Raw genomic sequence first — 72,089 nt, forward strand, 5'->3', positions numbered from 1 at the left:
CCAAAATTAGAATTTCATTTGTAATAACTTCAATTTTCGGTTTTATTCAATTTTAAGTGATTTTAGCTTGATCCGAAATCGATCCGATTACTGACACGAACACGAAAAGTTACCCGAAATTGCCACCCTTAATCATCTATCTCACTTCTTAATCTAATATTCTCTAGTTTTTGTGTTTTAAAACTAACATGCGATGATCTTAAGAAAGAATTTAACATGTATATATTATAAGCATCAAAATTGTAGATTGGTTCTTGTACTTTAATAGTAGATGAGTCCTTTGTGGTTTAAGTTTTTCAAAACTTGCCACAAGAGCATAATTCACTTCTTCTCCTAGAAGATGATTTCATCCAATATTTGGTTGAAGTCAGGGGCGTATCTACACACTGCTGAGGGTACGCGACCGAGTACGCTGGGTTGAAATTTTTTGCAATTTTTTTTTATTTATTAAAAAAGGTATAAATCTCTATGGCTCTAAACCAAACCAAACCAAACATACTCAGCATATCCCGCTTAGAGCAGGGTCTGAGGAGGGTAAGATGTACGTAGCCTTACCACTACCCTTAAAGTAGAGAGGCTGTTTCCGTGAAGACCCCCGGCTTAGTGCACAATAAATATAATAGTGTGTGATATAATATTAATATAATACCTTAGCCCATGGCCTTCTTCACACGGGACTTACCTAAACAATTCTCGTTCATTGATGATGGGTGACAATGATCTGAAATAGAGATTTCAAACTGGATAAGAATTGCCATTATTTGCCCACTTTCTTGAATTAACTTGATTCCTTTTTGTGTAATCCATCCGGTTTTGCTTCATCTACGCCGCCAAAGCAACAACAGTCAATGAACTAACTGCCACCAATTCAACGGAGCTTCGTTCTTGCCTTCTCCCACCCCATGTAATACTATTGCAGACTATGACGACACGAATTCAGAACATCCCACCACAAGAATACGGGTACCGCGCCAAAACCATTTAGAAACTGCGTTAAACCTTGCCAAAATCCTTCGACAAACTAACATTCATGATGATCGATTGGCACGCATAATACTAAATCTTGGCCGAACACGGAGGGAGTGAGCGGCACATCCTGAAATCTTGCAAGAGTAGCAGTTATTTCTATTCAAACCACCATCAGTGAAAGCTCTATCGCCAAAAACAAGATTTTGTATGCATGTGATGATGTCCTCTATTGATACCCTATACAAATACTCGCAACCCATTACCTTTAACTCTTATCTTCACACAAAAATTCACCCCTTGATTATTTCTAATGTCGACCATCCTTCCGTATCATAAGTCATAACCGGTTACCAACAAGTTTGATGTAACACACCTAGTCAACTACAGGAATCCTACGTTCCACACATCCGTTTTTTGCCCTCCATATGCAATTGCAACCCATGCAGTGTCACCGAGAAAATTCCCAATAATATAAATACACTTTTGCTCTGTTTGCACTCCGAGTGAATACGACTTCTTCTCAATCCTTAAATCCCCTTAACGTGAAATGAGTAAAGCAATCAAAAAGGGTTTTGGAAACACAAAAGATTTAAGCAAACACTTATTCTCCGGAAAGTGGAGCGATTTCCCATGTTGATATATGATTATTGGAAATGAAGAAATTGTAACCGCCCATGTTGATAAACCTCTATGGCTCTATTAAAGTTAAAAGAAGCCCAAGTCCATATTTATATTCTCTGCTTGTTCTCTGTACTCCCAAGCAATCTCCCCGTTTCCCAAATTTTAATCTCTTCTCTTTGTTTTCAATCTACAAATTAAGGTTAGTCATATATTCATTAACCCTTACGCCTTATTCTATACATTCTTTTGTTTATTTTAAGCTTGTATTTTTATCGCAACACAAGTGTTTGATTGATTGTCTCTATTAAGTTTTGTTATAGATTTTGTTGGCATTTGACTCAATTGTAATTCCTTTTTTTATGATAGAATGGAGAGGTATTTTTCGAAAAGAAAGCAACCGGAGAATGCTACTGAAATGCCTACTCAAGAATCCAGAGAAATACCTACAAATACAATCCATCCACTTGAGGACATCGATATAGCTCCTGAGATTGAGCTACCAACAGACCCGGCAAAGAGAAAGAGTATATATGCATTTGCCGCAAATGAAAAAGACAGGGTGCGAAGATATTGTTTACAAAAGGGTCCGTTTCAACCTAACATAACTTTTCCGTGGAGACAATTTGGAAATGAGAATCGCAGGTTTATTTTTAGCTGGTTCAAAGAACATTCGACTTGGCTTGAATACAAAATTTCTAATGATTCAGCATATTGCTTATTTTGTTACCTCTTCAAGCCGGCACGCGATGGTCAAAGTGGCGGTGACTCATTTGTTAGTGAGGGATTTACAAATTGGAGGCAAGGTCTGAAGAGATTAAGGGAGCACGTCGGGGATCATAATAGTATACATAACAAATGTAGAAAGGCTGCTCAAGATTTAATGAACCAGAAACAGCATATAGAAGTTGTCTTGTCCAGGGAAACAGAACAATCATGTTTGGATTACCGCACTCGCTTGGATGCAACAATAGACGTTATCAGATTGTGTTTCGGGGACACGATGAAACAGAGAACTCACTTAAGCGGGGTAATTTTCTTACTATACTTGAATTTCTTGCTGAGCATAATGAAGAAGTAAAGAAGGTTGTGCTTGATCATGCTCCGGGAAATAATAAGTTGATAGCTCCAAATATTCAAAAAGATATAATGAATGCAATGGCAATTGAAACGACTAATATTATCCTTAAAGATCTAGGATACGAATTGTTTAGCATTTTAGTTGACGAGTCCAGGGATATTTCAATCAAAGAACAAATGGTGTTGTTGATACGTTATGTGGACAAATATGGTTCTGTTGTTGAGAGATTTCTTGGAGTTGTGCGCGTTAATAATACCACTTCTCTGTCACTTAAATATGGGGTTGAAGAACTTTTAAACAAGCACGGATTAAGTATTGCAAAAATATGTGGGCAAGGCTACGATGGAGCGAATAATATGTAAGGTAAATTTAACGGATTGAAAAGCTTGATATTGAAGGACAATCCATGTGCATATTATATCCACTGTTTTGCGCATCAACTACAATTTATTGCCATCTTAGATAGACAAATAAGATAGTTAGATGACCGTTTTGGAGAGATTGGCACGGAACTTCTTTTGAGTATGTCTTCCCTTGATCCGAAAAATTCATTTGAAGCATTTGATCAAGAAAAACTTATAAGGTTTGCTAAGTTTTATCCAGCTGAATATTCTGAGGTTAATCTTATGAAACTTGAGTGGTCTCTGTATATTTATATTGAAGATGTCAGCCATGATCAGAGGTTCGGAGAACTCGAGGTATATCAAGACTTGCAACTAAAATGGTGGAAACTGGAAAGGATTTAGTTCATCCAACAGTATACAAACTTTTGAAGTTTGCTTTTCTATTACCTGTAGCAACGGCCGGGGTTGAAAGATCATTCTCTGCAATGAATATAGTTAAAACATGGTTGCGCAATCGAATAGGAGATGAGTGGTTAAATGATCTTTTGGTCACGTATATTGAAAGAGATGTCTTTCTGACTGTAAAAAATGAAGACATCATCCAACGATTTCAAAATATGAAATCACGAAGAGGTGTACTTCATCTTTGAAAATCAACATATATATTTTCGCTCCCCCTGGAACTAAATCCTGTATTCGTCACTGGACTTGAAGTTGGTTGAATTGAAGAGTGTTTTTGTCTTTGTGCAAAATGAACTATTATATAGATCATGAAAAACATGAATGGAAAATTTATATAATTATATACATTTATATATAATATATAATAAAAGTAAAAATATATTTGAACGGATGAAAGTTTCTTGCTCTATAAAAAAGTAAAAGTCACCTTCTCTTCCCTTTTTCCTTTTTTTCTTTTTGAGAAAACTCCTTTTTTTTCTTAAATTTGCTAAACAAGTCTCATTTGGACGCATGGCAAGATAAATAAATTTATTCTTTTTAATTAATGTGTTTCGGATGTGGCAGCAGAGTGGCAGATGCCATGTAGTAAGTGGCAAGGGTACCCTACAGTTTTAATCGGTTCTTTTTGGAGGCTTCTCTGCTTTCGGCGAGAATCGTATTGTGTCGTTTGATTTAGTAAAGCTCTTTGTTTTTTGACTTCACCTTTTCTCTCGTAATGCTAACTTATAGTATGGAAATTATTCATTTGTATGGCAATCCTCAGTCCTTTATCAAATAATTTTAAAATTAAATTCATAGATATATATATGGTCTTATTTTCGATCAACCGAACTTGCCGGGTACCTACGGTCTTTTCTTGTCTATGCAGTAGTATGAGGAGCGTACCATATATAAGGACAAGGTTCCAACTATAATTTGTCATTCCTGCGTTTATTAGCCCGAGACTACATTATTCCAACCCGACTCTTCATTTTATTCAAGTTTCGACTATTCTATTCAGACATTTGACTATTCTATTCAGACATTTGACACTCATGCATGGATAATGACGTTCCAACACTTATTTCAGTCCAAAATATATGAAATTTTAAAGATATTGTCACGAAATTTAGACATTTTTAGCTCAGTTCGAATAAGAAGGCCAGACATAGTCGTTGAAGAACTATCAGCTCAAGGCCTTCTGCTTGTCCAGGAAAAATATTGGTGAGCACTTGACGACGAGGATCATAAGAAAAATCATGAATGACAACCATTGAACCGAATTATATTTAAATAGTAGTATGAAATATGTGGGATTGACATGACTGATAATAGTCCTTCTGTGCTCCCCCAAAAATACAGATACTCCTAGTTTAGCGCTACTTTATACCATGTCTGCTTCTGCATACCAGCATATGAGTCAACCACTAGAAGACAGATAAACCCCATTTTTGTTCGACAAGGAACACCTAATCCAATATGAAAAAAACAGATTCGATACTGCGGAATGTCAGAAAGTATATATAATACATGTTCCCACTTGATGTCGATGAAAGTAGCTCAAACCTGATAGGTATTTGCTTGTACACTTCTAGACTTTTAGTCAAATCCCGAGGGCAGCTGGTCCAGAACAGTAGAATGATAGTAACATACGTTCACAGAAAAATGATTATAGGTTGCACCTTTCAACCTTGTCAACAGAAGATTATTGGATAAATGGGCTCCCGCCTCCCAGCATCGCTTTTACGAGCAGGTATGTGTCCCCTGCATTCACATCCCTGCTGGCTTTCTGAAAGGAGGATGACTCATTTACAAATTTTTCCACACATTTTCAACATACCTGCAGAGAAATCTGGCATCCAAAGTAGCATGATTTGTTTAGGGTCCCGTAGTCCCGTTGATTGATACCAACCATTTTGCATTGAAAAAGTTATACAGTTGATTTCGTTACCCAAACAGACACGGACAGTGTTCAGATCATTTTATGTGCACAAAGAAGTTGTTAAGAGGTGTAACAAAGATTGCAATGTCACCTGCCCAGGTGCTCACCCGAGTTGAAAAGACGGTGGGAAGATTTCACCGAAGGAGATCGGGTTCCAATCCGTGCGTATTGCAGGAGTTCTCACTCTTATCGCTCGATTAGTCCGATTTACATACATGTGTTGGCTATGGAGCTCGTTGGCAAGTTTCTAGGCAAAAATCCTAAACAGACTAAGGTGTCCTGTAATACGCCTTTTCACCATAGATTACAATGCAACACATGCATCCAACCAAGAAAGCCATAAATATATAACTGATCATGATCATAAAGTAAGAGTCACCCCAGCACATGAACTGATAGACATGAAATAATCAGCACCATTGATCAGACCCCACTGACATAATTGTCAAAATAATTACCCACAGAGATAAAGCAAGAAACCTTGTAGTTTTCTCTATGTTTTCCTCGAACTGTCTCGATTTGGATGTGGCGTGCCTGTTCACCCTTCGAGTGCATTATCAGCATTTACATACGCAAGGTGCAGTTGCTCATCAGTATCAAGGGTATCAAACATACACCTCTAGAAGCAAAGACAGATTATGAAGGTAAGTTCGTTCATGGGCTTAAGTATTAAATCCAGTCATCCTCAATTTAATTTTGGTACTGCATGATTGTGTTGCAGTTATTAGGTTGGATGCATCAGAAGCTTCGGCAGACTAGTGGCGAAACACTCAAGGAGTATTCCAATATTGGTAAGTATCCATCAAAACTTCTCTTATATGCATGATACAACAAGAAGACATCCAATTAAGCTTAATTTAGGATGATAATGAAGTCTGCACTCAGGTCTGCAGCTATGTTACCGGACTCTTCATTTTGTCTCGAGTACCCATGTCGAACACTCGACACTTGGACATGAGTAGGGACACTCCGACACTTATATTAAGCCAAAACATATAAAATTTTCAAATTATTGCGGGTCCGACACTCCGACACGTATCCATGTTGGACACTTGTTAGCCGAGTCCGGTAACTTAGGTCTGCAGTCTGCTAATTACACCAGTGATGTAAAAGTTTCACCCGCGGATGTTAAGTCCAGGGAGAAAACGTATCTATAAATCAACCCGCATGCAGTTAAGCTCTAAAAAAGAGTGGAGACCTTGGTTCAGTTTATAAACATAAGGACTATTACCAATTGCACCAACAAATCGTGATCTTTGGGGGGCCACATGTACAAAATGAATAAATAATAGATGTTAGTCAAGTACAACTGTACAAGTATATAGAACTCTGGCTGCAGCTAAACTAGCAGAAAATCAAATTGCTGACATAGTTCGCCTTTAGTTGCATTTCTTGACTTAGGAAAGCCTTGATCTTGGTTGACAGGGCAGCCATTACTTATTTACTTGATGAACAACAGTACTACTACTCAAACCCAAATTATTGCTCCAGGACCTTGAGCAAAACACAGATAGAAAACCATCTGCATAAATCAGTTTTCAGGCCAGAATCAGCAGGAGAGAAGAAGGACCTTGGAGAGGAACCTTCTTCTTTTTCTGAACTCTTCCATGGTTTTCTTTCAATTGGTACGCTTGGTACAGACCCAATTATTGTCGATCCATCTACACCAATATCATCCATCTCTGTTGAGAAGTTAGCTGATGAAAGAACTGAAGTAACAGAAAGTGAATTAAGGCTAATAAATGAAGAATTGGTAAAAGTTCTGGGAGCTGATAGAAATGATGGTAGCAATGATTCATCTGTTACTGATAGAAACAGCCATGCCACTGCTGGACGACGCAACCAAGAAAGCACTATTGGTCTTATTGGCAAGCCCATGGAAGGAGCTGAGAGTAGTATGAAGGAGCCAATAATTTGTCCACTCCAGGGCTACCTTTTAAGCGCGGAAATGGGAGTGCCAGATACAACAGTGTCAAAGAAGGAAAAGAGGACATCACTTGGAGAGCTGTTTCAAAAAACTAAAGTGGCCGAGGAAAATTCTGGTTTCAGTTATGAGAAGACAGAGAAGGAATCAGATAAATCTGGCATGAAGTTTATGAAAAGGCTGCTGAAGAAGAAAATGATTCATGATTCCTCGAGAAGTTCAACCTCTTCTAAAGGAAACTCTGATTCTGCTAAAGCATACAAGAAACGGCCTAAGGTACGTTCACTGATGCCAATAGTCACTAGGAAACACTGAAATAGAATGTGAAGAAGATTGACATCTGTATTGAATGCAAGACTTTAAATAATGAACAAGTAGATGTTTATCTATATAGTTCAATTATAGAATGCAGTCCAAATTTTACTGATACATCATTTCATATATCCTTGGTTGACAAAAACCAGGAATTATTCCTTTGAGAAATAACTTTGTATATTCATAGATGATCAACATGTGTGCGTTTTAATTATATGAAGCGATCATGCAGATCCTACGCATGTTCCACAGGAAAGTCCATCCCGAGATCTCAGTGGAACTTGACAAGTTACAGGTAAATGGTATGAAGAACATCATGAATGAGGGCATCAACAGTGATAGAGACCAGATGAACCCTGATATCACAATATGTCCTCAAAGGGTTCTGTATAGGAATGGCACAGGGCCGTGCAAGAGCCGGTCTAACTTACCCCAAGGCACCGATGCAAGTGATTCACAGGGGAACAGGGAGCACTGGATTAAAACAGACACAAACTGTATGTATCACATTTTTACGACGTTATTCTACTAGTACTAGATGATCACACATGCTATATTCTCTGCACAATACATGAATCACATTCACAACTAGTTTGAGGACTCATGCATGTCTTAAAACTTAATCAACTGCACAAAAATTCATTCTTTCAATTATGCTATATGAGATAATTGAGCATAACATAACAATTCATCCGTACTGTAATGGTCAGCATGAACATGTAATAGATTTTAACTATGTTCAATGTTCTGTTTCAGATAAATACAGTTTGTTAATAAAGCAAACATAAGTTGTGTTCACTATCTTTCAGCTGAGAAACAAAACTATTTTTTTTTAGGTTAATTATCAAACTGGCAACTAACTTCACACCAATATATCATCCGAGACACTATCGAATTTTCGATCTCATTTAAAACACCGTTTTCAGAAATTGTATCAGTCTTAAAAATAAAACATTAAATTCAAAATTAAATCAACAGTTTGACAAGTGTTACTCATGGGACTTTAACAGAATAGGCTGTAGAGATGATGTAGGTATGATTAATTGAATTTTCACGTTCAAAAAAATGGGTAAAATTGATGGTGGAAGAGATAGGTTATGAAAAACCCTAATAATCCATATACATTCATTTTTTGGACGCGGAAATTCAATTAATTGTGGCTACATAATCTCTATAGCGTATTGTGTTAAAGCCTCGTGAGTAACACTTCTCATACTGTCGATTTCTTTTCAAATTTAACGTTTTATTTTTAAGACTGAGATAATTTCTGAAAATGGTGTTTCAAATGAGACCGAAAATTCGAGAGTGTCCCGGATGATATATTGATGTGAAGTGAATGCCCAATTAGATAATTAATCCATTTTTTTTTTATCTTGCTTGAAGTTCCGCAAATGATTAGGTGTCACGTTGTCATTGGTCACTCCCTCATAGCATTTGCTCAATTGTTTAATCCTCTGGTCTTTTAATTAACTTAGTAAGTATTCATCTTATACCAGACTTGGTGTTGGAGCTGTAAGAGACAGAATGGGGAGCTGAAGCTGAGATCAAAACTTGTTGGAATTGGACAACTTGTTGGAATTGGACATTTAGTTAAACATTACTGCATGTAAGATACTCCTTTCCTTATCAAAACTGTGTGATCTAGCAGTGTTATTTGAGCTTGAGACAATGATAAGAATAAAAGAGGTTTTGTCATGTAAAGTTTTAAAGGTTGCTTGTTTGAGAATGTTATGATTGTAATATACGAGTATTTGAAATACTTTCTTAAAAACAATTTAATGAAATATTTGATTGTAGAAATTTTGTTTTCATTCCTGTTAGATTGGGCCTGTATTACATAAGAAATATATTTTTAGAAAATTAAGTATCGAATAAATATTTAGTTTACTGCATGAAGTTTAACTTAAAACGACAAAATCAAACAGCTACTACTGAAAGTGTATATCCATGAAACCAAAATTATTGATAAAGGAAAAATGACAAAATCAAGCACATGAAATTCAGTGATTGACAATGAAGTACCATGGCCAAAATTTTGAAATAAAAATTGCTGAACATAATTTCCAAGTGGGTCATCCACTTTTTCAAATGTTCCAGAACACCAAACTCAATTTTCAAGTACACCATCCACTTTTTCAAGTACACCAGCCATTTTTTCAAACACTCCATAGAACCAAAGTAGCTTATTCTCTATGACAAAAAAAAAAAAAGTTGCTTATTCATAAACGATAAAAATATTTTTTGTTGATGCAGTTACTATTCTTAAATACATGTGTCAAAGTACATCAAAATATAAAATTAATACAGACATGTATTCCATATACTATGTGATTATGTCTATACTTCATGACTATAGATATTGTGCTCACTGTCATAAGTATATGTATATCTAAAAATAATAATTTAATAATATAATGGACTATGTTTTATTCAGAAAATAAAAAAAATCTTAATTTAATATAAATAGTTAATAACAGAAATTCATAATACTTGAAATGAAGTTGAGATAAAATCATTTCATATCAAAATAAATTATTGAACAGAAATCAATTCAAGTTTTCAAGTACCAACTTCTACTAACATATTTTATACCACCGAGGTTTTTAAGTAGGATTCATTTTAAAAAAAAGTCCGAAGTAAAAGAATTTGTTGAAATATAATGATAATATAATGCGGAAAGATTGATACATTGGTAATTAGAATATAATTAAATTCATTAGATATGTAGTTCCATCCAGGAAACAAGAAACTTGGGCAATAACACAACTACAATAAGCTACCCATGAGTTCTCCTGTAAATCCTAGCCCATGTCTGGGTAATACACGTGTTTATGAAACAGATTTTCTTTTTTCCCAGACTTCCCAAAGAATACTTTCCGCAAACAAATGAAACAAGATATATGATCAATGAATCAAGGAGTTTCCATCAGCACGAACTATCCATAAAATCCACTAGCAAGTCTCCAACCATGCCTCTATCTGGCATCTTTCCTGCAGCACCATATATTGGAGCAAGCCCCCCACTTACTGGACCAGGATTTTTTTTCACCTAAAACCAGAATAGGAGAGGAAACGTTAAGTGTCTTTAGTCGGAACTTATTATTTCACTTGCTATATCATTTAGTATTCATATTATAAGTTCAGTTGAGAGTTAACTGTCAACTGCTCAATTTTACTGTAACTAGTCTGCTGCTAGTGCATTCTAAATATAACAACTATTACAAGATAGTATACAACTATCAATACAGACTTGTTCTACCGCTTGCATTTAGACTGATATAATATGCATACACAGATGTTTGAAAAAAACATAAAACACAAAAAAGGAATGCAAGTAATCAACATTCTATTATGCATTCAACAAAGATTCAAAGAACTTACAGTCTGTACGGAATCTTTCAAATCCTTTAGAAAGCCATCAATAACTGGCACATGTTGAAGGGTGATGCAGATATGTATGCTGAGAGAAAACAATGAACCTATACATTAGTACAAACTATAGAGTATATACTGCAACACGTATTCACTACTCACTAGGGTATCTTTCTGTCATTCATCATTTTGTATCAAGGGACTACCTGTTAGGTCTTTGCAACGCATTGAGGTGCCAACCTTTAGATGACATAATATCATTAACTTCGAATATGTCCAGATTGTTAGATCCAAATGCGACAACTGTCATGTCTGGCCTTCCAATAATATACAATTCTGAGATTTCTTTCAACCTGCAAATCAAAGTACACTGATGAATGAAAATCTTGATCTGTAAACCCTGAATGAGTATATGGAAAATAATATATATTTACCCTTTCTGTAGCCTCTTTGAAGCTTCCATAATCTCTCTTGTGTGCTCTAGATACCCTTTACATATAAAAGTATATTGATTTAGTCCACAAAATAATGAAATATGTGCAATTATTAACAAGAGAAATGGGTTCCATAAGCACCTTCCATCCCTAGAGACATTAAGGCAGCCCAAGCTCCAGCAATCAAACCTCCAGGCCTGCTACCAGCTATGGTCGGAGACACATAAAGTCCACCCGTCCACTCAGTAACTACAGAGTGATAAAACAAAAAAACACATATTTTAAGAACAATGTCAGATTTTTCAGTGTTACCAAAATTGTTGTGTCACCATACGTGGTCACAGTACGGGTATATGTGATACCTTAAAAAACACCACTGTGCAAATTTTCTGAGTTATTAACGAATAATATAATTGATGGCTTGTGCTCATATACCTGAAGGGCTAAGATTTATAGACATATAACATGCAACAATTGCAGGTCAGTCCACTTGGCTTGATGATAAATGTGTGTGTATGACGGCCAAAATTTGGTTTCCTTGGCAAGCAAAGTACAAATTAATAACTTCCTGTTGCTTAATGTTACCAATGAGATGATAACGCTAATAAATTATCATGTGCCAAGCCAATGCGTTGTCATCACCAAAATTATGATAAAAGCATGATCTCTTTCATTTTTTCTTTTATGTGCTTCCACACATAGACGCCTCATATATAAGAGCGTGGTCCCAGAACCATCTGGAAGCTAAAAAGTAAAAACACTCTACAAAGATTCTCCCTTCTAATTGAGAAAGTAACTTACCAGCAACAAATTGGCACTGTCCAAGATGGAAGCAAAAAGCCAGCGAGTACCAGCACACACAGTTCAGTCACCAGCCAAAACAAAATGTCACATAAAAAATACAAGTATATCTCAATGTTAGAAGCCAATATAACATACAAATTATATGACTAGTTTCATGAAGTGAACTACCACCAGTAACTAGGACACATGTAGGCTGTAGCTTATATCTACCAATGGCATAGCATAATATGAAGAAGTTTCAAATTTACTGAATCTAAAAACAAGAGACTTGAGAAGAGAACAATACTCTGTACACTTCAAAATAAGTAATCATAGCCTCTTTAAGTTCAAAGAGGCAGCCTGGCACGTAATATAACTATCTGACAGCCATTGAACAATTATATGTTCTCATAAACTATAACAATTTTTCCTTGTCAAAAGAATTGATTTAAATCTTTATTAGAGAAAACCACACAACGTCTCCGACTTGATTGTGTGATCTCACACAAATATTATATATGTTCTATGCATTACAAAACTCCTCTTGCTTTTCTTGGGTAAGATGAAGCTACTCAAATTTACCGCTGCCAGCAATTAGGGATAATGATAACTACAATGGTGGAAGGAAGGTACAATTGTTCCGACTTGTTACCTTTCGGATGTCATGGTTTCTGTAGAGAACTACACTTGTCCCTTTCGGAGCCAACCCATATTTATGCACGTCCGCTGATATTGAAGTAACTCCTTGAACGGTGAAATCAAAAGGTGGAATGGGGTACCTGAAACAAAAATGACTTAAGAGAGGCCAGATACAATAATCTAGTTGGTTTTCATTTTTTAAGCTGTAAGGAATGCCTACAAAAACATAGTAGCATATAATTGCAGATCACACATATATCATACATGAATACATAGCTCGACAATTAATTGCACACCATTATCTTTCTCTATACTAAAACAAAGACGGATGATGTCATCAAAGCTTAAGTGTCATCCTCACATCAGCATTCTTATGTGTCAATTCCTCATTAAATCTCAACTTTAAAAAGAATTGTTGTATATAATTTCATCTCCCTCCACTAATCCTCTCTCATCCTCCACTATTCTCTCTCATCTTCAAGTCTCATGCTTTACTAATTCTCTTTCCTTTTTATTTCACATTCTTCTATTATTTCTCGATATATTTTGCACATGTTAATTTATCTAATAATCATTAACTTTATATTTTTAATATTTATACGATACTTAATATTTTTCTTATTCACTTGAATTTTTGATCACTTATTTAAATATTTTCAGTCCATAATCAAATTAATTATTTTTTATAAATTATAATATTAATTAAAATTAACATAAATCACTTATATATTTTGTATTCAAATAATATATGATTATAATCTAACCGGGCATCTGCCTGGGGACTAATCTACTATATACCCATTTTGCAGAATACCAGAGAGACATGTTTGTTTTGTACGGTGGATCAGTCAAATTTGTGTCAAAGCTAATCCTTTAACATAGACTCTTTTTCATCTCTTTTTACTTTTATTTTTTGAGGGGGGCGGAGGGCTACTTATTACCACTATCTCCCTAGCGACTAATAAATCTCATGGAAATGAATTACATCTAGTTTGAAGTTGGTAGCTATATGATACATAACACAAGGGAGCAAGTGTGGTATACACATATACTGTAAACACACAGACACACACACACACACACACACACATATATAGAGGGAGATAAAAGGATGTTAAAGGTCAACATGCTATAAGATAGGTTACCATATGACATTTAAGTAGGAAACTGCAGTTTGTGAGAGCTCTAAGAATGAAGACAATCCAATTAGAGGAGCAAAACTAAGTGGAGAACAACATACCCAAGTTTACGAGCAAATGGCAACACAAAACCACCAAGACACAGGTCAACATGCAAACAGATTCCAAATTTAGAGGCCAATTCACCAAGCTCCTACAGGTATTGAACATGTTGTGAGTGTAAAGTTGAAAAGTACCAGAGACCTACAAATGAGTAAATGTCACACCTCAATAGGATCAATGATGCCATGAGGAAAACCAGGGGCAGATGCAACAATCTGCAAAGTAGTGCTTTCGACATTAGGGGAGGGAGAGGGAAAAAACATGCTTGAATTTCATTTTCTTGAAATGCAAGATAAATAAATTTAACAACCATGCTCAGAAACTATACCATTATAGTGTTTTTGTTGATAAACCGCTTAATAGCTCGAGAATCTGCTTGGAACTCTTTATTTACAGGAACACGCCATAATTTGATATTAAAATATTGAGCAGCCTTATCATAAGCAGAGTGGGCAGATACTGGAATAATCCTATGTTTTTGGTAGTATACGGAAACAAAATCTTATTAGTAGATAATATGACTTCACTGAAATATGGCCTTACAAGTGGCAGACTCAATAAGAGAAATAATCAAACAAGGAGATGGGGGAAGTAACACACATTTCTGGACTTGTGATCCCCTTCTTGGCTTTCATATAATCACGTGACGACTTTACTGCCATTAAGATACTTTCAGTTCCACCAGAAGTCATGTTACCACAAATTTTTCCTCCAGAACATATTTCCTTACTTCCTAATAATGCAGCTGTCATTGCAACCACTTCAGACTCAAACCGTACAACACTTTGGAAGACATCCAAATGCAGAGGGTTGGTATGAGCAAACCTGAAAGATAATACCTCAGAGTCAATCTAAAACTTAAAGTACAGAAATACCTTATCTATACCCTTTTACAGGTAGGTGTATAAGTATGATGACTGTTTAGTTCTGTATGACAAAGGATAACATTAACATGATAGTAAGATGGAGTAAATCCCAGCTACAATCTGATTTTTAACAAGTCAAGAAGATCCTATAGAAAATATTCCTTCGATTGCAACAAATTCCAGGATATATAAATACTTTCTAACATACAGAAGGGTATTAAATAAAGAAATTGACAGCAAAGGATGCAAATATGATTATATTTTTTTAATATTTTAGAAAGTTCTGTTTGTTCTGATAAGTTTAAACTTATGTTTAGAGCACTTGCAGCCTTGAAATAATGATCGGCTACTTATTTTGTATGATGTATCTGTAATTTGTAACAGAAAAAATGAAGGAGAAGTTCACTAACATTGCACAAGCCTCGTTTATCAAGGAAAAATGTCCTTCAGACTCCGTGCCTCCAATATAGCTGCATAAATTCCCAAAAATATTAATTTTATAATATAACAAACTTAAGCAATCAAATGAATATCCTCGCACTAGAAATTGATGATCCTCATCACTCTGTCACTATGTATTCATTAAGGAAAATGATTATTCACTTTGCAACACAGTGAGCTGTGCCTTATGATCAGCTGTTCAAATTTTAGAAAACAAGAAAACAAACAATAGACATACACTGTGCCAGAGCATTTGCCTTGCCAAGGCACATCATTTGCTTTTGCATCTTTCAATCTGTCTATTACTCCAAATCCTAATCCTGTCTTCGGCAGCTCACTTGCCCAACCATCTCTTTTTGATTTATCGGAAGACTGTAATTGATCTACAACCTGCACACCGTATAAAAGCATGTAACTTAAAGCGATTGCTAATACTAGATCCCTTCCTATATGCTGATCGCAGGTCAGAGCCATATGCACCCAAATCCTAAGTTGTCCTATCCTGAACGATATTTGAGAAATTTTTTTTATTAATACTTTTTTTGCCACGTATATTTCAGTTCCAAACTTAATATGCCTCTCGTGTTTGTTTACCACTGCTAAGATCTACAACTCATATTTACTTGGACAAAAACAGGAACAAAATAAACGGAGAATGACATGTGAGCAAGGATTTAGCAACTGATTTTTAATCGTGGACATTCTGTGGTAAATGTATAAGAAAATTATTATAAAATTGTCAAATGGCATACTCTAAAAACCCTCAAAATTCCGCCCGTATTCAGACTTACGGAGTATATAGAAGAACAATAAGAAAAAGGTTTACCCAAGGCACAACCACAACCGAAGAGCAAGTAGCAATTATTAATAGAACTTATAATATAACTCAAGTTACTCAACCATCAGTTATCCAGTACCCACAAAAACAGAAACATCAATACCATAAAGCTTTAAATGCGTACAGCATGTGTGCAAGTAAACTTCAATTAAAATATGCATATCACACACACAAAAATCATTTGACCTGGTTTAATGACACAATTTCCGCCCAATAGTATATGTAAAACAGAGCAGATAATCAACACTCCAACATCCATCTGAAGCCGAAAATCGATTAAAAAAGCAACATCACTATCATTCAATTCACCAACTTACATACAACACTGCCAATCTCTCAGAAACAAGGTCATGATATTCAGGTTCAGATACACACAGCTCAATCAATTCACAGCTAATCGATTCAATAATTACAAACACTAAAATCAAATAAACGTGTAAATATAGCCAACCTTTTGTTTCTCCGCATCAATATATTGTTGTACACCAGGAACCAATCTACACAAAAACAATCAACAAAAAAAAAATCAATTAGAAGAAAATTAATAATAAACAGAGGAGATTAATCAGGGAAAATAAAATAAAAGAGAAATAAATACTTGATAAATGACATGAAAAACCCTAGGACAGTAGCATTGAGTCCCTTATCGTTGACAACGCCGAGCAAAAATCGAACATATTGAGCTAAAACGAGCGAGAAAATCGGGAACACGAGCAAAACGAGAGGCTCGAAATTCGATAAATATTGATTAGCAGAAGCTCGAAACTCATCGACATAACTACACAACCACGACAACGATTCCATCGGAGAAACGAACTGAGGTAAACTGAACTAAAGTGGTCCGAGGATGGATCTAAATACGAGAATTATATTGAGGCTTATATATATGTAAGTATAGAATTGAGGGGTTTGGCGGGTTGTGTAAGAATTGCATGTGAATTCGATGAGGCCTATATATGCTGCTTGTACGTCAGTTCATTTCTTTTTCATCAGACGCCACGAGACAAGACACAACTCAACGAGTTGTTTTTATCGGGTTGTGGTACTTTTTTAATAGGTTTATCCGTTAAATAATATTATATTCTGGTAGTATAAAATCTTATCGGATATTATAGTAGAAAAATGTATTATAATATAGAGCCAGCGACAGAATAATTCTGATTCTCGTAATCTTTTATATAAATGTTTGTTTCTTTTATGAGCTCATTTTTTGTTAAAAAAGGAGTCTTTTCAAAGGAAAAAAGTCTGCTCTTTCGTGCTATTGGCCATGTGTGGCCCGTAATCTTTAGCAAAAGATAAAAACTTATTTGGGAAGAATTTTATATTTTATACATTTTATAATAATTTTTTACTTTTTTTATTCATAGAAATAAATTATTTATTTTATGGAAAAATTTTATATATTTATATATTATTTTCAGAAATTAAAAAATATCTAAGAAGACAGGGTTTGGAAAAATATTTAAATATTAAATTTTTAAATATTTATATAATTTTTTTTGAATTATGAAATTATATTTTATATGCATGCACATGCGATAAACAATGTAAAAAGTCTATGAACAAATGAGACGGACCAGAAAAATATGTTAAATGTTGAAAATTATTTTTGTAAATATCACATCTCTCGACTCTCCCTCGTCGCTTCTGTACATTTTCTTCGCATTTTTTAAATTCTCATACAACTATATTCATGTTCAGCTAATATGACGATTGACGAAGTAAAGTAATTTTTCAGAGAAAATATTATTATCCTAACGTGTTTTAGAGGCCACGGTCTTGAGCTGAAAAAACAATTCACATATGTTTCCAACTATAATAACATCAAAGAACTAATTGCAGGAGAATCTGACAATTATATTTATATTTTTTTTATGCGGAAATGTGTTTTCATTTCTCAGTTGGTAGGAAAAACTTATAGTAATTGATTTGTCGTATTGAATTATGGAGCGGTTTGAGTTTCACAATCATCGTCGCACTGTTTCGACTTTGTGGACACGATAAGGGTTGGAAGTTTATCATTTTGAGCATAAATTTGAGTGAGACTCGACTACGTGCTCGTGATGGGTTATGTTTGGATTATGTTCTTCTCCGAGAAAGTTTTTCAATGCATGTTTATTCACTCAAAACGATTAAGAAACGGATGAGTTGTGATGATCAAAAGTTGTTTTTTTGGTAGTGAAAAATTGGAAAAGAAAGCTAGTATCCCACATATAAAAGAATATGGGCCTTCAATGGTTTTATATAGTAGAACACCCTTGTAGTGTTTAACTTGTGTTAGTGTGTTATGCTCCACCACCTACGTGCGCGCAGGGGTGCAAATTGGGGTTTGGGCTCAATTAAATTAATAGAAATTAATTCTGATTTGATTTCGGATTAATTGCTTGGTTTAAATTAATTCGTTTTTGATTACGGATTTAATTTATAACTACGTCAATTAATTAAACACGTTTTAATTAATTACGAAGCGTAGCGCACAAGTCTTACATTGTCTATATATATTCATTATAGATTAGGGTTTACACACACGAAAATACACAGCCTCTCACATCCAAAAACCCTAGCCGTCGGTTCTCAACCTTGTTCTGGTTCGTCGTAAGTGCTTATTGCATCGTTCAATCCGTTTTATCCTGGGAGGCGATCGTTCATCGCACACGGTGAGAGCGAAATACGCTTTAAGGAGACAGTTACGCACTAGACTCGGATTCCATTTTTATATCCTCCGCTCTGTTTTGTCTCCTTACGTTTATTGTTTTATCACACGCGCGCACACACTCACGTATTGTATTGTTGATTTTTGCACAGTATAACAATAAGCACTTCATCATTTTGAAACTGATGGCTTGCGAGTTGCGTGACAAACTTTCTCCTGCTAACTCATCGGTGATCGAAATAGTGCCAAGACAGAGACCAGTCTATATTTTGTTTGGTGGATATAATTACTTGCATCGGCCCATAGTACATAAAATATTTATGTACTATGAATATGAATATGTGCTATGTACACGGTCATTTATTAGTCTAAATTGATATGACATAATCCAAACTTTTCATTGACATTTAATTCTCTTGTTCTGCTGTATTTTTCTGATAGACATATAATATTACTAATTGATTATGCTAATTCAAAATATGATTTTGTGTTGATGTTAAGTTGCGAAAATATTTTATTTCTAAAATTATTATTTTATATCTTTTAATACAACAGAGTCAAATTTGGAGTATGTAAAATTATCACAAATGATTAAATATTACAAAACATTTTATATAAATGACGGGTTCAAAAGTTATTTACACTGCAGCAAACATAAGTGGAGATATTGGAAAAAAAAACCTTGTGACTATGGAAGCTGGGGAGGCCAGATCTCTCCTACAAATTTAACTGAATCCTGCTTAGACTTCTTTAGATTCGTGCTTTTCTCGAGTTTTGTTTATTCTAAACTCATACTTCTTATTAAGTTACAAAATACTCATTAAAATTTATTTAATAGAAGAATCCGTAAGATTTTTACAGGATTTCACATGAACAATTACCAATATACTATTCTTTAACAATTATTTCACATGCCCATAACCTTATTGTGTTCATTATACATATATATATTAAGTAAAATGTTAGAAATCTCAAAAAATGTTCTCAATTTTTTTTTCGAGATCTAGTTAGTAATGTATAATTGATTCAACTCAAACTAATAATAATGAGACCCCTTGCATGCACATCAACTATTTGATTATAATTAATCATTTGTGAAAAAAATCGGAGACAAAATTTTGATTAACAAACATGAGGAAAGTTCCATAGACACCTCTATTTCATCCGACCTCACTCATACTTTTATACGCATTAAATATGATATTTTGACTATTACAATGTTTGAGATGGGAGGCATCGTATTAGGTCACAAATTTCTTATCCATTCAGCCTCTCACTCTTTCTCTTGTATATTAGCAATCTAGTGCGCGTTATATTATCCGACAAAATAGACTTGTTGAGAGAAAAAATAAATTATTATGAAAAAATAATTAATTATATGCTTAATAAGTTAAAATAAAATAAAAACGGAATATATTGTGTGATTTTTTAAAAATAGAACTGCAAAAGATTGAATGACTATATTTATTGGGATAACCGCAAATTGAGAAATTACTTTTCTTGAAAACACATTATATAATTTATAAAGACAAGATTTGTATGTAATATGTATGATATACAAAGTTGTTTTAAAAAATAAAATATCGATGCATAATTATCAATTTTATTCCAAAATAATTAGAAAGGACTGTCGTCATCCTTCATGCTTTTTTTTTATCATGTAGAAATAATTTCGTTAATAATTGTCTAGTAATTAGGATGAAAATTACTTAAAAAAATGACAATATCACGTCGCAAGATAACTTATTTTTAAGTAACATAGCCTCCCGCATTTAGCTGCTCCAACCAGAAGAATCACTTTTGAGTTTTGAGTGACAAATCTGAACGTGCAACTACCACACGTAAGAAAGAAAGTCTCGACAATCACAAAGAGTTCCGTGTCAAATTATACAAGATATGCTGCTTCTGCTTTGAAATATACTCGTTTCGTTTGATATTTTGAAACATATTTTATAAGTTTTTTGACTGCATAATTAAAATTATTTTTTTTTTAATTTTTTTTAAATAAAAACATATAATTGATATTATAATTTGGAATTTTTTTTGAAAATAACAATTTTAACTAAGCAGTCAAAAGACTTAGAAACGTGTGACAAAAAATCAAACGACTTATATTTGAAAACCGAGAGAGTATAAAATACACTAACGTGTTTTGGTTCTCCGTGATATCATTATACTAATGGACTTGCAATTACTACTACCTCCGTCCCAAAAAGAGTGAGCTGGTTTGACTTTCACGGAGATTAAAAAAAAAGTTGCAAGTTTAGTTGAAAAGTGGGTAAAGTGGTGGGACCTATTAATATTTAATAATAGATTTGAGATAGTGGAGGAAAGTAGTGAGTGTAATAGTGTTTATTTAATAAAAAGAGAGTATAAAATAGAAAGGTAGTGGATGTAACAGTGAAAAGTAGTGTTCAAAAATAGTAAGTATGATAGGTACATTCTTTTTTGGATGTCTCAAAAAAGAATAAGGGTCACGTAAAATGGGACGGAAAGAGTATATTTTTGCGCAACTTTTAATTTTAACGATTATATGTCAAATCGTTAGAGAAGGGCAACTTCAGTAGATTTATATGTTTTACTCATGTCAAAGAGTTCGAACACTAAAAATGGAAAATTTATTTTATGAAAGTATTTTAATTTCTTAAATAAATATAGCTATTATAAGCTCTTTCAGGATTACTCGTGATACTTATAGTCAAACTACATCATAGTTCAATAACAAAGACTAAACATCATAGTTCAATAACAAAGACTAACGTAAAGTTATACTCCAGACGTTCAAAGAGGAGAAGAATCCACATTTCCACAAAAATAGATTAATACACAGGGCCAGGGTACGTGTGTTGAATATTCGAATGTTTCACCGGTCTAGCCGCATCGACTATCAACAGTTTCAAGTAAAATGAATTGAGAATTTTGAGGTTTCCGGCTCATGTTCGTATGCGAACGTTAAAGTGTTATTTGGAAGCGTGTGGTACTCCTCCTTTTTAGTTGTTATTTTGATTTTTTATACGTAATTTAAGTTGATTAAAAGACATATATATACTTATTACTTTTATAAATTTTAATTCACAAAATGAAAATTTTAAAAATACCAAGTAAAAGTATGTTTTATTATCATTTTAAGTTATGTGAAAAAAGTCAAAGTGAGAACTAAAAAAAAATTAAAGCCTTTTAGATTTATATATTTCAAAGAATAATATAAAATTTATATTATACAATTCAAAAGAGGACCTACATAATGCTTACGAGGTTAACAAAAATTTGAGAAGACATTCTTTCTTTACAAGCACTATATTCTTTATGAGTGATGTTACTTATCCAAATTATAACCGAACAGAAACTATTATCTGCAGGCATTAAGATTTAAGAGTACATTGCTAAACATGAACTAGGTTGATGCAATACCAAATATGGTTTTTTCTTTTTAACAAGGACCTGGAGGCTGGAGCAATGCAAATATGCCATACCAGACAGTACGTTGGCCTCGTAAACATAGACACAGTATGCACTGTATGGCGACAACAATTCATGTGACACATGTACTCATAAGTTAGACGAATAAAAAAAGAATTAGGCCACGCCTGCTATATAAATTTAGCTTCACAAATACTCTGATTGTAATTTGTGAGTAGTCTGATTTCGTTTTGAATATGACTTGATTCTCTGCAGATTTGACACTATCTCTAATTATGTGGGTGTTTGTTTAGGATTTTTAGGTCCATCTTCTGGATTATAAATTAGGAGCACTTATTCGTACCGTTTGTGTAATAAGTCAAAAAGCACTTATAAAAAATTAGGAATGCTAACTTTTGTTTCAGGACTTCTACTTATTTTCCAAACACTTTAATCACTTATAAGTCTTATATATCTTACTTCTAATTTTTACTCCACTTATTTATTTTAAGCAAGAAATATTGGTGGTGTTTGGCAATAAAAGCCCGGCTTCCGGGATTATAAGTTATGAGCACTTATTCGTACCGTTTGTGTAATAAGTCAAGAAGCACTTATAAAAAGCTAGGAATGCTAGCTTTTGTCTCAGAGCTTCTGCTTATTTCCCAAACACTTTAATCACTTATAAGTCTTATTTTGCTTCTAACTTCTACTCCACTTATTTATTTTAAGCAATAAGCACTTATTTTAAGCTCACCCAAACGGTCCCATTTATTTTAAACTCACCCAAACAACCCCTATAACTTCAATAAAACTTTCGCCGATCTTTTCTGACTTTTCGGTCGCTAAAAGACAACATACTCACGAATTGAGACAGTTTTATACTGCAACTAACTTAAACTACTCCGTATAATAATATTTTACTCTTTTTCTATGATAGTGTCAATCGACCCGTACTAAATATCAAATTTCATATATTTAACTCATTTTGATAATTTTACTTCGTCAAATCATTTTTTTATATTTCTTTTTGAAGTGTTACATCTAATTTTTCACATTTTAAAATTTATCAAAATTGATTAATGAGTTCCAACATTTTCCTACTTTTCTTTACTTGTCACGCTATTTTTACTATACAATCTCCCTTTTATATATTAAAAATTAATAAGTCTCACTCTTTTCTTTTATACACCGGAACGGAAGGAGTACCAAACAACGGTACCTTATATTATAAATATATCTAATTATATATGTTCTTCTCGTTTGTTCATTATAGACTTTGCCTTCGGCATTTACCATGAGCTCCATTGTTAGTTAAATGTTAGCGGAGGAGATTATTGGATTCGGTTCGAACCTGTTCGAGAATGTTAGCAGAGCAGATTATTCGACTCGATTCGAAAATAGAGTAGATCAGCTAGCTGCCTAGCTCACAGTTCTGGTAACATGTATGCATAGACAGCTGAATGGTTAATTCAAAGATTGGTGAAACGAAGCACGTGCATGCTACATATTTGATATTTCTCTTTGAAAACCTCTATGCATGCATCGATCGGTTGTTGAAAAGCTAATCAAAAAATTGAATTTAAGTCTGTTGAATACTGATACATGAGTCTCTTTGTCTTTACACCATAATATATTTATATTTATATATAAATAAAAATTGGATTAAATCAAAAATGATAAAAAAAATGATTTAAAACTAGAAATTCGTTGGTTGTATTTTTTATGAATAACTTATTTTATTGTAATATTTTTATTATTAATATTAATTTTAACACTAAAATAAATAAATATTATTTTTATTAATTTTTTTAATAACTCACAAATCACTTATAATATAAAATTATTTAAATAATAATTCAAATAGAACATTTATCATATTAATTATTATCACGTGAACTACCCTCCTTATATCTTCTTACTCACTCTATCCCAGCAATTTCTTTAAGTTAGTTTTTTACACCTATTTTAAGACTCATATTAAGTATAATCTTATAATAATTTTTTAAATTTTTTTTCTCTAAATAAAAGTTTACACGTTAAATTTTTGTTTAAAAAATTAAACGAAAATAGGAGACGTTATGAAATTATGCTCAAAATACTTGCAAAGTGTAAGAGTATACAGCCTGGGGGAGGAGTATATAAATGTGCGGAAATTCTAAAGGCACAAAATTGGATATAAAAATATTCATATAATGATTATGTGTCAGTTTTTGATTAAAATAGATCCTCTGTATATGCATTAATAGTCCCGATCAAAATTTTACACCTCAGTTGCCACATTATTTTGTGCAAGATTCTGTACTCAATTTTGTGTAACCCTACTCATAAATGTATTTTATGTTATATTCCAAACGTGCTTTTACTGCAGCAGAAAATGAATAAAAAGAGTTGAATGGAATAGTAAACCACCAAATAAAGTAATCTTTTCTCGCAATAAGCCGCCGCCGCCTCTCTTCAAAATCCATTCTCTGCTTCCAGACAATCTCTCCTGTCCATTATATATTGACCATTGCATTACATCTTATTCTTCTTCCTAACAATACAAAGCTTATATATCTCCTTAATTTAGCAGTCATGTTTCATCAATCTCCAGCTTCACACGATCAAATCTTGTCACTCAACAACATATACGATATTTGTGATGATAAGAGCAAGCAGCGGAATGGGAGCTTCTTGGAGCTGATGGCAAGCATGGGAGGCCCGGCTGCAGCGGCTATTGTGTCTCGAGATTCTTCGAAGCAACGGAGAGATCATGATCATCCGAGTAGTAGTGGTAATGAGGTTGATGAATTCAAGGAGAAGAAGAAGAGTAAAAAGTGCAGATATGCTTTTCAGACAAGGAGCCAGGTTGATATACTTGATGATGGGTACAGATGGAGAAAATATGGACAGAAGTCTGTCAAGAACAATAAATTTCCAAGGTAATTAATCACTAACTTGCTGCTTAATTATACTATCTTGATTACCTAGAGCAGCTTTATTAAATTAAACTAATTATGATGCTCCATGTAGTTTAGGGGATAAAAGACAAAAAATATTGGACGGAGGGAGGAATTGTTAAGAGTCCATTGAGAGTCTGATTTGAATAAAAAGATTTGAACTGCTCCGTATAATTGAGTTGCAGATGATAAGATAAGCAAGCACCTAATGGAACTCAAGTCCAACAGCCAACAATAACCTCAGAAAAATAATAGATTTTTAATTGAAAGGTTAATTAACTACAGGTGATCATTAGCCTGTATTGCTTTTTAAATAAAGAAAGTGGTAAAAGTATTCTATTCAACGCTTTGAGTTGAACAAGTGCATTTTATTACAATCCTTTTAAAATGAATACTTGCGTATTTAATTGAGAAAATTGTAAAAGGCAAGCCACCGGCAGTTAAAGCTAATTGACCAGATGCATCTATAGTGGAGAAAACTAGTTTGAGTACCGGCCATTCCACACTAATCCTGTTCAATCCTACATTGGACCGATTGGGTGAGGTTAAAATAAGTGCTTCTTGCTTAAAGTAAAATGAGCGAATTAGATTTTAGAAATTAGTTAAGATTTATAAGTGATTAAAGTGTTTGGGAAAAATGTAGAAGGCATGAAACAAAAGTCGGGAATCCTGACTTTTTATAAGTGCTTCTCGACTTTTTACACAAACGGTATGAATAAGTGCTTCAAACTTAAAATTCCAGAAACGGGGCTTTTAAGTCTCTCCCAAACACCCAAATTATGTATCAGGTTGTATTGACTGGCGTGTCTGGGGCGGCTTTTAAGCCGCTTATGAGTTAAAAATTACGAAAAATTCTATGTGTATCAGAGTTGTGATGCCCTTCACTCTATCTTCTGAATGATCTGATATAACAGAGTGACTTGCATGCATCATGCCTGTGGTTACAATCTCAGAATGCTATTATGGTTTCTGGTTTACTTCCAGTTCCTTATAACCAATGTGGCATTATGTAAAGGAAATTTAGTATATGTTATTTGTGAATTAATCAGATATTACAAAATTGGCATATCGATGACAATGATAATTAGCGTGTAAGAACTAATCATCTCTTCCTTTTCATCTCCGATTGCAGAAGCTATTATCGGTGTACAAATCAAGGGTGCAATGTGAAGAAGCAAGTTCAGAGGCTATCGAAAGACGATGGAGTTGTGGTCACAACTTACGAAGGGATGCATTCTCATCCCCTCGAGAAATCTACTGATAACTTTGAAAACATCTTGACCCAGATGCAAATTTACCATACAACAAATTAGCTACATCATCCATTTGAAATTTACACTTTTTCTGTTACACTCTCTTTAGAAGATACAGCAGAAGATTGATTCAATTTGTTCAAGAATATGTAATATCCAGTTGATCGGAATGCCTTTACCTGTGTTAGCTTCGGCTTATCTTTATCGTCGTTCACACACTATAAGAAAAAGAGACAAATTTTACCTTTTACAGTAACTAAATTTTGAAAAAGTTTAACAACTAGAAGTCTTTAATGCAACAAAATATGGCTTCGCCCGGGCTCGAACCGGGGACCGTCTGTGTGTTAGACAGACGTGATAACCAACTACACCACGAAACCTTGCTGACAACTGACAAGTATGGTAACACGTCAATCTAGAACAATGGCATCAGAAAAGGAACCAAAGAACATGCCAATATTTAGTGAAAATGCTCCGTGCACATTCATATGTATAAAATTTTGTATATAACTAGTGAATAAAGCCGCCGCGAAGCGCGGTGTTATAAATTTTATGTAAATTTTAATATAAATTAATATTATAATAGCATAAAAATTATTTTGAGTCATCTTCGAGTTAAACATATCACTAATAAAAAAATATTATAATTAGTATAAAATTCTTTTTAAGTGGTCATCATGTCAAACACAATACTAATAATAAAATTAGTTCGAACCGTCCTCCCATAAAAAACAATATTAATCCATAATTATTATTATTATGATAAAATTAAAAATTTTAGTATAATTAAGATCAAAATTAGTTTGAACCGCTCTCTTGTCAAACACAATACTAATAAAAATTATTCTAATTATGATAAAATTAAAAATTATAATTGGATAAATATTATTTTGAACCATGGTCCCATTTTAACAAATAATATATTATAACATAGAAAAAAATTTATTTTAGCCACTTTCCCGTGAAACATAATACTAATAGAAAAATTATTATTATATAGATAAAAATTAGTTTGGGCCGCCTCCCATACCCGTCAAACACAATACTATATTAAGAATCATTTACATTATCATAAAATCAATATATGATTCCTATTTTATATATATTAATTTTTGCTATTAGTTTTTTTAATGATTATTATCTTTACAATCCTTTATTTTTTATTCGAAATTTAAGAAAATTATAAGACTAAATTGAAAATAAAAATTATACGTATTACCTTACAAATCTTAAATATAAATTGTATTTTATCTATGATTGTTAGTTTAAATAAATATAATCCTATTTTTTATAGGATTCCTAAATAATAAAAGAATTGTATTACCTTTAAAATCCAAAAAAAAACAAAAGAATTGTATTAATTTTTGGAATCCTTGAACCCGATTTTTTTAATTATAACTATATTTTCAATCTGAAATTTAAGAAAATTATATGAAAAGAATTTTATTGTTTTTAAAATCCAATAAAAAAACCTTTAAGATTCTTGAACTTGATAATTTGTTTGGGCCGCCTCCCGTGCCCGTCAAACACAATATTATATCAAGAATCATTTACATTATCATAAAATCAATATATGATTCTTATTTTATATATATATATATATATATATATATATATATTAATTTTTGCTATTATTTTTTTAATGATTATTATCTTTACAATCCTTTATTTTTTATTCGAAATTTAAGAAAATTATAAGACTAAATCGAAAATAAAAATTATACGTATTACCTTACAAATCTTAAATATAAATTGTATTTTATCTATATGATTGTTAGTATAAATAAATATAATCCAATTTTTTTTAGGATTCCTAAATAAGAAAAGAATTGTATTACCTTTAAAATCCAAAACGAAAAGAATTGTATTAATTTTTGGAATCCTTGAACCTGATTTTTTTAATTATAATTATATTTTCAATCCGAAATTTAAGAAAATTATATGAAAAGAATTTTATTGTTTTTAAAATCCAATAAAAAAACCTTTAAGATTCTTGAACTTGATAATTTGTTTGGGCCGCCTCCAGTGCCCGTCAAACACAATACTATATCAAGAATCATTTACATTATCATAAAATCAATATATGATTCCTATTTTATATATCCAATTTTATTTTATTAATTATTTTTATTTTATGATTACTATTTATTAGTAAAAAATTATTTTTTTATGGTTCTAATTACTTTGATATTAGTTTTTTTAATGTATTTTTACAATTCTTTATTTTCTATTCGAAATTTAAGAAAATTATAAGACTAAATCGTAAATAAAAATTATACGTATTACCTTACAAATCTTAAATATAAATTGTATTTTATAATCCTATTCCCTTTAGGAATCCTAAATAAGAAAATAATTATATTACCTTTAGAATCCAAAACGAAAAGAATTGTATTATTTTTTGGAATCCTTGAACCTAATTCTTTAAATTATAATTATATTTTCAATCCGAAATTTAAGAAAATTATAAGAAAAAGAATTTTATTAATTTTAGAACCAATAAAAAAATGGGAATTTGTCCTATATATTGTTTTTTTAATCTTAATTCTGTTTTTACTACCCCAATTAATAATATTTTCACTTTTACTACCTCTTTTAAAGTCACAATGTTTTACTATCGTTTATACTATACAAATGGTAACTTTTTTAAAAATACGACCAACACTGTTTTCCATTGGGCGTAGCAGTAGTTGGGAGTTAAGTGACACTGAGCGCTCAATTCGAGCACCTCTCTCCTTCGCAACGTCTCTCTTCTTCACAATGTCTCTCTTCTTCATTCAGCTTCATCGGCGAAGCTTTTGATCTCACTCCTACTCTGTTTTGTTGCTTAATCAGGTGATGCTTTGTCATTCTCACCCTCCATCTGTTGTGAATTTGTGTTCGATTTGTTCGTTTTTTGTTTTGTAAAACCCTGAATTCATTTGTTTTGGATAATTTGTTGCTCTTAGTATGATAATTTGTGTGCTTCGATTTGAATGAATTTGAATATGTATATGTGTTTAATTTTGTATATTTAGGTTTTGTATATGTTGTTTTGTATATGTTTCTCTACTGTTGAGGCCGATAATTTAGGTTTCATTTGCTTTTGGTTAGGTGGCCCCGCAGGGGCACTTATTGTATATTAAGATGATTGTTAAAGTTGATTGAGTTGATTAGAAGGTTGCATGTTAGGAGTTGAGTTGATCAAGTTGACTTAATCAACATGTTAGGAGTAAGTTGATTAAGTTCTACTGGTTAGGATGATAATTTAGGCTTGACTTGCTTTTGGATAGGTGGCCCCGCAGGGGCACTTATATTACATGTTAGGATGATTGTTAAGATTGATAAATTTGATTAGAAGGTTGCTTGTTAAGAGTTGAGTTGATGAAGTTGACTTAATCAACATGTTAGGAGTAAGTTGATTAATTTCTACTGGCTAGGATGATAATTGTTGCGATTTTGCCTCATTTAAGTTACATTTATGACTCATTGTGTGTACTAAGTTGCATGTAATGTTGCAAATTATAGTACTGTGTTTCTTGTGTTATGGCATTGTAGGTTTACAATGGTGCATACGAGGTTCTCTTCGGTGTCTAGGTCTCCTTCGGAGTGTGCTACTGCTTCAAAGGGGAAATATAAGATGAGCCCAAAGGAAGTTGCAATTCCTATACTCATTCGTTACAATACTCATTGGGCTTTGGTTGCTGATGTCCTGTTTCATATATTCATTCGAGAGCAAAAACATTGGCTTCTTGGAAGACTTAGTTTTGCAAATAGGGAAGTTCATGTGTAGGGGTGTAAACAAACCAAACTATTCGTGAGCTACTCGAGTTCGGCTCGGAAAATATTCAGATTTGATTCGGTAATAATCGAGCCGAGCTCGAGCTCGAGCTATTTGGATGTTTTACCGAGCCGAGCTCGAGCTTCAAATTACTCGGCTCGTAAGGTTCGCGAGCCTTATCGAGCTACTATTATTTTTTATTTTTTATTATAAATATATTTTTACAAATATATTTAATATTTTATTTATAATTTATATATTTAATTGAATCGAACTTAGGGCTGTAATTCGAGCCGAGTCGGGCGAGTTTCGAGCCGAGCTTAATTAGAGCCAACTTTAATCGAGCCGAGCCGAGCCAGCTCGATTAACTGATCGAGCCTAAATCTTTGCCCGAACTCGACTCGGTTAATTTCACGAGCCGGCTCGTTTAGCTAAACGAGCCGGTTTTAACGAGCCGAGCGAGCCAGCTCGTATAATTTTACACTTAATCGAGCTTAAACCTCTACCCGAACTCGGCTCGTTTAATTTCACGAGTCGAGTCGAGCCGGCTCGTTTAATTAAACGAGCCGAAACCTTTACCCGAACTCGGCTCGTTTAACGAGTCGAGCCGAGCCGAGCCCCACTTAAACGAGTTCGAGCCGGGCGAGCTCGCGAGCCGCCCGACTCGAATTACGGCTCTAATCGAACTCGAGTCGAACCGATCATATTTCGAGTTTTTGTCAATATTTGGTGACTCGATTCGAGCTTTCGAGCCGAACTCGAGCTTATCGAACTATTTACGAGTCGAGCTTCGAACTTGAAATTAAAGGCTCGGTCGAACTCGAACTCGAGCTCAAGCCCCGAACTTTTCAGTCGAGCTCGAGCCGAGCCTGGCAGTGTTCGACTCGGCTCGGCTCGTTTACACCCCTATTCATGTGTATAACACCTTAAAAGGTGATGGCGTGAAGGAGATTCTTGTAAAATATCTGCGTCCATTTCGCAAGTTACTACCTTACTATATGAGGATTACTGGCTTCAACGAACGTCATGATATTGATTTCTCATCCCATGCTTATTTGAACAAGTCAGATGCTGATCCTCTTGGACTAGTATTGCATCTTGATTGCGTTAAGTCATCATCTATGTAAGTCGCATGACTATTTTAAGTTTCTTTAATTTTATAGAACTTGTATAATTATATTATGTTATATTTGCTGCAGTGATAGTGGTATATACATGGTCACTTTTGCTGAGTATCTTGCTGATAAGAAGGAAATTCCGCAAGGAGACTTGGATATTGGCGCTCATAGAAGCAGATTTGGTTTTCTGTTTTACTCTAATGGCATGGCAAAGCAGATTTATGGCTACGAGAGCGAAGGAGAGGATAAAAAAGGAGATGAGAAAGCGATAAAGATGTTAGTGTAGGTGCCCTAGAGGCAATACATTATTCTTTTAAACATTTATGTCAGTTGTTGTTTGACAAGATAACCACATCTCATTGGTTATAAGTATGGGGATACTAAAGTCAATACATAGGTACATGTAAGAGTACATGGTACTGGTAAGACCCACAGTGAGATTCTTCATGTTTAATAAAGTCATAAGAAAGACTCACAATGATAATGGTGTAAAGATCCTTTGACTTGAAATCATTATATTTCTATGCGAGGATTAATATACTTTGACAACATTAAAAGTTACCTTTGACCGGGTGATGATAAAAGTGGACATCGGGTATATCATGAGTCGTATGAGAAATATGAATGATAGATAAAGAATTTAACCCTCCTCTAAAGAGGAGAGATATTATCGGCCTCTTGATTGAGTAGGACTATTGAAGCATGACTGTTAGGTCCAGATACGATTGTAGAAGGGGGGGTTGAATACAATCGATACCAAATTATCGCGGAAGTGAATCTAATTGAATGTAACTTGTTAATCAGATTATAATTAATTAATATAACAATGTTTTAAGTCGTTATATAATTAATATGGTTCAGTTTTAATGTCCACTAAAGTTCGTAGAATAAATTCGACAGGGTATATTCTAGATTTAGTGATTACAACAACCGGGTTATCAAAGCACAGAAAACTGTGGATATAACGATCAAGCAAGTTAGGAACAACTTGAAAGCTTTACAAATGCTTTGATTTACAAAGTGATGAACACTTAGAATTGAAGAAACTAAGCCATATATATAGACAAAGCTTTGTACTTGTAAGACAAAGGAAAGATAAGACAATTACAAGTAGAAAAGAGAATCTATCAAGGGCACGACAAACCATAAGCAAGGGAAGACAATTACAATTGTCTTGCAAGCATAAATCACAGCGGTAAGACAATCCATTCCTTCGGTAGGACAATTTAAATTGTCTTGGCAAGCTTGTTACATTCGGCCAGACAATTTAATTGTCTAAAAGCATCCACTTGACATTGTCTTGCTGTAACAACATGTATTCGGTAGGACAATTTACATTGTCTTGCTGACATCCTTTTTCCTTCGGTAAGACAAACGAAGATTGTCTTGATTGCTTACATGAATCATTCGGCAAGACAAATTGAATTGTCTTGTAGTGACCACTTGAACTCCTGGTTAGACAAAACAATTGTCTGAATAGCTGAAGACTCCACTCGGTAAGACAATTCTAAATTGTCTTGTTGAGTTGGTTTAGGTGTTAAATAATGTAATTTGTAATTTATATTAAATAGAAAATTATCCACTTAATTAAGTTAATCATATAAATTCATAAATTAAATTAATTCGAGAGTGAATTAATTTAATAAATAAATTACATAATTAATATAATTATTTGTGAAGTGAAATAATAATCTATTAAATATTTAATCACCTATTCTTCAGTAGAACTGCTTCCCGTCTTCTTTAAACTTTAATAACTTCTTCTTGAATTGTCGATCGATCGAACTACCACTTCTGCTTGACTTTAAATATTTAATTTGAATAACTGATACACAGATGTACTGTCTGGTTCATCTGTATCTAGTTAAATCAAATATTCTTTGTCAAATAAACAAATAAGAATTAGGTTTGTTCGTCGAGTCTTCGTCTTGTAAGTATCTCTTCAATAAATGGAATCTTCTGATAAAATAAAGTATAGAAACTTTATATCTTCTGAACTTCTGGACGTGCCACAAAAGATTATTTGTGCACTGAGGCTTGAACATATTAATGAACTTCTTTCAGTGGTGTGCAGCAGCATCCTGGAATTTATCTGACATATAATTCCCATAAATCATTTGACGTTCTTCGTACGGATTCCGATGACTTGCTATTTACTGAGCTTTCTTATCTGAGTTGAGTTGTACCTCTTTAAATACAAATAGGCTGAACATATGCCTTTCAATCTTCCCCTATTTGTTTGTTAACATAACATGCAAATTTCCTAGAGGATAACTCAACTAACAGATAAGACAAAGATTTAAACAAAGGAATGTAAATAGCAAAAGTTTATGGCTTTGCATTAAACATTAAACCATGATCATAAATAGATTACAAAAGGATGTTCCTCGAACATATCTAACAAATATCCTTTTTTATCTATTCACTCAGAACGAGTGACTTCTCCTTCTTCAGCATCTGAACAGTGAATAATTGGAGTAGAAGGCTCATTCTGAGTAGGCTCTTCAGCTGCAGTGGATTCTCCACGCTTCTTTCTTTCACGAGCCAATGAAAGATGATATTGAACTTCTATGTCCACAGGGTCTTCGATGAAATCTGCTCACTGAGATTGGTTGATATACTTCATCTTTCTGAAGTATTGTTGAATCTTCCTCCTTGTGCAGTAGTTCACAATCTCAGTATCAGCATCAGCTTTGGCCTTAATAGCGAAGCCCTTGGTACGTAGAATTGTTGAAACAAGAACCATCTGATTAACATCATACTTAAGAAGATGTTGGTAGTCTAGGTAGAAGGTTCCAAACTTTCTCTCGTGTATGAACTTAACACAGTAGGGATTTCTGACAACTTGTGGACTGTTATGAATTGCACAATCCGTAAGTCTGTCACGAAGGAGTTCATTCAGATTTGAGCTGCGTCTGATCTTGTTACGAATCACCCAGATTTCAGTTAGAGATAGAAACTTGAATAGACCAATTGAAACCCTGAATGTTCCGTTTCTCTGAGTAGAAATAATGATCTCCCATTCATTGAGAAGATTTTTGACACCAATAGTTATGTATTCTAACTCGAGAGCAAGAGCACGCATAAACATATCCTCATTAGAGTTAGCCTCTCTCAGGTCATAGATGAAAGATTTGAACTTACCATCATTGAAAGGTTCCCTTTGAGGTCCAGAGAAGATTTGCCTAGCAATATCCCAGCTTTCACCAACTTTTCTGGAGATATCCTCTCTCTTCTCCTTGCACTTAGCATCCCATATCTTCTGTTTCTCCAGCTTGACCAACTCATCAGTTGTCCTCTTCTCATCCACCAGTTTCTGTAATTCCTGAAGCTTTGCTTTGCTAGCTTCATGTTGAGCTTTAAACATCCTGACCTTTTCCATGTGCTCAGGGTCCACAGACTGATCTTCACTAAAAAGAAAGCTTTCCTCGAAACGACCTTCTTCCTCAGCTTCAAAATAAGCAGAATCAAATGCATCATCATCATCAACATCTTCAGGAATGTTGTCATAATCCTGATTAGTGAAGATGTTCTCAGATTCAGGCATTTTGCCTTTAGACTTGTCATAACTTTTGTCAGCTGCAGAAGAATTCTTTTCACTTGCTCCATCTCCACCTTTATCACTCCTATCAGTATCTCCATCCTTATTACTCCTATCAGCAGCATCAGCATTGCTGTGATCATCTTTGTCATCCTTATCTTCCTTATCCTTCTCCCCCTAGTTGAGGGATCCTCTGGAGTAGACTGAGATGTAGACGGATTAACCTTTAAGTGTTGAACAACTTGAGCCAGAGTTTGCTCCAAGTTGTCAAGCTTTGTCAGACAGAGCTCCTGAGTCTTATCAAATTTGTCCATCCTAGAGTGAATGCCCTTTACATGATCATCCAATTCCTTTTTCAGAGAAGTAAAGGAAGGATCAACAACTTTCTCCTGCAGAGTCACCAGCTCTCCACTTCTGAATCTAGCATTCTCAGCGTTCAACCTTTCAATTTCAGCTTTTAGTGCAGACATTTGTTCCTGTAATAGATCAGTGTTGGTGTGTGCACTCACCTCACGAACACTCAAAGATTTATCACTATCCTCTCGTGCATGTGTTTCGCTCGGTGTTTGCCTGATTTCACTCGTATTTATCACACCGTCACCAGTACCTGTATATACAACCATAGTTCCCTGAGATGGAACTGTAGGAAGTGAAGGAACAACTTGTCCTTCTGATGCCTGTGAAGGCAGATGTACTTGCAGGTTGCCAAGTAGATCCTGATCCAAAAAGAAAGAGTGATCAGAAAATTTTTCATATGACATGTTTTGAAATTCTGTGCTCTCTCTAAGTGAAGAATCAAAAGACAAAGGTTCAGTGTTTACTAGCGTGAGTGCTAGTTGTGTGCTTGACTCTTTACAGGATACCGCGGTCGGACGACCAATTTCAATAAATGCATTCTGTGGAGAGAATGAATCTAGAGACTGTATATTTACCATTTCAGTGTCCAAATCCTTTTGGGAGGAAATGGATGCAGCTGCAGTTGTCTCTGGTTCTGCCACCCTTTGCTTCTTGAGAGACAGAGCTGCGGGTTCTCTCAAAATTGCACTCCCACTCCGTTTCCGTGCTACTTTTCTAACAACTAGTGTTGAAGTAGTGTTGTTTGATGTGTTTGATGAAGAATCAGTTGTTGAAATGGGAACGTCAGCTTGGTTATGAACCTGGGTGTTTTCAGGTTCAATGCTGGGAGTCTGGAAATCAAATCCAATATCACAATCAAAATCTGCAATATCAATATTAAAGGTATCAGTGAGATTAGAAAGTACCTGAGCTACCTGTAAATCAGTCCTGAAGTCCTGTAGCTCTGGATTGATAGCAGAATCAGCAGGCAGTGGCTGAGAGGTAGATTGTGGTTGAGGAATGTTATGTGTATGTGTAGGTGAAGGTGTTGGTTTAGATTGAGAGGGAAAGATGGAGGCTTGTTGGTCTGGGAAGAAGTTGTAATGTGGAGGAGATTGGTTTTGAGATTGGTGAGGAGAGTTGTATGATGATTGGTGATGTGATTGATGTGGTGAGTTGTAAGGAGGGTTGTAGGGAGAGTAATGTGAGGATTGGCTGGATGATTGATAGTCTTGAAGGAGTTGAAGTGGTTGAAGGTTTTGAGGAGGTGATTGTTGTTGCAGTTGTTCTTGTTGATTGTTTGGATGAGCCTGTTGATGTCGTTGAGGTCAATATTGTTGCTGCTGTAGAGGTTCAGGAACTTGAATAGGTTGAAATGGAGCACTGAATTGCTCTAACATGAAAGGAGTCACCACCAGTGGCACATTGTCATGCTTTTTCTTGTTTACCAGCCTGGTCTGGATCTTAGCACAAGTCCTCTGAATAGGAACAACAGGAGAATCGACGTACATATTCCTATCAGCTTCATTCATCTTATCATTCAGAAATAACATCAGAAACCTTGGATAGAAGCATTCAACTTTTTCATTCTGATGAATTGATCGTTGTGTAACAGACCCCATCTTTCTTATAATCTCCCTCAGCAATATCTTCCCAAAGTTGATCCGTCTGTTATAAGCTATGCTGAATCCAAAGATTTGTAGCATTGAAGAAATATTGCCAAAATTCTTCCGATTAGTGGGAGCAAACACCTTTGCCAGGGTGTCGAAGAACACATCCCATTCAGCCTTCAGATTTCCCTTAGACATCTTGGGGAGAAAGATCTGAGCTTGATAATTAATATCCTGAAAGAATTGTCTGATTTCATCATCTGAGGGATCTTGCTCAAAATTTTCCCTTGGAAATCCCAAAATTCTGTTTACATCATCAACCGTGATGACAATCCTCTTCCGGTTAGGTAGATCACCTATGAGCTTGTAGTTCTCCAGGGTCGTTGAATTGACAACATTTGAGTAGAAGTCAAATAGTGGTTGCACTTGAATTGGAATATCTGCTGTCAGTGCAGTACTGGCCAAACACTGTCTCGAAAGAAATCTGACCCAAGTCCTGAATCTATCTGAGCAGTCATCAGGGTTAAGGCTAGCACAATAGTTGGTCTCAGCGATCACAAATTCTCCGGCCATTTTTAATAATTAAAAAATTGAATTAAGCGAGAATTTTTCAAATAAAATGTGAATTCTCAAATGTCTCGCAAATTTCAACTAATAATTAAAACTTGATTAATTAATTAATAATTCGAAATATTAGAATAAAATCGAATTAAAAGTTAATTAATTTAAATGGCTTTAATCAAATTAAATTCACTTAGCCAAACGCAGCATTAGTCTCAAATAATCCTTCTATACACCAAACAGCCCCTTAAGTCAAAACAAAAAAAACTTTCAACCAAACAAAGCCTTAAATTCAAGAACCCTAATTTGATTTCAAACCCAAATTCCAAGGTAACCAACTCGGTTCATAGATCACACAAGCAAAACAGAGGAATCGAGTCACAAACAGCCACACCAAACAAAGTTGAGAAGTTCCAAGCAAGCACAGTCGAGGTGCGAAAATTCCGATCAAAAACCGGCAGAGTTCCGGCTGAAATCGAGTGATTTGGAGTAACACAACAAGCGTTTAAGCTTGAAAACGTGATCAAATCAAGTTTTTATCGATTAAACTTGAAAAACGAAGGCAACCGAGTGTGTGTATATGCGATCGTGTATGTATATACGCAGTGAAGAAGATGAAGTGTATGGGCAAGACAAACTGAAATTGTCTTGAGGGTTTGAATGGGGTTTAAAAAGAAAAGACAATCGGGGATTGTCTTGCAAGAGTATTAAAGTCTCGGTAAGACAATTTTGAATTGTCTTGCCGAGATTTGATACAAGGCAGATAAAAGGAAGTCAGTAAGACAAATCAATTGTCTTACTGATACACGCGGAGACACAAATCAGACTCGGTAAGACAATGGAATTGTCTTGCCGAGCCACTTACCAGCCTCCCCCAAGTAAGACAATGCGACTGTGTTACCGAAAATAACCAGAATATAAATTACAATATATGATTTTTGATTACTTTTAAAGATAAAATATTTTCCAAATAAAATCAAAAATTTATAATAAATACAATACTAATTACACAAATATTTTGTAAATTTCAACTTTAATTAAATATAAATACTTCTGAATTTAACTTTAATTCAATATAATGAATTAACTTAAACTCAAATATTTATGCTTAATTAATTTTGAAAAATACAAAATAAATACAAATAATTGTCTAAATGCCTAGAGAATATTACAGGGGAGAATACAAGCACTTAGAAAATTAAGGATTAATATACAAGCATGCATAATTACTCAAATATCATATAAAATCTAATAATATAGATATAATTACACAGAAAATTCACAAAAAATATACAAAAATATATAATACATATGAAAAATATATACAAGAGAACTATGTCATATTTAACATCCCTAACTCACAAACCAGCTTAGAGAAAGTGGATTCATCCAGTGGTTTCGTGAAGATGTCAGCAATTTGCTCAGTCGTGGGTACAAAATGTAACACCTCTGTACCATTCATGACATGTTCTCGAATGAAATGATACCTGATTTCAATGTGCTTGGTTCTTGAATGTTGAACCGGATTGTTGGAAATGGCTATGGCTCTTGTATTATCACAAAATATAGGAATTTTGTTTACTACAACACCATAATCATTTAGTTGATTCTTGATCCACAAGATCTGAGCACAGCAGCTTCCAGCAGCTATATATCCAGCTTCAGCAGTAGAAGTAGACACGGAGTGCTGCTTCTTGCTATACCAGGAAACCAACCGACGTCCTAGAAATTGACAGCTTCCAGACGTACTCTTCCTATCAATCCTGCATCCTGCATAATCAGAATCTGTATAGCCGGTTAAGTCAAAACCAGTATTCTTAGGGTACCAAATACCTAATCCAGGTGTACCCTTAAGATATCTAAAGATTCTTTTGACGGCTATAAGATGTGATTCTTTAGGATCAGCTTGGAACCTAGCACACAAACATGTTGCAAACATGATATCTGGTCTACTTGCAGTAAGATAGAGTAAAGAGCCAATCATACCTCGATAGCTTGTGATATCAACTTTCTTACCAGATTTATCCTGGTCAAGCTTTGTGGCAGTGGCCATGGGTGTCTTTGCCGGTGAAGAGTCTTCTAGATTGTACTTTTGAAGAAGATCTCTGACATACTTGGATTGGCAAATGATTATTCCATCTTCCTTTTGGCTTACTTGAAGACCAAGGAAGTAGGACAGCTCACCCATCATACTCATCTCGTAATTACTCGGCATCAACTTAGCAAATCTCTTGCACAAGTTATCGTTAGTAGAACCAAATATAATATCATCAACATATATTTGTACAAATATCATATCCTTATCATGTAATTTGTAAAAGAGAGTTTTGTCTATGACACCTCTAGTAAAATTGTTTTCAATTAAAAACTCAAAGAGAGTGTCATACCATGTCCTTGGTGACTGCTTGAGTCCATAGACTGCTTTGAATAGGAAGTATACAAAATCAGCAAACTCTGGATTTTCAAAGCCAGGGGGCTGTTCCAGATATACTTCTTCTTCCAGCTTTCCATTCAAAAATGCACTTTTCACATCCATTTGATAAACCTTGAAGTTGGAGTGTGCAGCAAATGCAAGAAATATTCTGATGGCTTCAAGACGAGCAACTGGAGCATAGGTTTCATCATAATCAATTCTCTCTTCTTGGGAATAACCTTTTGCAACCAGTCTGGCTTTGTTTCTCACAACAATGCCATCACCATCTAACTTGTTACGAAAGACCCATCTAGCTCCAATGGTAGATTTTCCTTTTGGTCTTGGAACCAGGGCCCAGACTTCTTGTCTCTCAAATTGATTGAGTTCTTCTTGCATGGCAAGACCCCAATCAGGATCAGCAAGTGCTTCTTCTATTTTCTTTGGTTCTAGTTGAGATAGAAACCCTGAGAATAGGCATTCATTTGTCGTAGCACTTCTAGTCTTGACACCAACATCAGGATCACCAATGATTAAATCAAAGGGGTGATCTCTGCTCCAAATTCTTTCCCTTGGAAGATGTGTCCTTGATGATTCAACAGTATTATCATTGAGCTGAAATGTGTGACTAGTTGATCCATCAGCTCCCCCTGAGTTGTTGCCAGGTTGACTTGATGATCCACCACTGGCACTAGTGGAATCTCCAGTGTTTCCACCATTTCCTCCACCATTGCCTGGATCATCACCATTATTGTTGTTATCTCCTGTTGCAACCTTAGGTGGTAAATCATCATCTGAATCAGAGTCTGGATAGTTGTCAAACTTCAGAGACTCAGATGGATCAGCAGATTGCAGACTTGGAAGTTTAGTGTCATCAAATGTCACATTGACTCTAACTTTTACTGACAGAGTGTCAATCACAAAAACTCTATAAGCAATTTTGGTATAACCAACAAAAATTGCTTCATATGCTTTTGGTTCAAACTTACTTAAGTTCTTTTCACCATCTTTAAGAACAAAGCACTTGGCTCCAAAGACATGAAGATGTTTGACATATGGTTTCTTGTTGTTATACAGTTGAAAGGGAGTTTTCATGTGATCCTTATTGATCAAGGTTCTGTTCTGGGTGTAGCAGGCAGTGCTCACAGCTTCAGCCCAAAAGTACAGAGGAAGCTTTGCTTCAGCAATCATTGTTCTAGCAGCTTCAATCAGTGTACGATTCTTTCTTTCGACGACTCCATTCTGTTGTGGAGTTCTTGGTGCTGAGTACTGTCTGTTGATTCCCTTGTCAGAGTAAAAGTTGATTAAGGTTTGATTCTTGAACTTAGTTCCATTATCTGATCTTACAGCTTTTACAGGAACACCCTTTTCCAACTCAACTAACTTGATATGATCAATCACTGTCAGGGTAGTTTCATCCTTGGAAGCTAGGAAGTAAACCCAAGTAAACTTTGAGAAGTCATCCACAATGACCAAAGCATATCTTCCTCCATCAATTGAAGTAATATTCACTGGGCCAAATAAATCCATGTGCAACAGGTGCAATGGTTCAGTGATATTATTGATGGTCTTGCTTTTGTGAGATGCTCTCTTCGCTTTTCCTTTCTGACAAGCTTCACAGAGATCATCAGATGTAAATTCCAGGGAACGCAAACCTCTCACCAAATCTCTCTTGACCAAAGAGTTTATAGTTTTGAAATTTAGGTGTGAGAGTTTCTTATGCCATAACTGACTGTCTTCAGAAGATGCTTTTGCATAGAAACAATGATATTCATTTCCTGGTCCAGTAGATAGATCAGCTACAAATATGTTGCCTTTCCTGATGCCACATAGTGAAGGACGTTTATCCTTGGTATGTTTGATAATACATATTTCCTTTTCAAAGTGAACATAATAACCCTTGTCACAAAACTGGCTGACACTAAGGAGATTATGTTGTAGTCCTTCAACTAGTGCAATTTCTTCTATGATGATCCTTCCAACTTTATACTTGCCATATCCAACAGTGCGACCCTTGCTATTATCAGCAAAAGTTACTATAGGTCCAGTTGCCTCTCTCACTTCAGACAGCAGGGATCGATTGCCAGTCATGTGCCTTGACGCTCCACTGTCAAGCACCCAAACAACTCGAACAACTCCACTGGCACCCTGCAAAAGACAACTTGATTAAACATTCTTTGGGACCCACATTTGATTGGGTCCAGCAAACTTAAAGAGCTGATTTCTATCAGGTGTAACAACAGAGCCTCTTGGACTGATACTTGATTCAGACTTGACTGAACTTACTTCCTTAACAACAGCCTTATAAACCTTAGTTTTAGGCTTTGGAACATAAGTCTCCTTCCTAACACGAGGAGGACTAGCAGTCTTTGCCCTAGCATACTTCTTGTTTGTGTGTTGTCTTGGTGACGTGTTTTCATTTTTAGCATGCAAATTCTTGAAATAAGCAAACATAGTATTGAAAGCACAAAGCATACAATTATCAACACCACAAAATTTATGGCATGCATCAAATACAGGAGCAACAGGAATATCAGTCACAATAGTAGGAACATCAACAGATTCTACTCTAACATTATTAACAGATTTGAAGTTCTCAGTAGAATGACATCTATTGTTTCTGTTCTTACTATTCACAAAGTTATTAGGCTTGTTGAACTTAGTTCTTTCTGAGTTGACACCTAAACCAGCTTTAGGCAACCTAACATTGCCTTTTACTTTGATTGGTTTCAGGTTTGTCAGAATTTCATCTCTCATCTCATTACTCTCTTTCATTTTAAGGTCTTCCTGTTTGAGTTCATATTTAATGACAACAGGAGTTTCTAACAGAGGTTCCGCTACTGAGGATTTAAACAAAGGATGAGAGGAATCTTTCAAAACAAAAGGAATTCCTCTCTCCTCAGCACTCTTCTTAAAGGGAGTAATGTTACTAGCCTTACCTACAGATTTGTTATAGTCAAAGCCTATTCCAACAGTTCTCTTGATCTCTTGTTTATCATTAAGCTTTTTAACTATAGTGGAGGCATCCTTAAAGGCTTTACATTTCACTTTTTCTTCGTCTAGCTGAAGTTTTAAAGCAATCTCACCTTTTTCTAGAACTCTGACTTTAGCAACTTGTAATCCTAAATCCATAGTCAGTTGTTCAATTTTAGGTTTCAATACATTCATCTCATTCATCTTATAAGCATGAATATCTAAGACTAACGTATCAATTTTAAGATTGGCAGCTTTCAACTTCTTAATAGCATCATCTCTTTCAAGTCCTAATTGCATAAACAGTTTAGGGCATGTAGGATCTACCTGAAAGCTTCCAGCAGGAGGAGGTGAAGATGATCCAGTATTAGCCATGAAAGCAACATTCCCTAGCTGCTCCTCTTCATCACTATCTGAATCATCCCAGCTTTTGCCTTCTACCAGATAAGATTTGCTTTTGAAGTTTTGACCTCCAGAAGTTCCCTGATGCTTTCTCACTAAGGCATCATACTTCTGCTTCAGCTCGTCGTACGAATCCTTTCTCTTTCCTTGAACCTTGGGCTGCTTGCACTCAGTTGCAAAGTGTCCAGGTTCACCACAGTTGAAACATTTAAATTTACTTCTATCCACCATCCCAGACTTGTATCCTCCTTTGCTTGTGGAAGATGAATAACCTCCCTTCTGAAACTTACTAGCAGTAGGTTTGTATTTATAGGAAGGGTTCTTCCGGAATCTCATGTTTCCAAACTTCTTGGCAAACAATGATAAAGATTGATCTTCCAACAGTTCTAGCTCTTCCATTGTATAGAACTCATCATCACCACTGGAAGAAGCAGTCTGACCCATCTCAGGTACAACAAAATCCTGAGTGGTTTTAGAAGGAACAACAACATCCTTCTTTTCTTCCGGTGTAGGTGATTCAACAACTAGAGCTCTTGAGTGGTTCTGTGTTTTACCCCATCCATATCTCTTCTTTGTCTGAACTTGTTCCAGTTCATAAGTTTTCAGAACTCCGTAGAGTCTTTCCAGAGATATCTCATTCAGATCTCTGCTTTCCCTGATTGCAGTGATCCTGTGTTCCAGATGTTCAGGAAGGGTTAAGAGAAACTTCATGTTGACCTCTTTATTGTCGTAGTATTTTCCATTCAGATTTAAGTTGTTCATCAGATTATTAAGTCTGATAAATACATCTGAAATCCCTTCTCCGGGTTTGGAACCAAACTGTTCATACTGAGCCATCAGTATTTCTTTCTTGTTCTCTCTTACTTCTTTTGAGCCTTCATTGATGATTTCTAGCGTATCCCAGATTTGCTTCGCATTCGTACAATTAACAACAGCATTGTACATGACAGGATCTAGGGATTCAACTAAGATCAGTTGGAGAGTGTCATCAAGGTTCATCTGTTCACTCTCTTCATCCGTGTACTCAGAAAGTTCTTTCGGAACAGTTTTATGAGGCATTAACACACCATCCTCTTCATGCGCTATTATAAGCTTCATCGGAGTAGAAACACCCTTGTTCAAAATCCCGATGTATTTCCCGTTCGCAGTGCGGAGGAATAGTAACATGTGCCTCTTCCATAGGCCGAAGTGTTCTTTGCTGAACGGTGGGATTTTAATGCTACTAATCTTTTGTGTACTCATTTTTTTTTAATGATTTAAAGTGAATAGTGTTTGGATGAGATTTGGATTACTGAAAGAAAAATATTTTAAATCAAAATTAATTTTAAAAAAAAATTAATTCGAATTAAAATATTTAGATTTGAAGTGAATAGTGTTTGGATGAGATTTGGATTTTTGAAGAAAAATATTTTTAATCAAAATTAATTTTTGGAATAAAATTAATTCGAATAATTTTTTTTTGAACGTTACAGAGTGTGTATAGGATCTGATACGGAAAAATGGTATCAACCGCTCTGATGCCAATTGTTAGGTCCAGATACGATTGTAGAAGGGGGGGGGTGGTTGAATACAATCGATACCAAATTATCGCGGAAGTGAATCTGATTGAATAAATTCAACAGGGTATATTCTAGATTTAGTGATTAAAACAACCGGGTTATCAAAGCACAGAAAACTGTGGATATAACGATCAAGCAAGTTACGAACAACTTGAAAGCTTTACAAATGCTTTCATTTACAAAGTGATGAACACTTAGAATTGAAAAAACTAAGCCATATATATAGGCAAAGCTTTGTACTTGTAAGACAAAGGAAAGATAAGACAATTACAAGTAGAAAAGACAATCTATCAAGGGCAAGACAAACCATAAGCAAGGGAAGACAATTACAATTGTCTTGCAAGCATTAATCACAGCAGTAAGACAATCCATTCCTTTGGTAGGACAATTTAAATTGTCTTGGCAAGCTTGTTACATTCGGCCAGACAATTTAATTGTCTAAAAGAATCCACTTGACATTGTCTTGCTGTAACAACATGTATTCGGTAGGACAATTTACATTGTCTTGCTGGCATCCTTTTTCCTTCGGTAAGACAAACGAAGATTGTCTTGATTGCTTACATGAAACATTCGGCAAGACAAATTGAATTGTCTTGCAGTGACCACTTGAACTCCTGGTTAGACAAAACAATAGTCTGAACAGCTGAAGACTCCACTCGGTAAGACAATTCTAAATTGTCTTGCTGAGTTGGTTTAGGTGTTAAATAATGTAATTTGTAATTTATATTAAATATAAAATTATCCACTTAATTAAATTAATCATATAAATTCATAAATTAAATTAATTCGAGTGTGAATTAATTTAATAAATAAATTACATAATTAATATAATTATTTGTGAAGTGAAATAATAATCTATTAAATATTTAATCACCTATTCTTCAGTAGAACTGCTTCCCGTCTTCTTTAAACTTTAATAACTTTTTCTTGAATTGTCGATCGATCGAACTACCACTTCTGCTTGACTTCAAATATTTAATTTGAATAACTGATACACAGATGTACTGTCTGGTTCATCTGTATCTAGTAAATCAAATATTCTTTGTCAAATAAAAAAATAAGAATTAGGTTTGTTCGTCGAGTCTTCGTCTTGTAAGTACTTCTTCAATAAATGGAATCTTCTGATAAAATAAAGTATAGAAACTTTATATCTTCTGAACTCCTGGACGTGCCACAAAAGATTATTTGTGCACTGAGGCTTGAACATATTAATAAACTTCTTTCAGTGGTGTGCAGCAGCATCCTGGAATTTATCTGATATATAATTCCCATAAATCATTTGACGTTCTTCGTACGGATTTCGATTACTTGCTATTTACTGAGCTTTCTTATCTGAGTTGAGTTGTACCTCTTTAAATACAAATAGGCTGAACATATGCCTTTCAATGACCATGCTCAAATAATGATTTGTCTTGATAGTCTACTCATGGATCAAGTAAACCTGGATCAAATGTTGAAGAGGATGACTAAATACATGCCTCGAGTTTAATCTATAATATGTAAGGTTAAAGGGATTATATTACACGAAAAACATTAGTCACGAAAGGTTTTATCTAATCACGATTCAATTATTGTTTAATTGGGTAACAATGATGTATTACTAGATACCGCTCATTGTTTATAATTTTATTAGAGAATAAAATTATTGCCGATTAAATGATAGCCTATAGGATCACACAAATAGAGCGCTTAATGGAATAGTTAATTTAAATTATTGATTTAAATTAACTGATGATTGTTTGAATTTTATTATAATTAAGTGAGACTTAATTAAGATAATATAAATTCGAATTAAGGGGAATGCTTTTGCCCATAATAATTAAGTATGGCTTAGTTATTAATTAAATAATAAAAATTCATTTTATTATTTAATCCTATACCTACTAGGGTTGGGCTTTGCTGTTACGGGCCTTTCATTCAATCATTATAAATACATAATGATGCTTGAGGAGGTCATTACGTTTTTGTGAGAAAACCCTAGCAGCAAAGAGAGGCAAGGCAGTTCCGATCGTCAAGATGGAGGCTAGTACGTCCATCCGTCGGTGCTCGTGTGGATAACATAGAGGTGTTTTCCGAGAGGTAGACACAAACCGTGATAGCTAGGATCTCCGTTGAGATCGTGAAAGTCAGGCTTTTGAAAGGTATGATTCGTTATCTCCATAATCTGCCCATAATTATACATGGATCCTGTTCTTGGGTTTCGAAATTTTCGTTTTATTTACGTATATCCGCTGCGTTTTGTGCCTCGGAACCCAACAATGGCATCAGAGCTACTTGTATAAGGGGCTGATTTGGTTACGTGTTTACTGTATTTTACAAGTATTCATGTGTGATGAATCTGCCATGATAACAGTTATGATATATGAATGATATGATGAATCTGTTGATGATCTTATGATGATCTGTATATATACTGATATATACATGATTTATGTTTGTTCTTGATATGAGAATCGTATTCGATATGAATTCTGAATTAGATGCTGCAGATTTGGTGAAATCTGTTTCTGGTGTCTGTTTTTCGCAAATGAAAACCCGTTTCTGACTGGAAACGAGCGTCTGAACAAAACTGATGGCTAAAGCCATCAGCGACGCGTCTGTAAGGCGTTTGACGCCGTTTAGAGCCTGTAATCAGCGATTTAATGTTATCAGATTTGATTCTGATTTTTATGATTTTTGCGTTATTTGATTTTTGTGATTGGATCATGATGTATATGATATGGTATTATCTGATTATATGATTTAACATGTTATTAAGTGTTAATTGAGCATGGTGTTTGGTTATGGCCCTTCGACCTTAGTGTAATGGTTTTGGTTTTAAATACGACTTGCATGTCGTCAATCTTTGTAATCATAAATCTCGAATGTAACTCGAGTTATCTTGTAAGTTCATTAGATTAGTTTTGTTTTTTTAATCATGTGATGTAATTGAAGATTCCATGAAGGTGTCCCAACAAAGAAAAAGTTGAGACATACAAGGTGTCCCAACAAAGAAGATGAGACATACAAGGAGTCCCAACAAAGGAGAAGTTGAGACATACAAGAAGTCTCCCTCCGTCCCATTTTAGTTGTCACATTTGGTATTGTGCCAGTCAAATTGACCAAAATTTGACTGAAATTTATTAATATTTTATCAATTGAAAAAATAAAAAAAATATGTTACCGAAAATTACTTTTAATCTACTTTAAGATGTAATTTTCAGTTTTTTAGAATAATGAAGGAGTGACTTGTAATCTTTGGTCAAAAATTAGTCAATTTGACCAACACAAAAGGAAATGTGACAACTAAAATGGGACGGAGGGAGTAATCAAGGAAGAAGACTTATGTAATAAGTAGTTTTATTTATTTCCATCACCACATTTGATGACCTTGATCTTTATCATGAGCTTGATAAAGATCACATAGGATGGGGCCCATAACCAAACACATTTACTTTATTGCACTTTACATATATATGCCATGTGATGAATGTATGTGTAGAGTAGTGATAATTATGCATGCTTAATTAGATTAAGGATGAATGTATTAGATACGACACCCATGCCATGCCTGCTAAACAAGATAAAATCTATAACGGTTTAAGATTTTTACAACGATCATGAGATTCTTGTGTTTATGAAACACGGAATTAATTATGTATTTTCGGTATTCAATGAGAGGAAGATTCCATCGGATTCGGGGTTTTTAAGTATAGTCGTTGTGCCAACACCTCAAGTCGGGTTTTCAACCAATCAAAGAGTATTGATTTGAAATATTTAATTCAAGGAAAAATTGAGAATCTCTTTATGATGGGATCATGATCGTTCTTAATTAAAATCCCTAAGTAAAAGATTAAGTTTTAATCAGGTGCTTTCCAATGAATGAACACTCATTGAATCCTAGATCGATACGGGGAAGGGCTGTCAGTGGCAGGGGACTCCTATCTATCATGGTGAAATGCGACGAATATAAACGGTTATATTCGGACGTTGTATCATTGGGTCTAACTTAACTAAGTTATAATAATAAGGTGAATTTAAACGGTTATATTCAACTATTATGAACTTAGAAGCATAGAGTTTGGTTAAAAATCTATTAGATAGATAAGATCAATTGTTGTTCACCAAACTATCCAAGAATTATATATGATATAATTGACAACCGTTGTCTACCTAAATAAACATGTTTTAAGGACTACTAGTGGTTGACTTAGGACATGACGAAATATGGATCTTGGCTCACTAGAAAGATTTATGGGATATACTTTCCGAATTAATAATTAGGGCTATTAATTTGATAAAAATAGTGGGAGATATATTATGAATATATCATATGCACATAAATATTTAACTCTGACAATCTAATGTTTATTTTGCACTTTTATCATTGTAGATACTGAATAATGGCAAACAACACAAACACACTATCTGTACGATCAGTCCTTGAGAAGGAAAAATTGACAGGAGGAAACAACTTCCTAGACTGGCAGAGGAATTTGAGGATTGTCCACAGGCAGGAGCGCAAGCTTCATGTCATTGATATTCCTCCTCCAGGCCCCATCCCTGAGGGTGCTACTGCTGATGAACGAGCAGCACCCACAAGGGATGAGAATGATGCAAATGATGTTGCATGTCTTATGTTGGCAACTATGAGTACTGAGCTTCAAAGACAGCATGTGCATATGGATGCATATACTATCAATGAGCACTTGCAAAGCATGTTTGCAAGCCAAACTCGTCAAGAAAGGTTCAACACGAGTAAGTCACTCTTTAATTGCAAACAAGGGGCAAGTGAACCAGTTGGCCCACATGTTCTGAAGATGATTGGTTACAAGTACCTTGAAACTTTGGGTTTCCTGATTAGTCCGGAAACTTGTATTGATTTAATCATGAATTCTTTGAACAACAAATTCACTCAGTTTGTTGTGAACTATAATATGAATGAATTTGACAAAACACCTACTGAATTGTTGCATATGTTGAGAACATATGAGACCAACATGAAGATAGCTGAACCTGCTCCCATACTGATGGTGGGCAATAAAGGTAAGGCCAAAGGGAAGGGCAAGTGGAAGGGTAAGAAGAATATTGTATCTGATTCTACACCCAAGCCAAAGTCTGGTCCCGAACAGGCTTTAAATCCTAAAGGTGGTGTTGCCAAGGGTGAATGTCACTACTGCAAGAAAGCTGGTCACTGGAAGAGAAACTGTCCAACTTATTTGGGGGATCTAAAGAAAATGAAGGCAGTTCAGATTTCTGGATCAGGTATTTTTGTTATAGAAGTCAATTTGTCTATTTCTACATCTTGGGTATTTGATACTGGATGTGCTTCTCACATTTGTATAAATATGCAGGGCCTGCAGAGAAGTAGGACTTTGGCTAAGGGAGAAGTGGACCTAAGAGTAGGCAATGGAGCAAAAGTTGCTGCTTTAGCTGTAGGGACTTATTAATTATCTATGCCCTCTGGGCTTGTTTTAGAACTAGATGACTGTTATTACGTGCCTGCGATATGCAGAAACATTATTTCTGTTTCTTGTTTGGACAAGAAAGGTTTTTCATTTACAATAAAGAACAGCAGTTGCTCTTTTGCTTTAAATGATTTAACCTATGGTGTTGCGCGTTTATTTAATGGTTTATATGTTCTTGATTTAGATAATCCTGTCTGTAACATAGAAAACAAACGACTTAAAATGAATGACTCAAATCAAACATACCTCTGGCATTGTCGTCTAGGCCACATAAATGAGAAACGCATATCCAAATTACATAAAGATGGATACTTGGATAAGTTTGATTTTGAATCATACCAAGAATGCGAATCTTGTTTGCTTGGTAAGATGACTAAAGCCCCTTGTTAGGTCCTATTAAACTCACTATATAGATTAATATAGTGAACACAATCAATTAACACAGCACGACAATATAAGAGATTAATCGAAATAAACTCTTATTCACAATGCTCAGTAGGTTACAAAAACTCTCTTAGTGATTTATATGTTATCACTAAGAGCTGCTAGGGTTCTGTAAACAATATACTCGATAACTCAACTCCTATAGAGTAACCCCAATCTGTGTTTATATATACACAGTTACAGAATCAATCTCTGATTTGATATCCTATAAATCAGCTATGTATTCTATCAATCAAAGATTGCTACTGTTTTCTGTTTGGTTTCCATAGTCAGCAAATCACTCCTCTGCTTCTATCCTTCCTTGAAGTATATCTGCTTCTGAGCTCTTTCCACGTGTAAACTCTGACGAGCCTTGACTATGTAAACTCTGATCAGACTTTAGAAAACTCTGATCAGTTCCCAGCTTAAACTCTGATCACTCCTGTTCTTAAACAAACTTTTAGAACATTAGTAATCATCAATTATATCTAACAATCTCCCCCAACTTGTGCATAATCATGTTATGTGCAAGTTAATGGATAATTGATGATGTCAAAACAAATAAGTCAAATGCAACAGAGTTTATCTACATAACAGAAAACTTTTAAAACTTACAGATACTTTTACTCCTTAGCTTCATAGACACCATTGGCTGTCTTTAAGTATTCTCCGAGGAGTTCCTTTTCAACTTCTGCAAGTGCTGCAGTCATCTGTCTTTTGACTTCTCTTAATTCTGGATCTGAAACTCCAGTTTGATAGATGGCAGCTCTAAGATCATAAATCTTATTCCTTTTCATGTCCTTGTCCAGCCTAATGTAGTAACCTTTGTCAGACTCTTCATTGAAACTAAGAGCTCTGATCCCAGCTACTGTCTCCAATTGTGCTGAATTTTTCTTCATCTCAACTAGCTGTCCTTGATCATTGAAGTACTTTGGAACAAAAGGTCCAGCATTCTTGTTTCCAGTTATACCCATCTTTCTCCTGATTTGATCTTTGATCAGATTTGAGATGTGTTGACATGACTTGTTCTTCACTTGAAATATGTACAAAACATATCTCAATTCCTCCCAGTGTTTAGCATAAAGTTCAGCTTCAATAACTCTGAACACTGTTCCATCAGACATAAAGTAGATAAGAATGTTATCAACTCTGTCATTCTTTACCAGTTGGACTGAATCAAGTTTGTCCATTCTTTCTTGCAATGCTCCAGTCTTGGGTGCACAGAGAGATGAGGGGTCTGTTGGCATTGATCCTATACTCTGATCAAATTTTTCATATTTAGATCCTAATCCTCCTTTATCTCTTCTTGCTTTTCGATGAGAGATTGGTTGAATTGAGCCCTTGTCGAAATTTATCTCAGTCATCAGACTTGGCTTTGCAAATCCTGGCAATGGGGTTGTTGTTGGTTTAAACACGACTTGAGCCTTGTCAGAGGTTGTGTCTTTCTTAGCTTCTTCATTAACTTGAGCTATGTCAGAGGTTAATATTTCTTTCTGTAATTCTGCAATGTGAGCTCTATCAGAGATTGCAGCTTCTTTTTGTTTTTCTTCTACAACTTGATCTCTGTCAGAGGTTGTATACTTCTTTTGAACCCAACCTTTCTCTAGGTGTTCATCTACTTTGCTTTTTCCCTTGGTTGTATACTCATCTTCAGAGTATACCTTTTTGATTGGTAAACTCTGATTGGCAGTAGCAGTTTCCTTTATCATTATCCCCTTTTCTTTTGGTTTGGCAGTGGATTTTGTAGGTTTCTGAATTTGTCCTGAGGCTATAGCTTGATCATATTCTTTCTTTAGCTCAGCTTCCTCTGCAGCAATCAATTCCAAATCCAATGTAGCCTCTGGATTTTCTTTTTCAAAGACCAGTCTGGCATACTCTTCATCTGTCATAGGTTCATCTGTTCCAGCAACTTGTCTTCCCTTGGATCCAGATGTAACATTATGTGTTGGAGCAGATTTTGAGGTTTGCTTTGACTGTGACTGCTTTGCACTGTCAGAGTTTGAAACTCTTCCACCAGTTGCAGCTTGAAATCTCTTATGTTTGGTGAAGTCATCCACATCATCATCATCATCCTTCTTTCTTTTCAGAGTTTGAGAAGTAGACTTGCATTTGACATTAGCTACTCTCTCCCCCTTTTTGACATCATCCTCTTCAGGAATCAGTACAGATGTGATTAAACAAAGAGATGATTGAATGGCTTCCAGCTGTTTGGTCATTGTGGATTGGGTGGCCTCAACTGCAGTCATCCTTTGCTCCAGAGTTTGTTGAGCAGACACCAGCTTTTTTACATCTTCCTTCAAAGGTAGTAAATGTCTTTTCTTGTCCATATTTTGAGTTTCAGAGAAGTTAGCTACCTCTGTTCGAAGACCATCTACAGACTTAGATGTTTGAGCATGAGCTGTATGGAATGTCTTCATATACGAAACTGTGGCTTTGAGACTAGACATTACATCAGAGTTTGTAATCTTGGCCTCTGCTAGAGATAAAAATTCTTCAGCTTTTGGAGGCTCCAGAGAATGTTGATGACTGAGCCAGAGTTTGTCCCATACTTCATTTGGAGGATCAACTTGAAGATCCCTGGGAAGAGAATCTGTCCTTTGAGGTTGCAGTCTTGCATTATACTGAGTTGTAGTCTCCCATTTCTGCTGTTGAAGAGGAGCAGGGACTTCATTTTCTTCTTCATCATCATCTTCATCTTCAGAAGCAGGAGGGGAATCATGATGTGCAGACTTGGACTGGTTGACCTCTTCATCCTTTTCAGTATCAGAGAGGATGGCTGTATGAGAGGCAAGGAGCAAAGAGTCTTCTGCCAGATTTTCCTTATCAGAGTCTGCAGGAACATCATCAGTACGATAATTTTCTGCAGCTGTATCATGGATGATGGCACCCTCAGGGATCTTAAATGGAGATATGTGAATTGTAGTGGAGGGTCCATGATCAGAGTTTGGTGTGTGAGGATCAGAGAGTAGTGTCGCAGCGGAAGCGTGGTGGGCCCATAACCCACAGGTCCCATAACCTCGCTCTGATACCAAGGAGTAACTGGTTCCTCACACCTTATTTCTTCATCTACTTCAGATGAGGTAGTAGATGGAGCTGCAGCAGTGGTAGAGAGTGGATGCACTATCAGAGCTTGACAAATGTTAGACTCTTCCTCCACTGTGAGATCAAGAATAGGTCTTTTTGCTTTGACCTTCCTTCTCTTAGGTTTTTCAACAACCTTAGGAGCTTCAGTGTTTGTTGCAGCAATAGGTTCCAAATCATCATAATTGTAGGCTGCAACAAGTCTTCTCCTTTTGTGCCTTGTCTGTACAGCAGCTTCAGTGTTTGCTGTAGAAGGAGCATCAGAGTTTGGCTTCAGAACTTGTTTGGCAACAGAGGTTCTTGATCTTTTCACAGTAGAAGGTACTGCATCAGACTTTGCAGCCCTTAGTGGTTTTGGTGTAGAGGGTCTGGTAGATGTCGGTTGTCTGGAGGCTGTAGGAGAGACTGGAGGTTGTGGTTGTGGTTGTTGTTGTGGTGCTGGAGGCAGATTCAATCTAGCTCTTAATGGGGCTGGAATTCTTAAAGGCCTGAGAATGGGCCTCTTCTCATCTTTGGATATGACATCCTTGAAAACCCTTTTATGAAGCTTAAAAGGTTTGATCTCATCTGCAGCATCAAAATCCACTTCTCCAACAGTGGCATTAAACAACAATTGGCAAAATCTTGAAAAATATATGACTTGACGATTTTCATGCATTCTTTCACCAATATTTCTAATAACTAATCTACCAAAATCGAAATTAGTAGAATAGATCAGAGAATACCCATTTTGCAGCATATCCATAGGTATGGCATCCCAGTTTGTGCATTTCTTCTGGAAGGCCCTTGTGATGCAATCGAAGAAAAAGCTCCACTCCTTTCTGAGTCCTGGACGCTTTAATTGACCCAACTTATCAAGAGATTCGTGGTAGCCCAAATCAGTCATCATGGTTCTGAGATTGGCATCTCCATTAGTTATGTAAGCAGCATTCTCTGGCAGATTGAATGCTGCTCGAACGGTGGCTGGAGTGACAGCATACTCCGCGTCTTCATATTCAAACACAATGGATGGTGATCCAGCTGCACCACCATTGTCATACTGCCCTGTTTGCCAAAAGGTTATTATCTGACTCCCAGATAATCTAGCAGGTGCAGTAAGAGCACGAGCCAAGGCACTTTGTGCCAGAAACTGCTGGATTACATGCTAATCCCTTGGAACATCTGTTGTGTCAAGAATGGCTGCATGGTTGTTTGGTACAAATTCCACACCTGCATAGGTAAACGCTGAAGTGGCCATTAGAGCAGAGTTTGTAAGGTGTTTGATAAAGTGTGTAAGTGAAAGTGCAAGTAGCAGAGAGAAGAGTTTGAGAGAAGAGAGTTTGTGTGTATAGAGAGAGTGTATCAGGGAATAATGATCAGTAAAAATTTGAAATGTAAAAACCCTTCAGATTTTATTCCGCTGTATACGTTTGGTTTTTGGCACACTAAGCGAGTGAGTGGGACACCTGTCAGATTTTAACTGGAATTGGCGTGTTAGTGGCATGGAGAAAGAAAAAAACAGTAATCATTAGTGCTGTAAAACCTGTGCAGTAGTAAATGCTGATTACACGTTTTCCTATCAAAATGTTCTGCATGCCTTCCACTAATAATACAACCGTTTGTAACACTCTTTCACATTCTCTGAACAGCTAAAATAAATCAATATCAAATTCCTCGAATTTTAAACTCTGAGACTTCGAACAGAGAAAATAAATTTCTAAGTACCTCAGAATAAAGACATAATAGTCAAAATATTCATCAAAAATCAGATGTTGTCATAAAATCCATAGCTCAATAATGTGCTTATGAAATGTGTGTGTGCGGACATATTAAATCAGAGACTATAGAATATCACAATTTCGTAAGTATAAGGTAGACAGAAGTAATTTATTCAAACTCTCAAGACATAGACAGGAGACATACTCTGATGAAGAAATGTAATTTTTTTTTCAGGACGCTTCTCAGTGTAAGTGAGGCACGACCTTTAAATATAATATTGCATTAGTATTGCTCCAGTAATCAGAGATTGTGACTGGTCACCATAGATCATAACATCTAAGCACTTGCTTCATACCAGCAAATGTTTGGGTCTTTCCAGTCACTGTCACACGGACATCTAAGATCTCAAAGGAGTACCATGCTTATTTTGAGGGGTGTGTTATAAGGCATCAGAGTTTATAATCACTGTCTAATTTTTAATGAGAGAAAATACAAATTAATCAGTCTCACTTATAATTAAGATATGTGAAGTAATAGAGTCTCAATGATATCAACATGCATCTAATGTAAAACAGTAGCACAAAATTGAGATCAAGATTAAAGAGCTCAATGAGATTTATGATTACTAATTTTAAATCATGCTTCATAGTATCTTCACAGGTGTTATGTCTCAAAGAAATAAAACGAGGTCATTTATGAAGATTCAGATTTTACAGACATCACAAAATAGCGTCAGAGAATGTCATCAGAGAATATAACAAACAGAGTATGTTATCAGAGAATGTCATCAGAGAATATTAGCAGAGAATATCATGGCATGCATGGTAATTTAACAGTGTTTAATCAGAACCTGATATCATGCCCAGTTCATTTACCAGCCGAGTAAATGTTGCTTCACTAAGTGGTTTGGTGAATATATCTGCTAGCTGCTGATCAGTAGGAACAAAGTGAAGTTCAATGGTTCCTTCCAGCACATGCCCCCTTATAAAATGATATCTTATGCTAATGTGCTTGGTCAGAGAATGTTGAACTGGATTTCCTGTCATAGCAATAGCACTTTGGTTATCACAATAAATAGGAATTTTAGAAAAGGATAACCCATAGTCCAACAATTGATTCTTCATCCAAAGAATTTGAGCACAACAGCTGCCTGCAGCTATATACTCTGCCTCTGCTGTGGATGTTGAAATTGACTTTTGCTTCTTACTGTACCAAGAAACAATTCTTCCACCAAGAAATTGACAGCTCCCACTGGTGCTTTTCCTGTCAATTTTGCAACCTGCAAAATCTGCATCAGAGTATCCAATTAGACTAAAATCTGATTCTCTAGGATACCATAATCCCAATGATGTGGTTCCCTTGAGATATCTGAAAATTCTCTTTACTGCAATCAGATGAGGTTTCCTTGGATCTGCCTGAAATCTTGCACATAGACATGTAGCATACATTATGTCTGGTCTACTTGCAGTTAAATAAAGCAAAGATCCAATCATTCCTCTATAGTTTGTGATATCTACAGATGCACCTGTGTCTTTGTCTAGTTTGGTTGCTGTTGCCATAGGAGTTGTTGCAGCTGAACTGTCTTGCATACCAAATTTCTTCAAGAGATTTCTGGTATATTTTGCTTGATTTATAAAAATCCCATCTTCAGTCTGTTTAACTTGTAAACCCAGAAAATAACTGAGTTCCCCCATCATGCTCATTTGGTATCTAGACTGCATGAGCTTGGCAAATCTTTGACAGAGTTTGGCATTAGTGGAACCAAAGATGATATCATCAACATAGATTTGAACTAAAAGCAGATCATTACCATGATTTAAATAAAACAAGGTTTTGTCTATGGTACCTCTAGTAAATCCACTTTCAAGAAGAAATTGAGCTAGAGTTTCATAACATGCCCTTGGAGCCTGCTTTAGTCCATAAAGTGCTTTGTCCAATCTATAAACATAGTCTGGATGCTTTGGATCCACAAAGCCTGGAGGTTGTTCAACATATACCTCCTCATCCAGTTTCCCATTAAGAAAGGCACTTTTGACATCCATCTGAAATACCTTGAATTTCTTGTGTGCAGCATAGGCCAGGAAGATTCTTATTGCCTCCAATCTTGCAACTGGAGCAAATGTCTCATCATAGTCAATACCTTCCTGTTGTGAATACCCTTTTGCTACAAGTCTTGCTTTATTCCTTGTAATGACACCTTCACTATCAGATTTGTTTCTGAAAACCCATTTTGTACCAACTATAGATCTATTTTTGGGTCTTGGTACTAGGGTCCAGACTTTATTTCTTTCAAATTCATTTAGCTCTTCTTGCATTGCTTGAACCCAGTCAGCATCTTGAAGAGCTTCCTCCACCTTTTTAGGTTCTGTTTGTGACAGAAAGCAATGATATAAACACTCATTTGCTGTAGCTGCCCTTGTTTGCACTCCTGCTTCTGGATTCCCAATTATCAAATCAGGTGTATGAGTTTTTGTCTACTTCCTAGCATGTGGAAGTTGACTTCCTTCATCAGTGGATCCTCCCCCTTGATCCATGCTCTCCTGATTCTGTTGAGCTGCTTCTGTATGAACTGTAGCTCCCCCTGAAACTGTGCTATCAGTGTTTGAGTCAGCATTCTCTGATGAGTTTGGATCTTGGTTAGCATCTGAAGAAATTTGATGCTCCCCCTCGACATATGCTTTATCATTATGAACTTGTGGTCTTTCACCAGAGTTTGCTGCATTTTGCTCAAAGTCAGAGTTTGACTGTTCATCAGAGTTTGTTGGATCAGAGAATATTTCTTCATTTTCAAAATGCAATTCTTCATGATCATCCATATCTGCTAAACCCATAATTCTCTTATCATCAAATGACACATGTATGTATTCCATGATCACTTTGGTTCTTAGATTGTAGACTCTGAAGGCCTTTGTTGACAGAGGATAACCTACAAAAATGCCTTCATCAGCTTTTAAGTCAAACTTGGTAAGCTGCTCTGGATGAGTCTTCAATACAAAGCATTTGCACCCAAATACATGAAAGTACTTCAGGTTTGGCTTCTTTTTCTTCACCATCTCATATGGAGTCTTGCCATGCTTGGTGATTAGAGTTGCATTTTGAGTGAAGCAGGCTGTTTGAACAGCTTCTGCCCAGAAATAAGTAGGTAACTTTGCTTCATCAAGCATAGTTCTGGCAGCTTCTACTAGAGTCCTGTTCTTCCTTTCAACTACACCATTTTGCTGTGGTGTACCAGGTGCAGAAAATCGTTGCACTACACCTCTTTCTTTGCAGAATTCCTCCATTGTTGAATTTCTGAACTTTGTCCCATTATCACTTCTAATGATTTTCACTTTGTCTTCAGATCCATTGTCCAGTTGCTTCACATGATCCATCAAATGCAAAGCTGTTTCATCTTTAGAATGAAGGAAGTACACCCATGTATATCTAGTATACTCATCAACAATAACAAGAGCATATTTCTTCCTTGCGATGGATGGTACATTAACTGGGCCAAATAGATCAACATGTAGAAGATGATATGGTTTCTTAATTGAGAATTCAGTCTTACTCTTGAAGGATGTCTTTCTCTGCTTAGCCTTTTGACATGAGTCACATAGACCATCTGAAGTGAGTAGTGATTCAGGGAGTCCTCTCACAAGCTTTTTCTTTATAAGCTCATTTATGTTGTTGAAATTGAGATGTGAGAGCTTCTTGTGCCACTTCCAACTTTCTTCTGCAGAGATTCTTGTAGATAGGCAAATTGCTTTTCTTCAGATTTTGTAGACAAGTTATTTTTCATAAATGTTTCCATGTCTGTGAGCAATCACTGCCACCTTGCCTGTTGACTTGCTTACTATCTCACTGTGTTCATCATAGAAATCAACATGATATCCTCTGTCACAAATCTGACTGACAGAGAGTAAATTGTGTTTTAGCCCTTGGACTAGAGCTACATTTGAGATGATGACATTTCCTAGATTGATGTTGCCATATCCCAGAGTCCTTCCTATGTTGCCATCTCCATAAGAAACACTTGGGCCAGCTTTCTCCACAAACTCTGACAGCAGGGCCTTATTTCCAGTCATGTGTCCTGAACATCCACTGTCCAGAACTAGGATGTTCTTCCTGTTGCCCTGCAATCAAATACACAACTAGTGATTAGTTTTAAGGACCCAGACTTGCTTGGATCCTTTGGTTTTATTAAGTTTGTTAACACTGGCAGCGGAAGATTTATCAGAGTTTAAATCAGAGTTTAAATCAGATTTTGTGTTAACAGACTTTTTCACAAATTTTAAACCAGGAGAATCAATCTTTTTCTTCAAAGAAGGTTTCAATTCATAATAATCATAGTATAAACTATGGTATTCCTTACAAGTGTAGATGGAATGCCATAAACTACCACAATGGAAACAAGGATTTTCAGGTCTAAATCTAGTATTCCTATTCTTAACTTCTGATTTGGGAGACATAGTGTTTATGTCCTTATTTTTCATGCAAAAAGAAGCAAGATGATTAGGATTACCACAATTATGACAAGTTTTCCTAGGAGCATTTGGGATAGGCATATAATTATTGCTTTTGTTGATGCCTACCTTTCCATTCCTATTTTTCTTGGGTTCCTTGACCTTGTTTTCTTGCTTAACCTTCTTGAGCTTATGCTTAAGCTGTTTCTGAGTCATCAATCCTATGTTAACCTGTTTGGGCTTATCAGATTTTAATTTGTTGTTAATCTCTGATTCTGGTCTACTCTGTTTTGACTTAGAAGATTCTGCAACAAATTTAACAGGTTTGACCTTAGGTTTTTCAGCTTTAATAAACTCTGTTTTTGATGACTCAGTTTCTGTGTTATCAGTATAACCTAGTCCTTTCTTCCAATTTCCACTACCTAAGATATCCTGAGTAGTTTTCCCTGAATTTGTCCATGTCTTAATTATGTCCTTTTCCTTAGCAAGTTCTGATTGAAGAGATGCATACCTCTTTAATAATTCATCTTTGACAATGACAGCATCATCTCTTTCTTTCTGAACTTCTAACATCTGAACTAATTCCTTTTCAAGATAATCATTCCTTTTCTTTACATTAGAGTTTCAGATTTTAATCTTTCATTCTCTAAAGTCTGATCTCTAAAACTGATATGCAAAGTTTTGAGGAACAATCTTAACTCAGTTATATCCTCAGTATCAAAGGCAAGAGTAGAATGAGGTACCTTAGCAGTTTCAGAGTTGTTGTCAGTGTTTGCCATCAAAGCATAGTTGACTTCTTCCTCTGAGTCTGATGTATCTGCCTAGTTTCCTTTCTTGGTGATAAAGGCTGGTTCCTTTTCTTTCTTGGCTTTCTTGCATTCATTTGCAAAATGACCCTTTTCACCACAGTTGAAGCAGGTATATTTGTCAGCTTTTCCAGCTTTTCCTTCCTTGCCCTCATTCTTCCTGAAGTTTCTCTTATCAGAAACTCTGTCAGAGTTTCTGTCTTTCCTTGAGAAGCTTTTCCCTTTGTTAAACTTTTTGTAAGCCATCTTCTTGCAGCTTTTAACCATTAATGCTGCTAACTGCATCATTTCATCATCACTGTCCTCAGAGTCTGAGGGAAAATTAGAGTTTGAGTCATCATCAGAGTTTGATGACTCAGTATCAGACTTTGTGACATGAGCTTTCCCTTTGTTCTTAGCAGCTTCCTCTTGAACTTTTAGAGCAACAGACTTTGATTTGCCTCCATGACGTTTGCTCCTCTGCTCCATCTCAAGTTCATAAGTCTTCAGTCTTCCAAAAACATCATCAAGAGACATTTCTCCAAGATCAAGATTGTCTCTTATGGTAGTGACTTTCAAATCCCATTTTTCAGGAAGTGCTAGAAGGAATTTAAGATTTGAATCTTCAAGATCATACTCCTCGTCTACCAGAGATAAGTCATTCAGCAGTTTGACAAACCTGTCATACAGATCTGTCAAAGACTCACCAGATTTTGAGTCAAAGTGCTCATATTCCTGTGTAAGAATGGTTTTTATGTTTTTCTTGATGGCTTGAGTTCCCTGACATCTTGTTTCCAAAGCATCCCAGATTTGTTTTGCAGTTTTGCACCCAATCACCCTATTAGACATAGCATTATCAAGGGCACTGTGCAGAAGGTGTTTTACTTTTGAGTCTTTACTTATTGACAAGATGTCCTCAGGGGTATAATCTTTCTTGTCTTTTGGAATCATCTTCTGAGGCTCATCTGCAATCCCAACAGAGAGCTTGGTGGGCATATGTGGTCCATCATAGATTCTGTCTAAGTATTCTGGATCTACAGAGTCCAGAAATATAATCATTCTCTCTTTCCAGACTGGATATTCAGATGCCCTAAGGACCGGAACCCTAAGTGACTCATATCTACTGTTTTGTGATTTCTCAGACATGACTGTGTGATTAAGATCTCACTGTAGGTATATCAACAGAGCTGGCTCTGATACCACTTGTTAGGACCTATTAAACTCACTATATAGATTAATTAAGTGAACACAATCAATTAACACAGCACGACAATATAAGAGATTAATCGAAATAAACTCTTATTCACAATGCTCGGTAGGTTACAAAAACTCTCTTAGTGATTTATATGTTATCACTAAGAGCTGCTAGGGTTCTGTAAACAATATACTCGATAACTCAACTCCTATAGAGTAACCCCAATCTGTGTTTATATATACACAGTTACAGAATCAATCTCTGATTTGATATCCCATAAATCAGCTATGTATTCTATCAATCAAAGATTGCTACTGTTTTCTGTTTGGTTTCCATAGTCAGCAAATCACTCCTCTGCTTCTATCCTTCCTTGAAGTATATATGCTTCTGAGCTCTTTCCACGTGTAAACTCTGACTAGCCTTGACTATGTAAACTCTGATCAGACTTTAGCAAACTCTGATCAGTTCCCAGCTTAAACTCTGATCACTCCTGTTCTTAAACAAACTTTCAGAACATTAGTAATCATCAATTATATCTAACACCCCTTTCACTGGTAAGGGTCAAAGGGCCACTAAACGTCTGGAGCTAATACATAGTGATGTATGTGGCCCAATGCGTGTGATGGCTAGAGGAGGCTACTACTACTTCATAACATTTACTGATGATTTTAGTAGATATGGATATGTATATCTTATGAAGAAAAAGCTCCACTCCTTTCTGAGTCCTGGACGCTTTAATTGACCCAACTTATCAAGAGATTCGTGGTAGCCCAAATCAGTCATCATGGTTCTGAGATTGGCATCTCCATTAGTTATGTAAGCAGCATTCTCTGGCAGATTGAATGCTGCTCGAACGGTGGCTGGAGTGACAGCATACTCCGCGTCTTCATATTCAAACACAATGGATGGTGATCCAGCTGCACCACCATTGTCATACTGCCCTGTTTGCCAAAAGGTTATTATCTGACTCCCAGATAATCTAGCAGGTGCAGTAAGAGCACGAGCCAAGGCACTTTGTGCCAGAAACTGCTGGATTACATGCTAATCCCTTGGAACATCTGTTGTGTCAAGAATGGCTGCATGGTTGTTTGGTACAAATTCCACACCTGCATAGGTAAACGCTGAAGTGGCCATTAGAGCAGAGTTTGTAAGGTGTTTGATAAAGTGTGTAAGTGAAAGTGCAAGTAGCAGAGAGAAGAGTTTGAGAGAAGAGAGTTTGTGTGTATAGAGAGAGTGTATCAGGGAATAATGATCAGTAAAAATTTGAAATGTAAAAACCCTTCAGATTTTATTCCGCTGTATACGTTTGGTTTTTGGCACACTAAGCGAGTGAGTGGGACACCTGTCAGATTTTAACTGGAATTGGCGTGTTAGTGGCATGGAGAAAGAAAAAAACAGTAATCATTAGTGCTGTAAAACCTGTGCAGTAGTAAATGCTGATTACACGTTTTCCTATCAAAATGTTCTGCATGCCTTCCACTAATAATACAACCGTTTGTAACACTCTTTCACATTCTCTGAACAGCTAAAATAAATCAATATCAAATTCCTCGAATTTTAAACTCTGAGACTTCGAACAGAGAAAATAAATTTCTAAGTACCTCAGAATAAAGACATAATAGTCAAAATATTCATCAAAAATCAGATGTTGTCATAAAATCCATAGCTCAATAATGTGCTTATGAAATGTGTGTGTGCGGACATATTAAATCAGAGACTATAGAATATCACAATTTCGTAAGTATAAGGTAGACAGAAGTAATTTATTCAAACTCTCAAGACATAGACAGGAGACATACTCTGATGAAGAAATGTAATTTTTTTTTCAGGACGCTTCTCAGTGTAAGTGAGGCACGACCTTTAAATATAATATTGCATTAGTATTGCTCCAGTAATCAGAGATTGTGACTGGTCACCATAGATCATAACATCTAAGCACTTGCTTCATACCAGCAAATGTTTGGGTCTTTCCAGTCACTGTCACACGGACATCTAAGATCTCAAAGGAGTACCATGCTTATTTTGAGGGGTGTGTTATAAGGCATCAGAGTTTATAATCACTGTCTAATTTTTAATGAGAGAAAATACAAATTAATCAGTCTCACTTATAATTAAGATATGTGAAGTAATAGAGTCTCAATGATATCAACATGCATCTAATGTAAAACAGTAGCACAAAATTGAGATCAAGATTAAAGAGCTCAATGAGATTTATGATTACTAATTTTAAATCATGCTTCATAGTATCTTCACAGGTGTTATGTCTCAAAGAAATAAAACGAGGTCATTTATGAAGATTCAGATTTTACAGACATCACAAAATAGCGTCAGAGAATGTCATCAGAGAATATAACAAACAGAGTATGTTATCAGAGAATGTCATCAGAGAATATTAGCAGAGAATATCATGGCATGCATGGTAATTTAACAGTGTTTAATCAGAACCTGATATCATGCCCAGTTCATTTACCAGCCGAGTAAATGTTGCTTCACTAAGTGGTTTGGTGAATATATCTGCTAGCTGCTGATCAGTAGGAACAAAGTGAAGTTCAATGGTTCCTTCCAGCACATGCCCCCTTATAAAATGATATCTTATGCTAATGTGCTTGGTCAGAGAATGTTGAACTGGATTTCCTGTCATAGCAATAGCACTTTGGTTATCACAATAAATAGGAATTTTAGAAAAGGATAACCCATAGTCCAACAATTGATTCTTCATCCAAAGAATTTGAGCACAACAGCTGCCTGCAGCTATATACTCTGCCTCTGCTGTGGATGTTGAAATTGACTTTTGCTTCTTACTGTACCAAGAAACAATTCTTCCACCAAGAAATTGACAGCTCCCACTGGTGCTTTTCCTGTCAATTTTGCAACCTGCAAAATCTGCATCAGAGTATCCAATTAGACTAAAATCTGATTCTCTAGGATACCATAATCCCAATGATGTGGTTCCCTTGAGATATCTGAAAATTCTCTTTACTGCAATCAGATGAGGTTTCCTTGGATCTGCCTGAAATCTTGCACATAGACATGTAGCATACATTATGTCTGGTCTACTTGCAGTTAAATAAAGCAAAGATCCAATCATTCCTCTATAGTTTGTGATATCTACAGATGCACCTGTGTCTTTGTCTAGTTTGGTTGCTGTTGCCATAGGAGTTGTTGCAGCTGAACTGTCTTGCATACCAAATTTCTTCAAGAGATTTCTGGTATATTTTGCTTGATTTATAAAAATCCCATCTTCAGTCTGTTTAACTTGTAAACCCAGAAAATAACTGAGTTCCCCCATCATGCTCATTTGGTATCTAGACTGCATGAGCTTGGCAAATCTTTGACAGAGTTTGGCATTAGTGGAACCAAAGATGATATCATCAACATAGATTTGAACTAAAAGCAGATCATTACCATGATTTAAATAAAACAAGGTTTTGTCTATGGTACCTCTAGTAAATCCACTTTCAAGAAGAAATTGAGCTAGAGTTTCATAACATGCCCTTGGAGCCTGCTTTAGTCCATAAAGTGCTTTGTCCAATCTATAAACATAGTCTGGATGCTTTGGATCCACAAAGCCTGGAGGTTGTTCAACATATACCTCCTCATCCAGTTTCCCATTAAGAAAGGCACTTTTGACATCCATCTGAAATACCTTGAATTTCTTGTGTGCAGCATAGGCCAGGAAGATTCTTATTGCCTCCAATCTTGCAACTGGAGCAAATGTCTCATCATAGTCAATACCTTCCTGTTGTGAATACCCTTTTGCTACAAGTCTTGCTTTATTCCTTGTAATGACACCTTCACTATCAGATTTGTTTCTGAAAACCCATTTTGTACCAACTATAGATCTATTTTTGGGTCTTGGTACTAGGGTCCAGACTTTATTTCTTTCAAATTCATTTAGCTCTTCTTGCATTGCTTGAACCCAGTCAGCATCTTGAAGAGCTTCCTCCACCTTTTTAGGTTCTGTTTGTGACAGAAAGCAATGATATAAACACTCATTTGCTGTAGCTGCCCTTGTTTGCACTCCTGCTTCTGGATTCCCAATTATCAAATCAGGTGTATGAGTTTTTGTCTACTTCCTAGCATGTGGAAGTTGACTTCCTTCATCAGTGGATCCTCCCCCTTGATCCATGCTCTCCTGATTCTGTTGAGCTGCTTCTGTATGAACTGTAGCTCCCCCTGAAACTGTGCTATCAGTGTTTGAGTCAGCATTCTCTGATGAGTTTGGATCTTGGTTAGCATCTGAAGAAATTTGATGCTCCCCCTCGACATATGCTTTATCATTATGAACTTGTGGTCTTTCACCAGAGTTTGCTGCATTTTGCTCAAAGTCAGAGTTTGACTGTTCATCAGAGTTTGTTGGATCAGAGAATATTTCTTCATTTTCAAAATGCAATTCTTCATGATCATCCATATCTGCTAAACCCATAATTCTCTTATCATCAAATGACACATGTATGTATTCCATGATCACTTTGGTTCTTAGATTGTAGACTCTGAAGGCCTTTGTTGACAGAGGATAACCTACAAAAATGCCTTCATCAGCTTTTAAGTCAAACTTGGTAAGCTGCTCTGGATGAGTCTTCAATACAAAGCATTTGCACCCAAATACATGAAAGTACTTCAGGTTTGGCTTCTTTTTCTTCACCATCTCATATGGAGTCTTGCCATGCTTGGTGATTAGAGTTGCATTTTGAGTGAAGCAGGCTGTTTGAACAGCTTCTGCCCAGAAATAAGTAGGTAACTTTGCTTCATCAAGCATAGTTCTGGCAGCTTCTACTAGAGTCCTGTTCTTCCTTTCAACTACACCATTTTGCTGTGGTGTACCAGGTGCAGAAAATCGTTGCACTACACCTCTTTCTTTGCAGAATTCCTCCATTGTTGAATTTCTGAACTTTGTCCCATTATCACTTCTAATGATTTTCACTTTGTCTTCAGATCCATTGTCCAGTTGCTTCACATGATCCATCAAATGCAAAGCTGTTTCATCTTTAGAATGAAGGAAGTACACCCATGTATATCTAGTATACTCATCAACAATAACAAGAGCATATTTCTTCCTTGCGATGGATGGTACATTAACTGGGCCAAATAGATCAACATGTAGAAGATGATATGGTTTCTTAATTGAGAATTCAGTCTTACTCTTGAAGGATGTCTTTCTCTGCTTAGCCTTTTGACATGAGTCACATAGACCATCTGAAGTGAGTAGTGATTCAGGGAGTCCTCTCACAAGCTTTTTCTTTATAAGCTCATTTATGTTGTTGAAATTGAGATGTGAGAGCTTCTTGTGCCACTTCCAACTTTCTTCTGCAGAGATTCTTGTAGATAGGCAAATTGCTTTTCTTCAGATTTTGTAGACAAGTTATTTTTCATAAATGTTTCCATGTCTGTGAGCAATCACTGCCACCTTGCCTGTTGACTTGCTTACTATCTCACTGTGTTCATCATAGAAATCAACATGATATCCTCTGTCACAAATCTGACTGACAGAGAGTAAATTGTGTTTTAGCCCTTGGACTAGAGCTACATTTGAGATGATGACATTTCCTAGATTGATGTTGCCATATCCCAGAGTCCTTCCTATGTTGCCATCTCCATAAGAAACACTTGGGCCAGCTTTCTCCACAAACTCTGACAGCAGGGCCTTATTTCCAGTCATGTGTCCTGAACATCCACTGTCCAGAACTAGGATGTTCTTCCTGTTGCCCTGCAATCAAATACACAACTAGTGATTAGTTTTAAGGACCCAGACTTGCTTGGATCCTTTGGTTTTATTAAGTTTGTTAACACTGGCAGCGGAAGATTTATCAGAGTTTAAATCAGAGTTTAAATCAGATTTTGTGTTAACAGACTTTTTCACAAATTTTAAACCAGGAGAATCAATCTTTTTCTTCAAAGAAGGTTTCAATTCATAATAATCATAGTATAAACTATGGTATTCCTTACAAGTGTAGATGGAATGCCATAAACTACCACAATGGAAACAAGGATTTTCAGGTCTAAATCTAGTATTCCTATTCTTAACTTCTGATTTGGGAGACATAGTGTTTATGTCCTTATTTTTCATGCAAAAAGAAGCAAGATGATTAGGATTACCACAATTATGACAAGTTTTCCTAGGAGCATTTGGGATAGGCATATAATTATTGCTTTTGTTGATGCCTACCTTTCCATTCCTATTTTTCTTGGGTTCCTTGACCTTGTTTTCTTGCTTAACCTTCTTGAGCTTATGCTTAAGCTGTTTCTGAGTCATCAATCCTATGTTAACCTGTTTGGGCTTATCAGATTTTAATTTGTTGTTAATCTCTGATTCTGGTCTACTCTGTTTTGACTTAGAAGATTCTGCAACAAATTTAACAGGTTTGACCTTAGGTTTTTCAGCTTTAATAAACTCTGTTTTTGATGACTCAGTTTCTGTCTTATCAGTATAACCTAGTCCTTTCTTCCAATTTCCACTACCTAAGATATCCTGAGTAGTTTTCCCTGAATTTGTCCATGTCTTAATTATGTCCTTTTCCTTAGCAAGTTCTGATTGAAGAGATGCATACCTCTTTAATAATTCATCTTTGACAATGACAGCATCATCTCTTTCTTTCTGAACTTCTAACATCTGAACTAATTCCTTTTCAAGATAATCATTCCTTTTCTTTACATTAGAGTTTCAGATTTTAATCTTTCATTCTCTAAAGTCTGATCTCTAAAACTGATATGCAAAGTTTTGAGGAACAATCTTAACTCAGTTATATCCTCAGTATCAAAGGCAAGAGTAGAATGAGGTACCTTAGCAGTTTCAGAGTTGTTGTCAGTGTTTGCCATCAAAGCATAGTTGACTTCTTCCTCTGAGTCTGATGTATCTGCCTAGTTTCCTTTCTTGGTGATAAAGGCTGGTTCCTTTTCTTTCTTGGCTTTCTTGCATTCATTTGCAAAATGACCCTTTTCACCACAGTTGAAGCAGGTATATTTGTCAGCTTTTCCAGCTTTTCCTTCCTTGCCCTCATTCTTCCTGAAGTTTCTCTTATCAGAAACTCTGTCAGAGTTTCTGTCTTTCCTTGAGAAGCTTTTCCCTTTGTTAAACTTTTTGTAAGCCATCTTCTTGCAGCTTTTAACCATTAATGCTGCTAACTGCATCATTTCATCATCACTGTCCTCAGAGTCTGAGGGAAAATTAGAGTTTGAGTCATCATCAGAGTTTGATGACTCAGTATCAGACTTTGTGACATGAGCTTTCCCTTTGTTCTTAGCAGCTTCCTCTTGAACTTTTAGAGCAACAGACTTTGATTTGCCTCCATGACGTTTGCTCCTCTGCTCCATCTCAAGTTCATAAGTCTTCAGTCTTCCAAAAACATCATCAAGAGACATTTCTCCAAGATCAAGATTGTCTCTTATGGTAGTGACTTTCAAATCCCATTTTTCAGGAAGTGCTAGAAGGAATTTAAGATTTGAATCTTCAAGATCATACTCCTCGTCTACCAGAGATAAGTCATTCAGCAGTTTGACAAACCTGTCATACAGATCTGTCAAAGACTCACCAGATTTTGAGTCAAAGTGCTCATATTCCTGTGTAAGAATGGTTTTTATGTTTTTCTTGATGGCTTGAGTTCCCTGACATCTTGTTTCCAAAGCATCCCAGATTTGTTTTGCAGTTTTGCACCCAATCACCCTATTAGACATAGCATTATCAAGGGCACTGTGCAGAAGGTGTTTTACTTTTGAGTCTTTACTTATTGACAAGATGTCCTCAGGGGTATAATCTTTCTTGTCTTTTGGAATCATCTTCTGAGGCTCATCTGCAATCCCAACAGAGAGCTTGGTGGGCATATGTGGTCCATCATAGATTCTGTCTAAGTATTCTGGATCTACAGAGTCCAGAAATATAATCATTCTCTCTTTCCAGACTGGATATTCAGATGCCCTAAGGACCGGAACCCTAAGTGACTCATATCTACTGTTTTGTGATTTCTCAGACATGACTGTGTGATTAAGATCTCACTGTAGGTATATCAACAGAGCTGGCTCTGATACCACTTGTTAGGACCTATTAAACTCACTATATAGATTAATTAAGTGAACACAATCAATTAACACAGCACGACAATATAAGAGATTAATCGAAATAAACTCTAATTCACAATGCTCAGTAGGTTACAAAAACTCTCTTAGTGATTTATATGTTATCACTAAGAGCTGCTAGGGTTCTGTAAACAATATACTCGATAACTCAACTCCTATAGAGTAACCCCAATCTGTGTTTATATATACACAGTTACAGAATCAATCTCTGATTTGATATCCCATAAATCAGCTATGTATTCTATCAATCAAAGATTGCTACTGTTTTCTGTTTGGTTTCCATAGTCAGCAAATCACTCCTCTGCTTCTATCCTTCCTTGAAGTATATATGCTTCTGAGCTCTTTCCACGTGTAAACTCTGACTAGCCTTGACTATGTAAACTCTGATCAGACTTTAGCAAACTCTGATCAGTTCCCAGCTTAAACTCTGATCACTCCTGTTCTTAAACAAACTTTCAGAACATTAGTAATCATCAATTATATCTAACACCCCTTTCACTGGTAAGGGTCAAAGGGCCACTAAACGTCTGGAGCTAATACATAGTGATGTATGTGGCCCAATGCGTGTGATGGCTAGAGGAGGCTACTACTACTTCATAACATTTACTGATGATTTTAGTAGATATGGATATGTATATCTTATGAAGAACAAATCCGATTCTTTTGAAAAATTTAAAGAATACAAGGTTGAAGTAGAGAAGCAAATTGGAGGAGGTGCAAATATTAAGATCTTACGATCCGATTGTGGGGGTGAATACTTAAGCACCGAATTTAAAGAGTATTTGAAAGAGTGTGGTATTGTATCACAACTCACTCCGCCAGGCACACCTCAATAGAATGGAGTTTAAGAGAGGAGAAATCGCACCTTGTTGGACATGGTGCGGTCGATGATGAGTCATGCAGATCTTCCAATAAGTTTCTTGGGTTACGCTCTAAAAACAGCGGCTTTCACACTAAACCGTGTTCCTACTAAGAAGGTTCAAAAGACTCCATATGAGATATGGAAGGAGAAACGGTCAGGCATGAACTTTATGAAAGTTTGGGGATGTAAGGCGTTTGTGAAACGTCAAGCATCTGACAAGCTTGGACCTAAATCCGAAGAGTGCATTTTTGTGGGATACCCTAATGAAACAAAGGCGTATTATTTTTATAGTCCTTCTGAGCAGAAAGTGTTTATTGCTCGAGATGCTGTCTTCATAGAAAGAGATTTTGTTTCCAAAAGAAACAGTGGGAGAACTATAGATCTCGATGAAGATCGAGAACTACAAAATAGCATTGAACCTGAAGTGGAACAAGAGCAGAGTAATGATAATGCTCAACAAACACAGGTTGTTCGTAAATATGGTAGAATTCGCCACGAGCCAGAGAGATATGGATTTCTCTTGACTCGGTGTGGTGATTTGATGCTCATAGATGAAGATGAGCCTCTCGCATACCAAGATGCTATGAACAGTCCAGACTCGAAGAGATGGCTTGAAGCCATGAAATCCGAGATAGATTCCATGTACGAAAATCAAGTATGGACTTTGGTTGATCCACCTGAAGGGGTAAAACCCATAGGGTGCAGATGGGTTTTTAAGAAGAAAAGAGACATGGATGGAAATGTTCAGACCTACAAAGCTAGGCTGGTTGCAAAAGGTTTTAAACAAATTCATGGTATTGACTATGATGAAACTTTCTCACCAGTGGCTATGGTCAAGTCTATAAGGATTTTGCTTGCCATTGCAGCATTCAATGATTATGAAATCTGGCAAATGGATGTCAAAACAGTCTTCCTTAATGGAAGCCTTGAAGAGGATGTGTACATGACACAACCTGAGGGTTTTGTCGATCCAAGGAATGTTGGCAAGGTATGTAAATTGCGTCGATCCATATATGGATTGAAGCAATCTTCTAGGAGATGGAATATCCGTTTTGATGAAATAGTCACAGAATATGGCTCTGTTCAAAATGAAGATGAACCATGTGTTTACAAGAAGGTTAGTGGGAGCCATGTGGCATTCATAGTACTGTATGTTGATGACATACTACTAAAGGGGAATGACATACCTTCTCTAAAGGCTGTTAAGGCTTGGTTAGGGAGCAATTTCTCTATGAAAGACTTAGGAGATGCTTCCTAGATTCTAGGAATGAGGATCTATAGAGAAAGATCTAGCAGAATGATCGGTCTAAATCAGAGCACATAC

At 35.7% G+C, this 72,089-nt stretch overlaps 2 protein-coding genes and 2 non-coding genes across 4 annotated transcripts; 2 read left to right on the top strand and 2 right to left on the bottom strand.

The window, feature by feature from the left end:
• The first annotated feature begins 5,931 nt into the window (after window positions 1–5,931).
• Window positions 5,932–9,449, top strand: LOC108194734 (protein LAZY 1). Its single transcript, XR_010285432.1, has 5 exons — window positions 5,932–6,039; window positions 6,117–6,186; window positions 6,821–7,595; window positions 7,867–8,131; window positions 9,131–9,449. It is a non-coding gene; the product is annotated as a protein LAZY 1 (transcript).
• An 874-nt stretch (window positions 9,450–10,323) lies between these two features.
• On the bottom strand, window positions 10,324–17,251 carry LOC108196408 (sphingosine-1-phosphate lyase). The gene is made up of 15 exons (XM_017363676.2): window positions 16,847–17,251; window positions 16,700–16,745; window positions 15,649–15,800; window positions 15,380–15,439; window positions 14,704–14,928; window positions 14,432–14,573; window positions 14,268–14,318; window positions 14,103–14,194; window positions 12,876–13,002; window positions 12,242–12,257; window positions 11,582–11,689; window positions 11,441–11,495; window positions 11,213–11,359; window positions 11,016–11,094; window positions 10,324–10,683 (listed from the first exon to the last, which is right to left on the bottom strand). Exons 1-15 carry the CDS (start codon window positions 17,050–17,052, stop codon window positions 10,561–10,563), a joined length of 1,629 nt encoding a protein of 542 aa, XP_017219165.1. The 5' UTR covers window positions 17,053–17,251; the 3' UTR covers window positions 10,324–10,560.
• Window positions 17,252–24,734: 7,483 nt separating this feature from the next.
• LOC108194308 (probable WRKY transcription factor 75) lies at window positions 24,735–26,662 on the top strand. Its single transcript, XM_017361258.2, has 2 exons — window positions 24,735–25,221; window positions 26,372–26,662. Exons 1-2 carry the CDS (start codon window positions 24,875–24,877, stop codon window positions 26,550–26,552), a joined length of 528 nt encoding a protein of 175 aa, XP_017216747.1. The 5' UTR covers window positions 24,735–24,874; the 3' UTR covers window positions 26,553–26,662.
• Window positions 26,663–26,798: 136 nt separating this feature from the next.
• TRNAV-AAC (transfer RNA valine (anticodon AAC)) lies at window positions 26,799–26,872 on the bottom strand. Its single transcript has one exon. It is a non-coding gene; the product is annotated as a tRNA-Val (tRNA).
• Between the last annotated feature and the right edge of the window lie 45,217 nt (window positions 26,873–72,089).

The sequence above is a fragment of the Daucus carota genome, chromosome 7 (genome assembly GCF_001625215.2).
Source record: "Daucus carota subsp. sativus chromosome 7, DH1 v3.0, whole genome shotgun sequence".
Lineage (NCBI taxonomy): Eukaryota > Viridiplantae > Streptophyta > Magnoliopsida > Apiales > Apiaceae > Daucus > Daucus carota.

Bases quoted from the DNA above. Each gene is read 5' to 3' on its own strand.
- LOC108196408 (XM_017363676.2), bottom strand. From the start codon at position 17,052: ATGGAATCGTTGTCGTGGTTGTGTAGTTATGTCGATGAGTTTCGAGCT. The intron at 16,746-16,846 runs GTATTTATTTCT...GTTTTTGTGTAG, and splicing joins TTTTTCATGTCATTTATCAA to ATTGGTTCCTGGTGTACAAC. The intron at 11,360-11,440 runs GTAAATATATAT...TTTGATTTGCAG, and splicing joins TCAAAGAGGCTACAGAAAGG to GTTGAAAGAAATCTCAGAAT.
- LOC108194308 (XM_017361258.2), top strand. From the start codon at position 24,875: ATGTTTCATCAATCTCCAGCTTCACACGATCAAATCTTGTCACTCAAC. The intron at 25,222-26,371 runs GTAATTAATCAC...CTCCGATTGCAG, and splicing joins AAGAACAATAAATTTCCAAG to AAGCTATTATCGGTGTACAA.